The following is a 72,089-nucleotide window of genomic DNA, read 5'->3' as shown; positions in this document are numbered from 1 at the left end:
TCTGATTAGACTATGGAAATGATTAGGTCCGTCTACTAACATAAGTTATCTTTCCGTATTATGATTTGATCACGTAATACCGCTTAGTATTAGTTTAAACATTAGACAACCAGTGAGCCAATATTTTCTTCTACTTTGCTTTGTATCCAAAAATCACATGAGGATATTATACAAAGTATATTAATGTAATTCATGAATTATTTTAACCAATCTGTTCAAAAAAATTACAAGTATTCATTGACGAAATTACTACACTTAGGGCACCAGATCCAACAATATCATCTACATATGTCATAATAAGGAGCTTAGAATCTACTGAAGTTCGAACAAACAATGAGGGATCAACCTTAGATGGTTGAAACTAAAGCTTATTTATTAGAAACTCCCTAAGCATATGAAACCAAGCTCAATGAGCTTGGTGAAGGCCATATAAAGCCTTGAGCTTGAAAATTAACTTTTGATCATTGACCCCATAAACCTAAAATCTTGATGGCTGACTTATGTATATCTCCTCAGTCAGTGTGCCATTGAGAAATGTATTGTTGACATCAACTTGCCTTAAGGGCTAGCCATTCATTATAGTAAGAGATAGCATAGTTTGAATGGTGTTGGCTAGAACTACTAGACTAAATGTTTCCGTAAAATCAAAGCCAACATGTTGAGAATACCCTTTAGTGATGAGCCTAGCTTTGTATATCAATATATCGGGCTTTCCTTTTACCTTGAAGAGTCATTTACATCCAATAGGCTTTTTGGTAGGTGGTAGTGGACAAAGACTTTAAGTTTGATTTTCAAGTAAAGTATGAAGCTCATTATGAATTTTCTCTTGCCAATAAGAGGACTTCATAGCTTCATGAATGTTAGCGAGCACTGAATCAAGAGAACAAGCTATCGTTGCTAAGTAGGTCTTGGGTTTAAAGAAGCCAAATTTGGTTCATGCAACCATGGATAAGCATCTGAAGGAGGTAATGGGAAAATATGGGAAGAAGGTATAAAGCAAAAACTTAAAGATGGATTAGGCAATAAGGAATTGAGAGAAAAGTTAGAATAGGTGGGCATACACGAAGGCAAATGTGGTGACAAAGAGTGTGACGAAGGTTAGCTAGAGGACGAGACAAATGTGTCAGAGAAAGAAGATGAGCTAAGGATTGAATGGGTAGACACAGTAGGTGACAAATAAGATAAAGTAGGGGGAAAGTTAAGGATGTGAATGTATGAAAATGAGATAAGAAAGATGAATGATGAGTAGGTAATAGCTTACTAAAAGGAAACACTTACTCATAAAAAGTGACATGTCTTGAAATGTAAACTTTACCTGTGGAATCTAAGCATCTATACCTTTTATGTGTGGGGGAGTAACCAAGGAAGATATACAAGAAAGACCAAAATTGTAATTTATGATTGTTGTAGGGCTTAAGATTAGGAAAACAAAGACAACCAAAAGCCTTAAGAAATTAGGTTTAACTCCATATAGTTTTTCATAAGAAGGCACCATCTAAATTTGTTGTGGGCAACTTGTTCAACAAGTACACAGCACTTCTAAAAGTATCATTCCAATAGTGAAGAGTCATTAAAGCTTGGGTAAGTATAGATAACCCAGTCTTTACGATCTGTCTGTGCTTCCTCTTAACAAGACCATTATGCTCTTAAGTTTAGGAACAAGAGGTACAATGAACAATACTATAAGTGTTCACATATAATCTCAATTCTTGCAACTCACCACCCCTATTAATTTGGAGAACTTTGACTGAACAATCCAACAACCTATCAGCTTGTCAATGAAAATGCACAAAAACAAACAACACTTCTGATTTTTTCTTCAAGAAATATACCCAATTATATCGAGTGTATACATTTATAAAGGCGAGATAATATCGGGAGCAATTGGAGAACAGAGGAGCAAGACTTTATACATCAGCACCTACCAACTGTAAGTGTCACGGGCCACAAATCAAAGCCTTTGGCAAATGCAAAAAGAGTTTCTCATAGAGGTCAATTGATTAAATGGGGCTCATTTGACCCACTTGAACTGACTTGGTTCATGGATCATGTAGAAAAACCTATTTGCTTGAAGCCTTAGTGGCCTAGTGAAACACTTAAGGAAAATTAGGGCTACCTTAGTAAATATGGAAAATAATCTTAGAAGATATGTAATTTGATAAGATTTTATTTTGTAATCTTAAGGGATCATGTAAATCCTTTACGAATCTCAAATTGTAGATTGGCTTAATCTCTTCTGTCGATGTAACTAAATTGTATTGTTGGATCTAGGGGGGTTGCACAATAAATAAAGTCATTCCCCTTCATTTGTAATCATCCCATTGTATTTCATTCAAAGTTAGTGAATATACTTTGAGAGCATTTACTCAACAAACACCTTGTGAGCGTTGCTTTCTTACGACTTTTCCATTTTTCCGTTGCTTTTTTGTCTTTGAGTTGCTTTCACTTTATTTTCGGTGCCTTAGAGAATTTCTATCGAGAATTCTCACTTTATGAGAGTTAGGCTGACTTAGGCGGGTTAGAACCAAAGAAATCACTTAAGGCTGCACAGGTTGCAAGACTAAAGTTCTAGCCCCATGACATAAGAGTGCAGTGCAAATAGTGAAAGCCAACTTATGTCGTTTGCCAGGATGACAGGTAACACAAACAATCTCTGTTTTATTTTTTTGAAAAAAAATATTACAATTGCATAAGGCCTTCAAAAGGACTAACTGACATAGGTGACCTAATCGATTGTGTCATACATCGATTGGAACCAATTTCACAAATGTGTTACCAGCAGCTGAAGAAGCAAACTCAAAAGAAGCATCAAGAGGAGCAATGCCTTGCTTTTTAACAGCAGACAATTTATAGAGACCATTGCGAAAGGAGCCTTGCAAGAGAATCTATCTAGTCTGCAAATCTCAAACTTGGTAATGAGCAGGCAAAAGCTCAAAGAGAACTTGGTTGTCCCTTATAAAGTTAGACACAAACAACAAATTCTTAGTTATTCTAGGAACATGAAATAATGATTTCATGTAAAGAGGCCGTGAGGCTATAAGGAAGACTAGCCAACATGTACAACAGGTAAAGCAGGTCCATTACCAACAAATTTTTTACCTGAATCGCTATACATTGTACTATGTTTCACTGCAATTGCACTGTTGGTAAGATGGTGAGTAGCACCTAAATCCGGGTACCAAGCATTATGAGCAAGAACCTCAAGTGTAGAAAGAAAAGCCTATAGAGAAAAGGCTTGAACATCCAATAGAGAGGACTGAGAATCTGTAGACAAAGAGTTTGTAGGTTGCACACGCCACATTGATAGTCCTGCAACCTTAATGCACTTCGTGACTTCTAAGACTTCTATGAGAGCAACCACCCCACCTTCGATTGGACAAAGAGGATATACAATGATAGACTCTTTCTCCCTTAATGTAGTAAAAGAACAATTGTGATACTTCGTATGATAGTTTCAAGAGAAAAGGGAAATTGTTGTCGTAAACACCTAATTTTATTAGAGCTTTATATTTACAATGGTTGGACCTTGAATTCATCAAAAACGAGTTTTTCATATGGGTCTTCATGGCTAAATTGAAATTTTAATTTAATTCTAGGACTAAATTAATTTTTTAAGATTAAATTGAATTTTAAATCTTTAAATAAAGACCAACCAAATTTTATTATGTTTTGATTTAAATTATTTTTTTTGAATTTGTATCAAATTAATTCATATTTAAATTAATCATGTTACAACGCATTTAAAAAGTCATATAGTAATTGGATCTAATTGTAATTGTTTATAAATATACATTTGTGGCATGTTTGGTTAACCATTGTAATTAGTGGATCTCACTAAATTGAGTGTAATTCTTAAGGGAGGGTGGGAATAGAAGTAATTATACGGGTAATTACAAACAATTACACTTAAATTCAATTACCCTATGACTTTTCAAATATGTCTAGACATGCCATAAATTTAAAAAGTTATTTTTATACAATAATGATGGTCTTTTTAATTTTAGGATATATTTTATTGTTAAAATATAAGTATATGTTATTAATGCCTCGTTTGGTTACTAATATAATAATTTGAGGGGAAAGTTTATTTATTACAAGAGTTAGATCTAAAATAAAGAATAATTAGTACAAATATGAACTTGAAATTAGAAAGACGAATAATAACTCTTGTTAAAAATAAGACCTCTTTAAAATAAGCAAAAAATTTTCATTCTTTTTGCTAAAATTAGGTCATGAGAGTGGCCAATTTATTGCTAACCCATATACTAAAACATATGTAAAAAATAATACTCCTACCAAACGTAATATAAAAGTTTTATTGATGGGAGATAATTTTCTATACATTTTAACCTACAAAATAATTGAATAAATTTAATAATATTTATTAGAAATTATTTATACTTGTGAATGACTAATGGATGATAACAAAGAGTATATGTCTAATATTGGGGAGAGAATAACCCATCAAATATGAAATATTAGAGTAATTAAATAAAATTGTATTAGTAACCTGGAGTATTTAATTTTAAGTTTTATTAAAATTCCATATAAAATGATATATAATTATTAAAATGATAATTACATATTCATCCAATTCAATTACTGTATGATATGAAAAAATATTTTTATCCAACTACAGTATGATATCCTAAAGCTCACTTAATAGAACCCTTAAAACTCCAGCTTGAAAGAGAGACTAATAACTCATCTTCCAAATAGGAATTAATTTTTTATTTTAAATTGATAATTAGTTAATTGATTTAAGGGTCCAAAATGTACAATTCAAGTCCAACCGGTCCAAGATTCCATATCAACAGGGTCCAATGATAAAGTCCAATAACCCAAAGTCGGGTCTGATCCAAGGTCCGAGTGGGAGTCCATATGTGAGAGCCTGTGTATTTTAAGCTTAGGATTAAGGTTGCTAATGCCATAGGATTTAGTTCTTATTTATTACACATTCATTAACAGAAAAAAAAAAAGGACAAATCGGGAAAAAATGGGTTGTGGTCGGTTTAGAAGGCGGATTCCTAAAAATACTGAATCTGCAGGAAAGAATAGAAGAATCAGGATTAAATAACCAAAACTTGAAGCACAAAAACAAAAATAGATCTCAAAAGATTTTATTTTTATTATGAGATCCATCGGAAAAGAACACAGAACCAGATCCTGCAAACAAGAAAGGAAAAAGGGGAGCACACATAGCATTCAGAGAGAACACCTAGATTACAACCAAAAACCCAGGCCAAACAAAGGAACGGAAATCCGAACTCTTAACAGTGCACAAACACAAAAACCCATCACATTCAAGATCAAAATAAAGCTATTTTTTTGGTGTTATGCTTTTTCCCATGTTAATTCGAAAACCAAAACAAAGCGAAAAAAAAATCATCTTTCTTTTATCGAAATTTTTACAAAAAAAAGGTGAGGAGAAGAGACTTCGGTGACTTAAGTGTTTTATTAGGTTTTAAATCCCTCACACCGAGAAGACTGACTTCTCCAACCGATTAAAACCCTTATGAACATTTTTTGGGATTTTGTTTTCCCACAAAGGGAAAGGGAAAGGGAAAGTTTTGCTTAGTTTGAATTTGCTGTGAACGAAAGTTTTAGTCATGGTGTGAGAAGACATGGAAGAGAGCTGGGAATGTAAAGGGACCTGGAAAAATAATTATGCAGAGAAGCAAATGAGAGAGGCAAGGGAGGAAATGAAGGAGAGTGTTCCCAAAATTTTAAGGTTAGAAATGAATTTAAAGAGATTGAGAGAAAGAGTAAAAGGTTTACATCTGTCATTGGTCCTTATACTCTTAAAATTTCAATATTTAGTCCTTATGCTTTAATTTAAACAAAATTTACCCTTTGTAGGAGGGTGTTTTATACGTGACAATTATAGAAAATGGTAGAATAAGCTTTTTAACTCTCACTATTTGTAGTTATTGTCAAATTGGTCTTTACTCTTTCAAAGCGCATAAAATTTATAAAATAATCAAAAGCTTTTTACATTTTTAATAAAAATAAAAAATCTTTGAATTATAAATTTGGAACTTTTTATAAAAATTTATTTTTTATGAAAATTGAAAAACTTTTCATTTTTTAAAATTATTGTATATACTTTTAAAACATTAATGATCAATATTTTTTTGACTTGACATCATAGGTGTTTCTATTCTTAGGAAAGTTATAGTATAATTACTTTATTATCCTTATCTTTTGTATTAAAAAATAATAATAAATTAGAAAAAATAACTAAAAGAATTCTTCTACCACTTTATAATTTCCATGTCAAAAGTACTAATAGTAAAATTAGAAGAAAATATCAATATTTTAAATAAAAAAATACAAAAAACTTAATCTACAAAACTAAATTCTAAATTTTTAAAGAGAAAACAAACTCCATCGTATTTAAACCAAAATAAAAGGTATAATAATAATAATAATGAATTTTACTAAAAAATGCAATAATTTTTCATTGGACAAGTGAAAGTTGCCGCCCTGCCAATTCACGTGGGATGGCTTTGTACTTGGGGGCTGTTGTGGTCATTCTAGAAAATCTGTGGACGCGATTTGGGCGGAGTTGGAAGCCTTGGTTGAAGGCTTAAATTCGGCCTCTGCTAGGCTTGTCAATACGGTCAAAAAGAGAGAGCAGGAGGTCACTATTCTGGCCCAGTGCGTGAAGCAGGAATGCAAAGCCTTCAGAAATTTTGACTCGGTCCAGATAAATTGGATCAACCGTAATAGCAACAATGCTGCTATTAAGAACAGAACTAATTTGTATTTCAATATGGATTATCTGTTGGAAATCCATAACATTATTATTCATGAAGCAATAAATTGAGGTTGACCTCAGGGTCGTTTTCTATTAAAAAAAAAAAAGTTTGGTCTAATCCATTCTTTTAGTGTTTTTTCTTTCTTAATGCACACCTTAGCCTCTTAAGAATATCGCTTTCCCACTTTAGTCTTTAAAGTATTTTTGGCCCATTTTAGTCTCTTATGTTATTAGACGTTAATGTTATCAAACATTCCTGATTCCATCCTTTTTGGACATTAAAAAATTGGGTTAAGTTATTTATAGTCATAAATTGTCATGTGACATATACTAACATCATCATGATTTCATCAGCAAAAAAACCTAAAAAAATCATTAAAAATATAAAAAATTGTAAATATAAAATATGTATAAATATATATATAATTTTTTTAAAATTAGAAATATGTTAGATTTTTTAAAATTTTGTACAAAAATAATAATTATTAAAAATTTTATAAAATTTATTAGAAATTGTAAAAAATTATTAAAAATTAAAAATAATAAAAATTGTTGTATCTTGGAGTAAAGTATACTTCGCTAATCATAATTAGAATATAAAAAAAATTGATGTAAAAATTGTATTTCATTATACAATCAATTTTCATAAAAATTATATTTTAAAAATATTTTAATAAAAATTGAATAATTTTTATATCAATTTTTTAATGATGTAAAATACATCAATTTTTAGTACTTTATCAATGTTACTGGCAACATGTTTATTTGACTTGACTCCCTATTTAATGTCTGAAGTAAGCTTTCTCCATCCATCATGCGCACATGCTTTTTTTTTTTGTATCAAAGTTTTTTATAATGATCAAACACTCGAAAATAGTTCTTAAGATATTGGTCTAGAAATAAATAATTTGTCTTGAGTTAATAAAAAATATTTATCATAAATAAAAATATTGTTTAAATTGTTATTTAATTGAAATAACATCATATTTATTATTTAAATAATTTAAATAAAAACTTATCCAAATTTATCACCTAAAAAGATCTACCAATTATAATTTTCGATTGATTGAAATAAAATAATTATTGTACATGGTATTCTTCCAATAGACAACAATATCACATTCAAGCTCTAGAAAATGTGATTTATAAAATTTTAAAAATAATAATATTTTTAAAATTTTTTAAATTTTTTACTAAATTTTAAATATATTTTATATTTTTTGTACATTTTTTTATTTTTTAAAGGTTTTTTTTCGAATGATGGTTTCACTTTGTCATCATCGTATGACACATTGAAACATATGATTGGTTGGATACCTAATCAGTTAATTTTTAATGTCCAAAGAACTTAATTAGGAACGCTTGATAACATTAATAAAAATAAACTTCAAGCTCACTTTTCTCTAATTATTTCCTAAATACATAAGGAATAAAATATAGGTATAAATAATATAATTAAGAACATAAATAGCATAATTCAAAAGGAGAAATGTGACAAATAAATGAGAAATTACACATTTATCATTGTCTTAAAAAGCCAAGAACCATTCTCAAATGATATAAATGATTGTGTCAAATATCTTAATTGACTAAGATATCATCAAAACACTAATAAGACCTCCTTAAAAGCCCTTTCAACATTGAATTCATCAAGGCTTTAAAGTTAGAATGAGCATTTGCCAAACCAAAAGGCATACAAGAAACTCATAATTACCCCATTAGCCTTGAATGTTGTTTTATGGATATTTGGCTCCCACATCTTGGTTTGATGATAGCTAGACTTCAGGTCCAATTTAGAGAAATAGGCAGCTTGTCTCAACTCATCCAACAATTCTTCAATAAAAGGAATGAGAAATTTATCCTTTACAAACTTGATTCAATTGCCTATAGTCCACTCAAAGTCTCAAAGATCCATATTTCTTTTTGACCAATACTATTTGGGAGGCAAAAAAAAAACTATTATTGCCTATAGATCGCTTGTGCTTCATTTACCAAAATTATCTTATGATGGAGGAGGTAGTCTTGTAGGCTTCCTAAACACATTAGCAAACTCTTCCAATAATGTTTGTAAATCCTGATGAAGCTGCAAACTTGTTTCTCCTAGCAACTTAGGTTGAGCATCAATGGTCATTACATAAGCACAAGGTTGTTCCCACTCAACTTCAACTGCAGATAAGAGTTTGGAGCTCAGCTTGGCATCAATCAATTGTAAGGAACCTGGGGTCAACCCCTGCAATAGACAAGCTTGATTGCCCCCATTGGAACTTCACGGTAAGAGCATGAAAATCCCACACAATTAGCCCCAATTGTCCCAACCACTGAACGCCTAACACCATATCATAAACTTTTAAAGGCAGAACCATAAATTCAATAGAAAAACGAATACCCTAAGACTCCCACTCCAACTGCTTGCACAACCCTTTGGCATACATGAAGCCACCATAAGTTATAACCACTTTCAATTGATATTGCTTCAAACCACAACTCTCGTTGTCTTAATGATGATACTATCCACAAAATTATGGGTACAATTAATAAGGGTTGCCTAATTACTCTCGTTGTCTTAATGATGGTACTATCCACAAAATAAGGCCGCATAAGTGAATATTATTATAAAATTTTAAAGTTAAAATATATATTATAATATTAAAACTTAAATGTTAAGTATATATATTATATTATATTATAATAAAATAAAAAGAAATAGAAAGAAAGAAAGAAACAGAGAAAGCCAAACGAAACAGAATAGAAAAAGGAAAGAAAAAGAAAAAGGGAGAAAGGAGAAAGACGAAGGGCCTTAGGGGTTTCAAAGTTTAAAGCTCAATTGGTGAGTCAATTTAGTCCTTTTTTCTAATTTTTATGTTTTTAGAATTTCGATATTAAATACTACTCGACCCATGTCAAAATTTTAGAAATTATTGAGTTTTTAAGTGTTTTTTATGTTGAATAATTTTAGTATTAGGGATTAAATTGATAGATTTTTAAGTTAGAAATGAAAAAGGATTGAATTGTAGAATAAATTGTAACTTTTGAGTATTAGGGACTAAATTGTGAAAAATTAAAATTTAGGGATTTAAGTGAAATTAGAGAGTTAAATCTAGTCTAAAGTGGAATTTGTATGAAAATATAAGATTGATTGTAACGAAATCAAATTAGTCTCGATTTAGGGACTAAATTGAAAATTAGGAAAATATTGAGCAAAAACTAAAATATTCAATATGAAATTGAATTGTGTTGTATTGCTGAATTTTAATTATTTTAATTCCGTAGCTAACGTTTTACCGGAATCCTCGACTAAAAAGGGAAAAGATAAAGTCGAGAATGAATAGCTCAGAAATTCTGGTTTGTATTTTTATAATTCGAATCTAATTATTAATTGTTGTATTTTGATTAAATGTTATGGTAAGTGATTAAGGTGAGAATTATTGTGTTTTACAATTGAAATGGATTGATTTAGTATATGATGAATTTATTGAATTTATATTGATTGAATTGGTATATATATATTGAATATATTGATTATTTGAATTGAAATGAATATTGGTTGTATTTGGAAAGTGAATTGAAACCATATTAATTGTATCGGCTTCAGTCGGATATAGATGACATGCTATAGGATTGGAAGAGTTCAGAGATTTCTTCGACTTCGAGTCGATGAGACATTGGGTGTCAATTTACTATTTCGAATTAATTCGATGAGGCAGTGGGTGCCAATTTACTTCGATTTAGCCGATGAGACACTGGGTGCCAATTTATTACTTCGAATTATCCGATGAGGCACTGGGTGCCAAACTGTTGTGTTTTGGTTGGATCCGTATATCCATCCGAATCTGAGTTGTGTTAATAGGGGTAAATGAATAATAAAGTTTTATAATTGATATTGAAATGGTATGGTATGAGAAATGGAATTGAGATAGCGAACTGAAAATAGAATGTGAAATATGTTGTAAATACATGGAATACACTAGTTATATACTCATGAATTGAATGTGGAATGGATAGTGTCGTTGTGTAAATGATATGTGAACAAATTATGGAAAGCTATTATATATAGCAAGTGATGAAAATTGAGTATTGTATGGTTTTAAATGTTCAATTGTGCTAAACATTTTATTATACATATTATATTTTTTTATTTTTAAATATTTAGATTATAGAAATACCACTGAGTTTTTACTCAGTGTACGGTTTTATTTTCCATGCGCAGGTTAGGTACTTAATTTTGATCACCGATTCAGCATCCAACTACGGTCCCGAACTCAAACATTGTGATGTTTACTCTTTTGTGTCGGCATGTACCTAGGATGTCCAATTAATAGTTATTTTGTGAATTGATTTTAAATAAGATTATAAGTTAATATTGGTTGGTTATATACATATAAATATGTATTTATATTTGAGGTCATATTATGATATGTTTAAGTTAATGTTTAAATGAATATGAAATAGGCAAAATAGATTGAAATTGGCATGTTTGCATATTGGAATTATGACTGTTGATCGGTAATATTTTGTTATCTTTGCAATTGAGTCTTGATTTTTATGTTATCCAATTGAAGTCCCTAAATGATATGAAATGACTTCAAAATTTGCATGATTAAGTATTATTTGGATAATTCCATAATTTTACTCTCGATTTCACAAAAAGGTTTTAATAAAATTACGATTTAGTCCTTAAACTTTTCTTTAAAAATTAAATAAGTTTTACTTATCAGTTCTAGAATTTTTTTTAATTATTGCCCTTATTAAATTGTTTTATACTGTACATATGATTTGATTGTTGAATTACGAATGTTACTTATGTTGTGTGTTAAATAAGAAATGAATTTTAAGTTTGATGGTTTCTGTGTACCTAAGTCGTTTTATTAGAGTTTACTAAGGGTGAAATGAATTAAAATATTAATATTGAGACTTGACTATGAGTATTAATTTTATTATATATACTAAGATGGAATAAGTTAATAACTTTAATAATTATAAAACAAAGTCAAAATTCATGTTCCCACCGTCCACTAAAATTAAAAAGTGGTAAATTGTCACTTAAAACTTTAAAAAATTTATAATTAAGTATTTTAGCTAATAAATTTCAATAGCGGTTAACTTTTGTTGTTTTTTATAATTTAGTCCTTGTACCTTAATTAATCATCTAGTCACTAAAATTTTTGAACAAAAATTCAATTCACTTATATAACAATTCCGTAAATATTATTTAAATATTTATGGGCTCGGTTTACGAAAATGTCGAAACCTCATTTTTCATAACCACTGACTTTAAGGTTAAACCACTTATACTTTAACTAACTATCTAATTAGCAAATTTATTAGATCAAAATTCAATATAACTTTATGATAGACTTGTAAATATTATTAAATAATATTTACTGGCTCGATCATCAGAATACGGGGTTCCAAAATCATCGTTTTCGACACCACTAGCTTTTGGGTCATTACAAATTACGCATAACAAAGCCCACTTTTGTTTCTTCAGTCAAAATATATATCCATACACCCCAAGAAAAATCATCGAAAATGGTTAAAAAATACGAGGCACCACAAGAAGCATTAACATGATAAGGTCCCAACAAATCACAATGAATTAATTAAAAAATTCAATTTGCTTTAGTGTCACTAGAAACAAAAACTGCTCTTGTTTGCTTAGCTCTTAAACAAAAGTCGCATGGTTTATTATTCACGAAGCTATTACTAAGTTTAATATGAAGAAGAGATTCTACTATTTTTGCAGACAGATGCCCTATCCTCCTATGCCATAATTCAAAGGAATCTACATAACTAGCCTTACATGCTTAGATTAATATTGCCGACTTCAGACAATAAAGCCCCTTGCATTGTTCACCCGCTCCAATCACAATCTTCGAGGTGTGGTCCTGTATAACACAAATTTTATTAGTAAAATGGACATCACAATTAGAGCCATCAAACTATGACACATATATCAAATTGCAATTCAAATTTGGAACATAAAGAATATTGTCTAGTTTGATATGTTTTCCCAAACAAACTGATCCCTCATTTAACGCCATTACCTTTTCCCCGTTAGGCAATCCAATTTAACATGCCTCAATTTCTTTTAAATTTTTTAAACATTCTAAAGTACCTATCATATGTTGGGAGGCACCCGAATCAATGATCCAACTCAGATTACTATCCAACTTTTCACTAGTACCTGATTTGTACGTGTTCAACAAATTGAGAAAGAGTGTTCATTGTTCAGCTGTCAAGGCACCAAAAGTTATACTTTCTCTTGTTATCATCATAGATGATGATGGTTGCCCAATTACATGTTAGGATCATCGGTACGCCCCGTGGCACAGCGGAAAAATATTATGGCGATCCTTAGCCATGAGTCCATGTACGAGAAACGAAATGTGTTGTAATAAGGTTAAAGATATACCTTCTTAATTGAAAAACAATGAAAGGATGTTGATTTGATGTCGATTCAAAGCCACAATGAAAATGTCCTGGCCTCTACATAGTCCACCTGGTATTAAAAAGAACGGCAAAAACTCTCTTGTAACTTTTCTAGAGAAGAATCTCCCAAAAAAAGCTACTGGACCTTTTTCTTATTTTTCTTTTAAAACACACTTAACCTTAATTTTGGATTTTGGGTATCTATATATTAAAACAAAATCAACCTATAGATAATATATGAAAAGCATTAAAAACATTATATTATTTCCAAAAAGAATTAGAACTAACATGTTTCAGTGTTTGACCAAAATCTTAATTATAATAATTTTGGTAAACTATATCCTATTAAAATTTTATATGAATAAAGTTCATATATTAATTTTAACTATGTTCTCTATTTGTGTACAACAAGCTTGTACATTTAATTCGTTAATATTTAATTGTCAATAATTAATTTGATTCATGTGACAGCTAAGCACAATATCAACTGTGTTTGGATTTTGTTCGTTTTAACCATAGGGTGTGACCTTGTATGTTCTTGTAACGTTAGTAGTAATATTAGAACATTTCTAATAATACAAGTAATAAGTGGCATCTAGCAATGCATCATTACTACCTAAGTTACAAGAAGTCGTAATTTGACATAACATTTCTATGATAAACCTTTCATGTATTACATCCTTTTGTCCTTTATATCTAGATTGGACACAAGTCATCGAACAGTCACACTTGCATAATCCAATCTCATGTTTATTGATATCTCGAGTAGACTACAATAAATAAATAAGTATGATATCTTATATCAACTTATTCGAGCATGACCATGCATTTTTAGTCTCACTCAATCAAGTGGCCTAAGATATTGCTCTAATTATGTAGAAGGGACAAATCCTATATTGGTCAACCATATCCCACTACATAGATTGTGGCATATCTAACATCAATCTTTTTAGTACAACATGTTACAAAAGACATTTGACTGTATCAAAATATACGACTCACAATGTTGGGATAATGATGATCTCAAGTATGAGAATCATATACATAGTTACCACTATGAGTAATGTTGTGACTATTACATAATAATCCAAGAAAAACATACTCATAGCGGGTTAGTCCAATATGTTGTTCTCTAGCACATACTCATGTATTGATTTTGACGTCCCTATGTCAATGACAACACTTTGTCATCAATCAACTACACATTAGTCTTAATGCGTTATTGTTTCCTAAGCCCCCAATAATACTTTATTAAGGACCTTTTAAGAATAATCATATTTTTCTTAGGATTTTATTACAATTCAGTTTATTTATACTCAGAAAAAACTAAAATAATAATGACAATGCCTTATATTAATAAACAAGGTAAAACAAGTATGTAATTACAATCATCTCATGATTGGTCTTTGGGCATACTATAACATTACATGAGTTGTATTCCCCTTTGGTGCATTACTATGGTCTCGCCTTGCACTCTATCCCACTTGTCCACGTCCAGTCCATTTGGATCGATCACCCTGCCATTCCGGATAACCAACGAGCTGGAAATAAGTTTCAAAATCATGTCTCTTTTTTTTTTGCAGTGTGAGCAAACAATTTATTTGTCTCTTGTTTCTGTTTTATACTTCCAGCCTTCCGTATTGGCATGCACCGCAAAACTCACAACTTCTCCATGTTCCTCCTTCCCTCATGAAATTTTTTTAATGCGTTCTTCTTCGCACACCAACGAGTATGCCTTGTTTAATTTTGACAATGGATTTGTGCTTTAAATCTTGGAGTGAACAACTCCATACAATGCATCTTCCAACCTCATCAAAAATTGATGAAGCCTCTCTTCTTCTTATTTCTTGCTGAGTTCAACTGCAATGCTACAATTGCATTTTAAACAGTGGCAGATGGGAATTTGCTCATAATTCACAAGTTCTTCCCATTGTTGTTTCAATTTCCCATAATAAGCCACAATTGAAAAACCTCTCTGTTTGCAATTGGCAAGTTCTGCCTTGACCTATTGAACATAAGGTCCATTAGCAATAGAGAATTATTCTTTGATATCCTTCTATTTCCAATCTCCATATGAGTTATGGTAGATCGCATGGTTGGCTCGATTGTGTTGAGCATCCATGAAACCAATATAGAATTTACAGTCCACCAATCCTCTAATTCAGAGGAATCATCATCAGGTTGTTCAATCGTTCCATCAATAAATCTGAATTCCTTCTTGGCCCTTAACGAAGTTCCCGTTGCTCGAGCCCATTCCTCGTAGTTGTCTCTTTTCAATTGCACTTGAGTAATTATATTACCAGGATTATCACTCGAAGTCAACACGTAGGGGGAAGTAGGTTTCTTTCCCTCGCTATTCATGACTCTTTTGTTTTTCTCTTGCTCTGGTACCATGTAAAAACTTTTGAGAGGAATGTCTATTTTCTCTTGTGTTAACAGGCCAAAAAGAGTCATATATATACATGATAGGCGTGGAAGATAAACTGCCCAATAAATCTATGTAAATCCCCGATTTCTAAAATAAAACTTGACTTTTATGACAAATTTCCTAACTTCATTCCTAATAAATTTCCTAAATATATTATTTACATATTTGACAAATATTTGCATATCATAATATATTCCTTGACTTCTTTCCTAATAAAAATTAATAGCAGAATTTAGCTTAACGAATTTAATTGCCACAATTTTATCAAGATTAAAATTTTAAAATTAAAAAAACGCATAATCTAAAATTCATTAATAAAAAAATAAAAGTTGTATTTGACCAAAATGAAATACAAAGAGTAAATGTACCATTTATGTAAAATACAAAAACTAATAAAAATTTTGACATAGAGAAAAAAATCATTTCAAGTTGTTATCACTAACATGCAGTTTGCTTTTAATAATACTCAGAAACCTAAGTAATATATCTGTTTTTGCTAAAACAACAATGTTGATGATGGCTAATTTAATAATCTAATTTTGTGAAAGGTGCAATTACAAAAGAAATTATTTATTTATTTATTTATTTAAACCAATTAAGTAAAAGTTTGGTATGAAACGACATTGACTAATAATAGTCAATGTTATATTGGGACAAGACGAGAGGATGTAATGGGTACAAGACAATATCAAAAGCAAATTCACATGTTACTATTACCATTATTATTTAGAAATCATAACGAATGGACTATATGCGTTTGCCACAAACACATGGCAAGAGCTAGCCTTCCCCCACTACCTTCTCAAATGATTTTACTTTTATAACACTAATCGTCGCTTTAGAGGCCCTAAAATGGAAAATTTCTATTTAGGTTTTTGAATTTTTTTAAAAATTTTAAATTAATAAAGGTAAAATTGTACTTTGACCCCCCTAAAATTATAAAAATTTAATTTAATCCTTTAAAAATTATAAAGATATAGACTATACAAAATTAAAATTTCATTCGGCCCCCCTAAAAATTTGTTCTGGCTTCGCCCCTGCGTCGCTTCACACTAAATATGGTAACGGGACAGAACGGAACGAATTTTTACCTGTTTTGAATTTTACAACCATTTTTCAACCCTGACATGTTTCACTATTTTAACCATATTTAAGTTATACAACTCCAATTTAAGCTTATAGAAAGGAGAAGGGATTGTATGAAACTGTAATTCCATGCCATCCCTATCCCTTTTCAATAGGTGTATGATAAATCAATTTTTTTTTCTGATATTTATCATTTTTAGTTGGATTTGAATTTTGTCAGGAAAAAAAATCTGATTTGTTATGCTCCTATTATAAAGAGATAGGGATAACGTGAAATTATAATTTCATACAATCCTTTTTATATAGAAAGATCATTGAAGGTTGTAATCAAACAAAATCCTCAATCTGATAGGAAAATGTAAAAAACCACATTGAAAAATGTTGTGCAAAAGTTAAAAATGGGAGTTGAAAGGGGTACTTGAGTGTTGAAGCGATTGAGGATTTTGACTTATACCAATCTGCTTCATTTTTGCGAAGCCTGTTTAGATTATTGTTGTCATATAGATCAAACCCTAATCTTAAAAATCATCCAAGGATACTTATATATAGTTAGTTTTATAAGAATTGAAGATATTGTGTTTCTCTCAACATTTGAATCTTAATTACATCATTTACGATGAAATTAGAGTTAGTGGAATATTAATGTTTTGAGGCTATCATTCATATATATGGTTGCAAAACTTTATTTCAGTGTTTGGGGTTGTTAACTAGTTAAATTAACAAGGGTTAGATGGTGAGTAAGGCGGAAAGCCACTATCAGTAGTATTTTAATTGTGAGGTTTAAGAAAAGGAATATGAGAGATGGAAAGGAGTCCCATGAGAACTTGGTTGAAGAGAGGGAGAACCCTTCTGTCGTTATTCTTGTGAGGGTATATAAAAAGAGGTCTTTGATGGTATTCATGTATGATACCCTATTATTAGTGCAGGTCATGTGGATGCAATGGAAATAAACATGTGTAATGGAGATAGACATATGTGTAACGATTGCCTCATTTTAGTGCTTCTTTAAAGTGGCTGCAAACCTCACACCTCTTTAAGGTGGACTTAAACATAATACTCACCTTTTTAAAGGTGAGCTTTGCCATAACATGTACATATATTTAATGTGAACCTCGCCAATTACTAGTAAATATATCCGTCTATATAGAAAGAAAATTAAAGTTTATAATTATGACGAGGCATTACCAATTTTAGCGAGGCATTAATCTTGTTTCGTCTTACTGATGCCGTCGAAGCATGTCACACTATACTTGTCCCTGCAAAACTTGAAAATAGTAATATCAATATTGTTTTATTTTTATTTTATTATTTCTACACAACCAATACATAATATGCACTGGTACAAGTTTAACTTAAAAATATATATATTTAAAATGACTAATAAAATTACGTCACTTCATGCATTTAGCAAATTATTAATATATAGTTGTAGATAACGTGACTCACATTAAATTTATTTTAAGTTTGAAAATTAAATTATAAATTTTAGGGTTAAAGTATAATTTTACTTATCGTCAAAGAAATTTTTAAAGAGGTTAAATTAAAATTTTATGATTTTGGAACTTAAATTAAATTTTACTATTATATTAACTTCTATTTTTTACAATTTTTAAAAAAATAAAAAATTAAACATTTTAGAGGAACCCATGCTGAAAAAAATTATATAAAATAAGCCCTAACATCAAGCTTGTTATAAAAGTAGGGGGTAGGCGGATTGTGTTTAGCTTTGGATATGGGCTTTGCAGGCCCTTTCGTTTGTATTGGGTCCTGCCATCACTTTGCCTTTGTTGTCTTCGTTTTCGCCTTTTTAGGTATCTGCTTGCTTGGGAGAGTAAGGATCGGGAATGACTTAAAGAAACTTTGCGTTTTAACCCCTGACCTTGGCTCTGTTTCCTACTTGCTATGCCTGATTTGGTGAAGGTGATGACCCTCTTCCTTGTAGAGGTGAGAATGGAGGGGTTTGGATTTTTTTAAGCTCAAATTGAAACTAGTGGACTCTGACGAATTTAAATAATTTTAAATTTTGTAAGTTTTAAATATTTAAATTTAAATGTAATAATTTATTTTATTTTTATACATGATAATGAAATTTAAATTTATCTTATAAAAACATAAATTAGAGATATTTAATATAGTTATTTTATATGAAATTATTAAATTGCTAATTATATGTAAAATTTATTATACGATGCGTATATTAATTGACGAAAATATTTTTTTATTGTTCATTATAATATATTGATAATTAAATAGTTTTTATCGTTCTTATTAAATTTATAAACCTAATACTCGTATTCTAAAATAATTAATTATATTAAGCTCAAACTCAAAGAATATACCCATTATTACCCAAAGTCAAAATAAACTAATCATAAACTAAATCTTAACTCTAAAATAAAAAAAAATTAAACCCAATACCCAAATACAATTTGTAAAAATTAAAACTCAATTTAAAATCTAATTTAATAAAATAATATTTTATTAATATATTAAAATTTTAATAATATGTTAATGTATTACTAGTTATAAATATGTATTGTAATATACTAAATTACACATAACTATTGATGTCTTTTATTATAATCTATAATCTATAATTAATAATAGTTATATTTATATGTATTAATAGTTTTAAAACTTATCATTGCATTATGTAATATTATATCGCATGGTGTAATAGTAATACATAATACATAATATATTAATTATTATATATTATTATATTGATTGAAATATGTTCTAATTTCCCATATTCTCCACACATTCGAAAGTTAGCCCTTCTACTATATTATATAATATTATAGTATATAATATAACATACGTATAATAGTTTTAGTAATAGCTATACACTATGGGCAGAATCCACTTACATCGGTGTAAGACTAAAGTAGTTTTACACCTTTTTGTATTTCTTTGTATGATTAATATTTTAACGATTCAACTATCACATTTTATATTTCATCCATATGGATCAAGCATGTCAATTTTCATACTCTTTGTTTTATGTAAAAAGAATTTCAACCGTTTAATAAAATATATATATAGTATTTTAGATCAATATGATAGAGATATTAGATCTATTAAAAAATTTACATGCATTACAATTATATTGATAGATTAAACTGTTAGATTGTTAAAATATTAATTGTACAAAGAGATAACAATGGTATAAGCGGATCTCTCTCCATATACTATATTATTATATTACACAATAGTATATCATCTATTATAGTTAGTGATTTAAACCAAATTAACCAACCAAATTGAGTCAATTCAAGCAAATCGATTGGCAAATTCGATTTTTATTTTGGACCAATTAATAGTAATATATATTAAAATTTTTAAAATATATTATTACATAATGTAATACTATCACTACACCAAAATAGTCTTTTAGCGGCATTTTTAGCGGCGTTTGGATAAAAAAACGACACTAAAAATCAAGCATTAGCGGCGCTTTTACAAAAATGCCGCTAAAGATCGAGCATTAACGGCTCATTTTGGAAAACGCCGCTAAAATTAAGCATTAGCGGCGTTTTCCAAAAAGCGCCGCAAAAAACCTAAGCCCAACGCCATCGTTTTCAGAGTTTTTGGCGAATTTAGCGGCGTTTTTGAAAAAAGTGCCGCTAATGCTCGATCCTTTAGCGGCGTTTTTGAAAAAGCGCCGCTAATGTTCGATCCTTTAGCGGCATTTTTGGAAAAGCGCCACTAATGCTCGAGCCTTTAGCGGCGTTTTTGAAAAAGCGCCGCTAATGCTCGGGCCTTTAACGGCGTTTTGGGAAAAGCGTCGCTAATGCTCGTACCTTTAGCTAGGGGTGAGCAAAACTCGATTCGACTCGAAAAAATTGAAAAAAAAATTCGAATTTCGAGTTAAACGAATCGAGTTATTCGAGTTAATCGAGTTATTCGAATCAACTCGAATTTTTTGTCGAATTTCGAGTTCGAATCAAGTTGAGTTTTCGAATTCGAATAATTTGAATAATTCGAATATCAAACTATAATATTTTACATTTTTACCCCAAATTCCCAAACCTTTTTACTTTTCCTTCAAAACTTTTACTCTTTCCCACTTTCCCCCCAAAATTTTTACTCCCCTCCCTCCCAACCCCCCAATCTACCCAAAATCTATTTCCCACCAAAATTTTACTCTCCCATTTACTTTTTCTCAAAATTTTACTCCAAAAAACCCTCAAAACCTTTTATTTTCCCCCAAAATTTTTATTCCCTCTCACTTTTCCCCTAAAACTTTTATTCCCTTCCCATCCCACCACCCATCTATCCCAATCCCTCCCCCCTCCAATTTTTTTTTTATATTTTCCCTCCAAAATTTTACTCCCCCCTATTTACTTTCTCTCAAACTTTTATTCCCCAAAACTTTTTATTTTTCCTCTAAACTTTTACTTCTCACCCTTTACTCTCAAATAAAAAATCAAAATTATCCCCAAAAAAATCACTAAACATAAATAGTAATAATTTTATTTATATATACTATTTATATTATTAAATTAACTTTCACATTTTATATTATTTATATTATTGAATTGTTTAGTCATTGAATATTTATATTAAAATTGAATTATTAATTATGCCATAAAATATTCGTGTTAAAATTTTATATTGGTATCAATTTCACATTTTATTTTTAAAATAACTTTTATTAAAAAATCATATTTTTACATTTAATATATTTTTTAATTCCAAAATGCATAGTGACAAGAATCTGAAGATAATTGAAACAACTAAGCAAGCAAAGAAGCTAACCAGTATATAAAAAATTAATAAATAAATTATGAGGCAATGAAAGTTAATAAAAAATTTGATTAAGGTGGACAAATTTTATTACGATGGGTGACAATAGTTACAATGACCCAAAAGTATTTTTTAAAATTTAACTCGGACAAATATATTCGATTCGATTCTATTCGAATTCCATCTCATTTGACTCGATTCGAGAAAACTTCAAATAAAGTTAGGATGATAAAATGAGATTCGAAAACTCGATTAACTCGAAAATTTTTTATTCGATTCGATCGAATGCTCACCCCTACCTTTAGCGGCGTTTTTGGGAAAGCGTCGCTAATGCTCGTACCTTTAGCGGCGTTTTTGAAAAAGCACCGCTAATGCTCGGGCCTTTAGTAGCGTTTTTGGAAAAGCGCCGCTAATGCTTGTACCTTTAGCGGCGTTTTTAAAAAAGCGCCGCTAATAAAAAAATCTAAAACCATTTCAATTATCTCATTCTTTGATATATTCTCAAGTAATGTTTCAATTATATTTTTTTATTATAAGTTGAAAAATTAATATTTCGTTGTATTTATTATATATTGGTTAAATTTACATTTAAATGATAACAAATAATATTGTTTAATACAAAATGTTTTTATTAAAGAGAAGTCCTAACTCCTAACTATTTATTATTATTTTTCAATCACAGTTTATTTAAACTACTAATTTACTAGTAAAATATATTAAATTATGAGTAAAATAAAATATCATAAAGCTTAAATTGTTGTATTGTAAAGAATAAAAAATAGAATAAATTTTTATAAGAATAATAAATTTTGATAGTTCGACTAAATAAATAATCAAAGAAAGTAATATAAAACTCCAAATATCGTGATAAATAATATTATATATTGATAATTTTATTACCAAAAATAATTTTATATTTAGTTAATCAAACATGAACGCAACAATGACCTAATAGTACCTACTCAAGAGTAAGAACTGAAAATGAATGAAAAGGGACAAATGAGGTTGTTACTTGGTCTAATACCCACTAGAAATTAATACTAGGTTTTTTAGGCTAAGAAAGGGTTATAGGAAAATATTATAAATATTGAAATTCGAATAAAAATTATTAAATATTAAATTTTAGAAAATAATTAAGTGAAGTTGGGATTCAATTTAGCTAGTAGAGTCGGTGGGGTTAGTTGGACGATTTGCTCCCGAAAAGAAAAAGCTATTTGTTTTTTCTTGATAACAAAAAGTGTTAGCTAGGTCTCGAGTCTAGAGCCGAATGCTGCTTCAGGCGGTATAGTGGTAGTGGTGAACAAGTAGGTCTAATTTACCTGAATAGCCCAATTGCAAAAGAAAGCAAATATCTTATATTTGCAATCATTAATCGAATTACGTTGGGTACTTCGTTAGAGTGGGTGAGTGGCGAGTGCTGAGGTCCTGGGTTGGGAAAACAAAATGAGTAAAGCAGGGTAGGGTTTGCATTTGGATTTGGGTGGGGTTAGTGGATAATGATGAATAAATATATCATCATAATGTTTATTATTTTAGGATTACAGTTTTGAGTTCAGGGTTTAGGGTTTAGGACTTGAGGATTGGGGTTTAAGGTTTAGAGTTTACATTTTAGTGTTAATATGAGGTTATTGTTTACGGCTTATAAGATAATGATCAAATTTACTGTTTTAGGGCTTGATGTTTATGGTTTACGGTTTAGCGTTAATGATTTGACTATTACAATGCATGGTTTAGAGTTTAAGGTTTAGGTGTTACCATTTTAAGGTTTTATGGATTAGGTGTTACTAATGCCCAATTTTAAAAACTTTTCCCACTTCAAGCTCGTTTTACCCGAATCACCCATTTCATTGTTTAAAAACAATAAAAAATATAAATCTAATCCTAACTATATTTTGGACTAGGTGGGTTGTATGGGTAGTGAACATTTCTAATTATCATTTAAAGAGTAAATAACATATATTTTTCTAAATTTTGAAAGGTTTTATATTTTTCGTGATTTAAAATTTTAAAATGAATTTTAAAAGATTTTAAACTTTTATTTTTATAATATTTATATACTTTGAAAGAAAAGACCAAATTAATAAAAATTACAAACATTAAAGACTACAAAATTATTTTATCATTTTCTAATTGCTACATTGATAATTAATTACAACCATTTAATCATTTTTTCTTATTAAAATATACGATATTTATTTTGAGAGTACTTGATTTTTTAAAAAAAATTAAATTTATAAAAAATAATAATAAATGTTTTATAAAATCACTTAACTAATAAATTTTAACAGATTTAAAATAAAATAATTTTTTACGGCGTTTTTATGAAAAATGCTGCAAAAGATAAGCAATAGCGGCGTTTTTATAAAAAACGCCACTGAAAATAATTTTACTTTAAAATAATTTTTAGCAGAAAAATATAATATTTTTAACATAGTAAAACGGCGTCGTTTTGTACAAAATAAAATAATTTTTTTACAGCATTTTTATAAAAAACGCCGCAAGCAATAATGACATTTTTATAAAAACGCCGTAAAAAGATATTCAAAATCCTGCTCACTCCCAAAAACAAAATTTTTGGTTACCCGCTCATTACTCCCTCTTCTCCTCATCTCCATCGCGCGCCCTAAATACCCCAAATTTTGTACTTAATTCTATTTCCCTTTTAATTTCAAAATTCCTTGAGTTCCTTTGCCCCCAATATCTCGCAATACCGTTCAAATCCCTAAACCTTTTCTTTTTCTCTCCATGAATTTATATATATGCATATAACAAATGATTCATTGATTTGGGGTTTTGTTTCTTTCTGAATCAGGACAAATGGGTTTTTCGATCTATACCAAAAGACCACAGGGATTGATCTATAGAATTCCCATTATGAGGTTTACAATTTAGTTTTTAAGCTTTGTGGGGTTCTGTTTGTTGTTTTTCTTTATTCCATTTTTGTGTGTGTTTTTGCAGAGAATGGAAGAAAATTACAGGAGGTTGAAGGAGATAAACAAGAAGGGTTCATGCTTTTTTTTTTGTTGTTGATTAAGGGAACGGGGTTTTTTTTTATTTGCAAGCAGAGAATGGGTGGAGACTTGAATGAACTTAACATTAATGAACTGCAAGCCCTTGAAGCTAAAATGGATTCTTCTTTGCTAGCTATACGTGAGAGAAATGTTTGAAATTATTGGAACTCTTTCTTTGTACCAAAAAGGTGTGTGTATATATATATATATGTTGTGTGTATGTGTGCATTATTATATATATTGGGTTTTTGTTTCTTGGTTGTTAAATATGAAATTAGGCATAGGGTTCAAACTTTGGTGATGGTACTTTTAGTTGTTCGAAACTTCTTTGCTTTTACTCGACTTGCATTCTTTTTACAGTCATCAATATATTTTTTGCATTTCTTCCATGCAGCATGGAGTCACAAGAAGTAATTGATGCAGAACTCTCAGCTCGTGTTCTGCAGTTGATAAATGTCACTGATAGTGGATTACACAGTCAGGTACACTGAGCATGGTAGCTCAGTTTTGATGATATTTATTTTTAATATATATATGTAGTATGATTTTAATGTTGAAATCTTCATTTTCCTTGTATTATAATTTTATAACTGTTGCCTAGACTTGTCAAAATTGATCACCTTTGTCGTCAGGAGGATTTAGGATGTATTTCTGGGATAGTGAAAACCCAAGATTTGTCTTGTGGATGATAGACAAGATCTCTAGATTGTTGGTGCCATACGGGATAAGGATAGAAAAAGTTTAACTATTTCAATGAGAGAAGAAAACAAAAGAAAAGTTCAAAGAAGGGAGATATATATGCATGATATCATCTTTGCATCCCTCTGCTATCAGAAAGATGACTAACGATGAGTAGGAGCTGTTGTGTTTGAGTGTTCTAATGTGGGAGGGGAGAAGGAATAAGGTTTAATGTGATACATGGGTTATGGATTTGGTATTGAAATAATTATTTAGGGATATAGAGTTTTTTTTTTTTAATCTTAATGTTTGTGAGTTTGTGTAGGAAGACCAGATTGGTAAATTACTAAAGCAATGTCTTGAAGATCAGCAATTGTTAGAAGAATCTCAAAAGTTTGTTAGCAATAAAGTTCAAGTATTTTTCTAGAAACCCATGATTGTCTAACATGCAATTGATTTGGTTATGGGGTTGAATTAGCCTATCTACTAGCTTGTTGGATGCCAATTTCACAAGATTAGATTAAAAACTTGATCGAAGCAAAATCTATTGTGCTTGTCTAGTCTTGCTCTTATGAGCCATGATTCATGGAGGATATGTGGTTACATCAAATGTTGCTTTCCGTGTTTAAGAAATAAATTCAGTTAGTTACAGATTAGATGTTGTTCTTTGAATCTGATGAATGAAGCTAATACAAACCATGCTAAGCAGTGGAATAAATTCAGTTAGCCTTGTGCAGACCCTTTAACCTTCTTTTTTTCTTTTTTACTTTGTTTTTTAGTACAGTTTATAGGACTAATGGTTTTGGGTTTGATGCAGTTTTTGCACTTGCAAAGCTTATGAATGTCAGTGAACATGAGAGTCAACTTTCTGTTATAGCTAGGTATGGCCTTTTTAAATTATAGAGATGCAAGAATTTTAGTTGTAATTCAATTGATGATTTATTGATTTTTTAAAAATATTTTGTAGGCAACGTTCAGGCAGTGCTTGTCGGAGTTTGTTTGGTGGATTCATTAAGTGGATTATGGGAAAAGTAAGTTCTTTCTGTATGTGTTGAACGGTTCATTTCTGCATGTATTTAACAGTTCATCTTTCATCAGGAAGGGTAGTACCTTTGAGTTAGTCATCTTTACTGCCGTATATGGATAACTCCGATATAGTGCAGAATATAAGTATGGATGTCAATGGTTGTTTTAGTGGCTTTTTTTAAAGTAAAAGCTAAGAGAATGACTTGCAGGAGAGGTGTAGAGGGATAGAGCTGCAGAGCTTTTGGGTTTGCGTGCATGCAATTTTCGGCCACGACACTCAAGCAAACTTGGAAATGAGTTTCGGGTGTTCACAAACTATGACCCTGAGGAGAGATTAGGAGGATGAGAGCAAGAATAATAGGTGCCTTTTTCTTGCCATCGTTTGCTAGGAATATTTTCTCATGCATGAGCTTCATGCAACCTAATTTTTATCCATTATCAAGGCATTTCCAACACTTACCCTTGGAAAAGTTAACTAGCTTTTCTGCTAATTTTCCCAGAGAAAACATGCAGATGAGAAAACTTCCAAGCAAGTTCATCCTCATATTATGCATTTTGGTCTACTTTTTTAAACTAGTGCAATTTTCCTCACTTGTGTAGATTTCGTAATACATAAAACTATTTAAGGTTGTTTAAAGTTGTATTGACTCATGCCTACTCATTGCCATTTTGAAATGTAATTAGGAAGTTGTTCCAAAACGCACAATATAGATGGAAGAAGCCATACAAGTTTCTCATATGTATTATTTATTTTAGTTTTGATTCTAAATTTTTATTTTTACTTTAATATTTACAACAACTTGAGTTCTAACTTTTGGATTTTAATTGTGTTATTAATTTATTATTTTAAATTCTAAAACTAAATTCATTAATTTTTATATTTAGTTTTAAAGTTAAAATTTTCATAGAAAATTTAATTTAAATAATATTTTTTTATTTATCCTTAAAAGTATATTTAAAGTTCAAATTTAGAAAATAAAACATAATATAATATTTATCATAAAAATAAATTTAATTTGATTAAAATAATTTTTTTAAAGGTTATATTTATAGCGGCGTTTGTGGGAAAAGCGCTGCTAAAGGTTTTGGTTTTTAGCGGTATTTGTGGGAAAAGTGCCGCTAAAGGTCTTGGTCTTTAGCAGCGTTTGTGGGAAAAGCGTCGTTAAAGGTCGTGGTCTTTAACGGCGTTTTTCGCGGCGCTTCTCAAAGCGCCGCAAATACTTTTAGCGGCTCTTTTTAGCGCCGCTAAAAGCCTATTTTGGTGTAGTGTATATCACATACTATAATAGTAGTACATAATATATTAATTATTAATTATTATTGTTCATTATTATATTGGTTAAAATAAGTTCTTAGTCTTTATACTTCGTACATTCAAAAATTAATTCTCCTACTACATTATATAATTCTATATCATATATAATTATTAATAGTATATATATGCATTAAGGTTAGGTTAAATAATCGATTGATTTGATATTTTCAATTCGGTTTTCAAAACCGTTTAAACAAAATTAATTAACTTTGCATCTATTAAATGTAAAATATATTTAAATCCAAACCCAAATCCAGCACCAACTGAACACAAACGCAAGCACAATTTAAACTTTATTTAAAATCCAATTTACATAAAAATAAACCCATTTAATTAAATATTATTAATAAAAATATTAAAAATTAATAAAAAAAATTAAAAGTAAATCTTAAATTTTCGAACCACAAAAAAAAGCTAAAACTAAAACTTAAATTCCAAAATCATTAAAATTAAATTTATTAGTAACTTTATAAGTATTGCATAATAAAGCATATTTAATTATTTGTAGTAAATATAACACTGGTCAATATATTATGTTATTATATATTTTACATTATGATTAAATTTAAATTTTACATATATAAATAAATATTTATTTTATATATTTATTATACATAAATAATTATAGTATAAAAAAATATTTTATATTCCATTAATGTTTTTAAAAATTTGTTTCGCTTTATAATTTTACATAAAAGTTTATTATAATTACTTTTGCTATTAATAAAATTTGAAAATGAATATGTAATACTTATGAATATATTTTCATAAAATAAATAATTATCATTTATTTTTATGTTAAAATTATAGTAATTATGATTGTTCAATTATAAATTCGGGGTTGGATTGGATTTATCTCGAGTTTAGACTAAATTAGTATCGAATTTGAATTCTTATGAACTTGGGCTTTTTCAAGTTGAGATTTTGTCGTGCTCGAATTTTTTGATCTCGGATCGTTACAAGCTCGAATTGACACGAACCAACTTCCGAGCTCAAACTTATTTTGTCAACTGTAGCTCCTTGTCATGTTCTTTTCCTAAATAAAGTTTTGTTTAATTAAGAAAAAGAGTTTATGACTAAGGGTGGGTTTGGATGGGCGATTGGGTGCGGTGCGGTGCGTTTAGCTTACTTTTTGTCTCACGCTACAGTATTGCTACAGTATCTAATCTCACCGCCACCGCTATTTTTACACTAACAGCAAGTAAATGAGGATAAAAAAAAGAAATTGATTTAGAAAATTAAAAAATGTAAAACTTTTATAAAAATAGAATATTCTATACCAATTGGTATTGATATATGTGAATATGACTGGTACAAAGACTAAACTAAAAGCAAATTAACATGATACTAAATTATTTCGTTTTACATGCATTACATCCTAATCACAGGACGACACGGAATTCAAGCATGGAATCCTGATAGTGTGATCAACAATTTATTTATTGGACATACTTTTGGCTTTACCTAACCTTTTACTTGCCCCAATTCCAAAATGCGCGTCAGAGACTGCTATCTTTATTGACGATGAGGATATCGTCGGGGACTGGACTGCCTCTTTTCCCCGCGTGGGGCTGTGGCAGCCAATCTTATTCCTCCATTAACATAATAATAACTAGATTATAAAAATTAATATAATAATCACTTTGATTAATATGATAAAGTAGAGATTAAAAATTATAATTTTTTGAATTTGTATATAATTATTTTAATTATTTTTCTATTCTTTTTATAAAAAAATTGTTTTCAAAATAATATTTATTACTTTATAAAAATAAGTATTTTTTGGTAATTTTATAATTGAATTTATACCGGTTTGAAGAGTGAAATTAACTCAATCAAAATCTTAACAAAGTTTTAATAAGATTTTATATTTAAAATTATCTTAAAATTTTTCTTTTAAGCATACTGTAAATTTATGTGCTTCAAACATTTTACTTTCACTTTAAATCTTAAACCCTAAATATTAACTAATGGTGTATTTTGGATAAGGAAAGTTGGAGGAGAATTTTATTTATGTCAATGTTTTCAAAATTTTAAAAATAAATTTAATTGTTGGTGTAAAAGTTTTGGGGTGCGCCTTGCATTTATTAAATATGTTGTAAGCACTTAAGACGAGAAACCAAAAAGGAGCAGAAAGCCATGCGATGTCCTTGACAGCAAAGCAAGGCTACGACATTATGATGAGCAGGTAGGCCACGTCATGACTAGGCAAAATTTCTACTCAAATATAACCACGTTTTTTACTCTCAACAAGACTTCTTCTCCTAGTCAAACTCTATTTCCTACAAGGTTATTTTAGTCATATTGGACCCACATCCCAAGCCTATTTAAAGGGCCTTTGGAACCCTATTTAAAAACATTAGATTCAAATAATCAAATTTGTGTTAAATATCTATTGTATGGGATTTGTTAAAGAGTTTTTGAAAGAGATTTTGTATTTGGGATATTTGAGTTTCTTTCAGGATTTGCTCTTTGTATTCTGGTTTTGGATACTCTCTATTGTACTATTTGTTTGCTTCCGCAGATTGATTCGTTCAAGATGGTTGATTCGTTCAGGATGGCAACAATGAGATTCTATAACCTCCCTAACTCGACCTAGATGTTAGACCCGAGTTCAAAAGATTACATTAGCCACCAAAATAACCTAGTAAACTAATGGTGTTTCATAGAACAATTATTTTAAAATATTTGTTTATCTTTGGAAGAATCTTACTTAATTACAAATTTATTTACAACTCAAAGTTCTTGATTATAATTTAGTAGCGGAAAAGTGATATCTATTTATGTTTTTGATAAAAACTGAGTTTCATGCATAACTAATAAATAATTGTAATTAGATATCCTAAAATTAAATTAAATGTCATGCAAGCTATAAATAAATAAACAACAAACCCAATTTCCCATGCCATAGTTCAAAATAATAAAGTTTCTAAAAGATAAAATATCGAATAATATATCTAAAATATTTTAACAAAATCGAGCTGAGACTTTACGAATGTCGCATTTGCGTCCTAACCTATTGGGTTATCTGTATGGATGAAAATTAAAAGAAGAGTATGCTATGACATCCAATGTGAGTTCAATCATAAGAAAATCAGTGCAAACGATTTAAGCATACAGAAGTATGTCACACAGAAATAATTTACAGAACCAATATCTACATATCGATGTTTTAGATCATTCAAAATTCATGTATGTATATGTCATATAAAAAATTCCAATTTTGTATGCACATGTTTTTATGGATTCCATACAGTTTCGATTTTAACAAAAACGATCCTACCTCACCGCTACACACCATAATGGGAGTTCCCTTGAACTCCACCCAACAACACACTGGATTGTGGCTTAGCCACTAATGGTTTGCAGATAAACTACTAATGGTTGTGAACACACAACAATGTGAGTATGCTATGACATCCAATGTGAGTTCAATCATAAGAAAATCAGTGCAAACGATTTAAGCATACAGAAGTATGTCACACAGAAATAATTTACAGAACCAATATCTACATATCGATGTTTTAGATCATTCAAAATTCATGTATGTATATGTCATATAAAAAATTCCAATTTTGTATGCACATGTTTTTATGGATTCCATACAGTTTCGATTTTAACAAAACGATCCTACCTCACCGCTACACACCATAATGGGAGTTCCCTTGAACTCCACCCAACAACACACTGGATTGTGGCTTAGCCACTAATGGTTTGCAGATAAACTACTAATGGTTGTGAACACACAACAATGTGAGTATGCTATGACATCCAATGTGAGTTCAATCATAAGAAAATCAGTGCAAACGATTTAAGCATACAGAAGTATGTCACACAGAAATAATTTACAGAACCAATATCTACATATCGATGTTTTAGATCATTCAAAATTCATGTATGTATATGTCATATAAAAAATTCCAATTTTGTATGCACATGTTTTTATGGATTCCATACAGTTTCGATTTTAACAAAAACGATCCTACCTCACCGCTACACACCATAATGGGAGTTCCCTTGAACTCCACCCAACAACACACTGGATTGTGGCTTAGCCACTAATGGTTTGCAGATAAACTACTAATGGTTGTGAACACACAACAATGTGAGTATGCTATGACATCCAATGTGAGTTCAATCATAAGAAAATCAGTGCAAACGATTTAAGCATACAGAAGTATGTCACACAGAAATAATTTACAGAACCAATATCTACATATCGATGTTTTAGATCATTCAAAATTCATGTATGTATATGTCATATAAAAAATTTCAATTTTGTATGCACATGTTTTTATGGATTCCATACAGTTTCGATTTTAACAAAAACGATCCTACCTCACCGCTACACACCATAATGGGAGTTCCCTTGAACTCCACCCAACAACACACTGGATTGTGGCTTAGCCACTAATGGTTTGCAGATAAACTATTAATGGTTGTGAACACACAACAAAAATTCTGCAGATGGAATATACCTCTAGCTATGGGTACACAACAAAATCTTACAGATGAAATCTGCCTTTGACTGTGGATTACACAACATTTAACCAGTAAATGAAATCTGCCTTTGGCTGTGGATACACAACAAATAGCACGCAGATGGAATCTGCCTTTGGCGGTGAGTACATAACAATTTTTTGTAAATAAACTGCCAATACTTCCGTCGTACATATTGTCCCACCCCAATGCAATATGTTTTGCTCAAAATAGATCAATACAGTAGCAATCAATATGCTTATAACAGTTCGATATAATAAAAAATAGTGTGCTTATAACAAATCCATTTAGTAACAAAAACATGCTTATTATATGTTCGGTTTAACGATAACATAAGGAATGATGAATGTACAATTTCAAATGTAGATACAATAAACATATGTATTAATCAAAATTCAAGAAAATATATATAATATTAATTTAGTCAATCAGATAATGGATTCTAACATTAATCATATGACATGGACTTAATTGAATAAATTAAAACAAAAAGTAGTTTGGTAACCATTCAGGGATTAAACTGAACAAATCATAAAATTCTAGGAAAAATTATAAAATCTGAAAAATAGGGGCACATGGTTGTGTGGCCAGGCCGAGTAACAGACTGTGCCTATGTGGAAATTACAAAATTAAGTACAAGGTAGACATGGTCGTGTGGCAGGCCGTGTGGAAGGGTCTTAGTCGTGTGAGATTCAAACTAGCCTAGGGTTTCAAAGGCACATGGCCATGTGAAGGGCTGTGTGGTCTACATGTGTGGCCCACATGCCCGTGTGGCCATATTTTTAGACACGATTTGCTCTGATTCACTTTTAAAAGAACACACACCTTTCACCGGAAGCCCGAATGTCATCCTTCACGTTTCAGTTTGATTCGATGCACCTAAAATGGGTTCTTTAAATGACATTTATACACGGGTTAACATTTGTTTTCAAGATTTGTTAAGATTGCCGAGAATTTTGGAAAAATTCATAAAAGATTCGTAAAAGATTCATTAATTTAAACGAAAGATTGGCATCAGATGTAAATAATACAAGAATTCAGGTTTAATTATCGAGATTGAATTGTATTTACTGGTTTTTGGCAAAGATCAGAATTCTATTGATGATAACTCTAAAATCGATGGAAAAAACGATCGAATGGATGATATTTTAATCCAGAATAGCAAAATATTCAGCAGCAAAGTGTGTAAATTTTGATGTAAAAGAGAGGAAAGAAAAGAAAAGATAAGATAAAAAAATAGAGAAAAGAAAGAAAGTCCTATTTGGATTTGAAGAGAAAACAAAATCCTAGTTTAATTGGGGAAAGTTTGATTAAATATCTAGGGTTTGGGAACCCTAGGGCGGAAAAAGTAATTTTTCCAAAGTTTTGGGTTGAAATTTAAAAAAAAAATTTAAGAGAAAAATAAAATGGACGATTTTGAGGATATGGTTGCTCGAACTTGCGTATGAAAGGGAAAGGATAAAGTCTAGGTCAAGGTCGAAATCTAGAAATCGTGATAAAATATGCAACTACTGTAAAAAGCTGGGTCACATAAAAGCAAAATGTTATAGTTTGAAAAATAAAAACAGAATGGCTACTGAGAGAGACGAGGATGAAGAGCAGAATGCTGAGGTAGCCAATGCTACTATGGCTATAGAAATAGGTGATGATTTCTTATTGGTGTCAACGAGCGAAAGCTCTAAACTTACGTTCGAATGGATCTTAGGTTTGGGGTTTTCTTTTCACATATGTCCCAATAAGAACTGATTCTCCACATACAATCTAGTTGAAGGTGGAGTTGTGCATATGGGGAATGACTCATCTTGTAAGGTAATTGATATTGGTACCGTTCAAATTAAGATGCATGATAAGATAATCAGGACACTATCAGATGTCGAGCATGTTCCCGATTTAAAGAGAAATCTCATCTCCTTGGAGATTTGGACTCGAAGGATTATAGAATCAACATCGAGTCAAATGATATTAAGGTATCTCATGGTGCTCTCATTTTGATGAGAGGTTGAAAAAATGACAATCTTTATGTTCTATAAGGATCAATGGTAAGGATAAAATCGCAAGTTCCTTGTTGGTTAAAGAGTTAGATTCAAATTAGTTGAGGCATAAACAACTTGGTCATACAAACGAAAAAGGTATAACTATTTTGGACAAGAGAAGTTCTTTTTCGTATGTAGAAGTTAGAAAAATAGAACACTGCATTCATAAGAAGAAAAATCAAGTCAATTTTGATTTGGCAGTTCATAAGAAAAAGGCTAGAAACCTTTCGGTTTCAAAGTTCAAGTAGAGCTTAAACTCAGTTAGAATCTTGCAAAGTTCGAGATAGGTCCGTGGTGGGCTTTGGAAAATGAAGTATGATAAGTACAAGTCAATGTGGAGATTTGTGAGATGTACTTTGTATTTAACGGATACGTTGCAAGCACTTAAGATTAGAATCAATGAGAAACTAAAAAGGAGCAGAAAGTCACGCGACATCGGGATGACACGATGTTCTTGGCAGCCAATCAAGGCTACGACATCGTGACGAGCAAGTAGGCCACATCATGACGATGTGATGTTTTCTGTTCAAATATAGCCACTTTTTTTACTCTCAATAGGACTTCTTCTCCTAGTCGAACTCTATTTCCTATAGGGCTATTTTAGACATATTGGACCCACGTCCTAAGTGTATTTAAAGGGCCTTTGGAACACTGTTAAATAATTGTAACGCCCAAAAAATTTAAGTTTTTAATTTTTGCATGATATGGCACAAATTACTTGTTTGCCTTAATGGCTAAGTGATTAGGGTGTGTATAGGAGTGTTTGAGACGACTGGGTTCAAGTCTTGGCTTTTGCAAAATTTTTTAGTTTTGCTCTTAAATGAATTCAGACACTGGCATATAGGCTTTATTAATAATAGTGCTTATTTTATGACACACGAAGAGCTTATTGGTCCAGTGGTAAGTGGCTTGTGAAGTATCCTTGAGGTCAGAGGTTCGAGTCCGGTGTTGCACTATGGAGTGTTTATTTTTATCACATGTGCTGTGAGGTGGTGAAGTATGACTGAAATGCTATGGAATTTGAATGGGGGAGTAAACAATGGAGAGAATAGTGGGATTGTGATGTGGTGGAGTGATTTTTGGAGAAAATCGTGGAAGTTGAGGTGATGAGTAGTGTTTGTGCCGAATTTGGTCACTAGGCACTAAGATAATCAGTTTTTGGGGTTTTTAGGTTATTTTCTCTCTCTTTGCTTTAGTTTCGGTCATCATTCTTTTCACCTTTTTTAATTTTGGTGCCAAATTTTTGCTAAGACTTCGAGTCCCTCTCGGGTTTGTTCATTTTCTTTTTCTGCTCTTCCCTTTAATTCCCTTTTTATTTTGGCCAAATAGCTCTTTGGTTCTCTCTCCTGTCGATTCCTCTTTTCTCTTCCCCTATTTTCTTTGTTGTTTTTTTATCTCCTCTACTTTTCCAAACCTTGACCGAATAGTGTTGAGTAGTTTCGTGTTGTATCTTTCTTCTGATTTGCTCTTCTTCTTCTACCCCTTTTTGGTGAACTGTTTGTCGAATATTATTTTTCTCTCCCTCTTCATCTCTTCAATTTTGTTTTTATCTTGACAACTATTCTCTGATGATTCAAATTCCTCGAGGAGTGAATGAGAATCAAGTGATATTGAAGTCGTCGAAACCTTTCTCTCATCACTCGATCAAAGGTAAGTATGTAGGCTAACATTCTAAAGTGTAGGTCGAGTGTTTTCTGTGGTTCCGTAAGTTATCATGTGTGGATTTAAACCACATGAATAAATAATCTTGTTTAATAAAATTCGTTTATAATGCAGATATTTGTCAAAGAGTTTGTAGTCAACCTTCGTTAGTGGTATAAATGGGCTGAGCCACATTAGACAATCGAGGCAAGTGTTAATTTTAGTTTTGGTTAAGGGTGTAAAAGGGGGAGATTAACCTTATTGTTCAGCGACTAATGGAAATACTTGTATGAATGTAGGCTTTGGTGCTCGTGGATCTTAGTGCGTTTTCACAATCAGGTGTGTAAACACCCCACTGTAACTGTAATACGGTAAAAGCTGAAAAGTTAAAAATAAAGCGTTTGAGACCATACAGGTGTGCAATCGCTCGTGTGGTAAGCCAAACCCGCTAATCATGGGCGATAGACTATAGAGGCCTATATGGGCATTTTCATAGTTTTAAGCCGTAATGGGCCACGTTGGGCCTTAATGGACCGTATAGACTCAATAGGCTCGTGGGCCCTAAACGGATGAAATATACGATTTGTGGTAAATACTGGATTGGATTATATAGATCCCATAGCCGTGGCAAAATCTGGGCTGAACGGGCCGCACAAGCGTGTGGGCCCACTTAGGCCGAATCATGCGCCTTGGGCCCAATTACACTGTTATGACTATTTAGGTTACCTGAGTCGCTCGAGGTGACTGCGGACCTTTCAAGAGGTTGATATCTGCACCAAGACCTCAAAATAGGTAAAATAACCGAAATACCCCTAAAGAGTAAAATGACTGTTTTACCCCTAATAGATAGAAATAACCATTATACCCTTAGAGGTAGGTTGACTGATGTGTTCACGATTTGTATATGACTGTTACTGAGTATGAGATTCTGTATACACGTATTATTTATGACATGACATACTGCATGGGGTTGGGAAACTGTTATGGAGGAAGTATACTGTTACTAGCAGCTTTGTTGCGATACTATTATTGGCAGTTTTACTGCAATATTGGTGTGTTGGCAGGGTGGTTCGATTTTATCCTCACGTTGTGTATTGGTGGTACAGAGAGGTGTGTTGGCTGGATTGGGATGGGTTGCATTATTACACTGTACTGTTACTGAATAGGGCTCACGCTCAGACTGTTACTGCATGTTGTATACTGATTGATTGATAAAGGATTACACACTGAGTTTTCGTAAACTCACTCTTTTTAACTATACAGGTAATCCTCAGCCATAAACGATTTGGCGCTGCGATGGACTCGGAGGTGGCCACACAACTACAGCTGTTTTACACTTACTTTTATTTAAATTTAAAGTTTTTGTTAGGTTTTGTTTATGTAATAAGGCCATTTATGTTTGTTTAAATTTTTAAATGGGCTTTTGCTTACTTATTTTAAACTGATAGTTTAGGAGGAGACGAATTTTCAAAATAATTATTATTTTCAGAGACACAAAATTTAAACATTAAAGTTTTCAAAAGCTTCCGCGATTTTAGATCAACCTATTATAACAATAGCAGATAACAATGTAACGTTTTGATTAGTTGATTCGTTAAATAATAACAAAAGGGCTTTTAAACTTAGAAACGAAATTATTACCAATAAGTTTAATTTTCGAAAGATACTTCAATGTGACACGTCAGATTCAACCATAATGTCTAGGCCGGGTTTGTAGTGTTACATTTAGTGGTATCAGAGCTAAGTTGCAAAACTCGGCTATGGAATGAGTTTTGAAAATATTCAGAATTTCTAAAAAATTATTCTTGAAGTGTTTTGGAAGGTTTGCAAGTGTGGCACACTGAGTCTCCATCGCCGAATCCGTAAGTTTTCTTTATAATATAGACTGTTTGAACTGAAATAAATTGAGAGACTACTATAGATAGTAGGACTGTACTGAAACTCTTAAGTGAGAGTAAACTGAAACTGTAGGGAGACCTGGATTTGCGAAAACAAAACTCTGATTATTGCTTTTCATAAGACATCTGTTAATAATTACTGGAATTATAAACTAATTCATAAAAATTTGTAAACAGATAACACATTACTTGATATGAGCACTAGAGGTACTCGCGGAAGGGGTACACGAGGCCGCGGTAGAGGTCGAGGAAGGACTAAGGCTGGGTCTTCGGAATCAGGCCACATGCTTAATGTTGATGCTAATGAGGCACCAGCTTCACCGGTGACTGAGACGGGATCATAAGATCGAGCGGTTAGGGATGATGTACTATTACAAGCTATGCTCCGTATTTTGGAAAGGGTCACGATGACTAGTACCGGTGCTGTGGGCTGTGGGTCGATTTCAGAATAACTTCAGTCGAATGGAGTGAAAATCTTCAAGGGTATTTCTAGAGTTGCCCCAAATGTGGCTGAATACTGGTTGGAAGCCACAGAGAGAATAATGGACAATCTCGACTGCACTTCTGAGTAAAAACTAAAAGGTGCAGTGTCTTTACTGCGAAATGAGGCCTATCAGTGATGGTTTACCGTGAGAGAAGGTATTCAAGTAGACCGGTTAACATGGGATTTCTTTAAGGCGGTATTCTAAGTAAAGGATATGGGCGCAAGTTATGTGGATGCCCGAATAAGGGAATTTCTAAGCTTGACCCAAGGGAATAAAACTGTGGCAGAATATGAGGCAGAGTTCCTGTGACTTAGTCACTATGCTCATGGGATAGTGGCGATTGAATATGAACACTGTGTGTGATTCGAGGACAGCCTCCAAGATGAGTTACAGGTCTTGATAGCTTCGCAGAGGGAGCGAGATTTTGCTGCCCTAGTAGAAAAGGCGAAAATCGCTGAGGACGTGAAACACTTTGAGTGCCAGAACCGTGAGAAGGATAGGGGCAGATATAAGAGGGATTCAGAGCCCTCGAGTTCTTTTGGAAGGCCTAAAAAGAAGGCTATGTTTGATGGGCCAGTCCGAGCTGGGGTTCCTATTGCAAGACCACAGCCTTGTGTTGATTGTGGGAGGCATCCACTATGTGAGTGCTGGAAGAAGATTGGGGCATGTTTCAGATGTGGATCTATGAAACATCAAGTCAAAAATTATCCTTAGAGGCCTGTTCAGATGTAAGTTACAAGTCAGGGTTATGTTCAGCCAGCGAGAGGTGGTCAGCAGCTATCGAGAGGTCGTGGGCAGGCCAAAGGTGGAAATGGTGTGGGACGAGGTCATGGAGTGCCAGGTAAAGGTGCTGGTAACATTTAGGCAAGACAACCAGTACTGGTCTATGCTACTTGTCCCTGAGAGGATGGTGTCGCTCTAGATGTTATAACTGGTACGTTCCTAATTCATAATGTACCTTACACTACTCTAATTGATATAGGGTTTACGCATTCATACATTGCATGCACTATGTCTGGCATCTTGGGTATCATGTGTGAGAGTACTGGTAATGAGATGACTGTGTTAAGTCCATTGGGACAGTCAGGAAGGGTAGACAAGTTGTTCAGAGATGCGTCCCTAAAGGTTCAATGAGTTATATTTTTAGCGGATTTGATGGAGCTACCGTTTGGTGAATTTGACCTAATCTTGAAGATGGATTGGCAGGTAAAACACCGTGCAAGTTGGTATTGTGCTACTAAGCGTATAGTTTTGAAGACTACTGAGGATGAGGAGGTGGCTATGATTGGGGAGCTAAGGGACTTTCTGTCTTATGTGATCTTTACATTATGGGCTAAAAAACTAGTTCGCAAGGGTTGTGAGGCGATTCTAGCCTATATTGGTGTATCTAATTCTGAGGGTCATTCTGTTGGAGATATTAGAACAGTTAAGAATTTTTCTAATGTATTTCCTGATGAGCTCCCTGGGTTGCCTCCGAGCCGTGAAGTTGAATTTGGTATTGAGCTCTTGCCTGGAGCAGCTCCAGTGTCCATCGCTCCTTATAGGATGGCACTGAATGAGTTAGTTGAGTTAAAAGCTCAAATATAAGAACTGTTAAATCGAAGATTCATTCGACCTAGCGTGTCTCTATGGGGAGCAACAGTTAAAGCTGAGCATCAGCCGCCTTCAGTGTTACTGCAGCAAGTTAAGATTCCACTTTAGAAGTGGGAGAGGGTAACCATGGATTTTGTGAGTGGGCTACCCTTAATGCCTACTAAGAAGGATTCAATATGGGTTATTGTAGACCGATTGGCTAAATCTGCCCATTTTATACCAATCCGTACTGATTACTCGTTGCAAAAGTTGACAGTGTTGTATGTGGCAGAGATTGGGAGACTGCATAGGGTACCGATTTCCATCATATTTGACAGAAACCCCTGATTCACATCTCGGTTCTAGAAGAAATTACACAAGGCTTTAGGTACTAGGTTAGACTTCAGTACTGTGTTCCATCCTTAGACAGATGGTCAGTCAGAGAAGGTGATTCAGATGCTGGAAGACATGTTAAGAAGTTGTGTAATAGATTTTCGAGGCAGCTGGGAAGACTATTTACCGTTAGCAGAGTTCGCGTATAATAATAGCTACTAGTCCAATATTCAAATGGCACTGTACGAGGCGTTATATGGTCGTAGGTGTCGTACTCCTACTTGTTAGACTGAGCTGGCGAGCGGCGAGTTATGGGGCTATAGTTAGTTTCTGATACTGAAGAGAAGGTAAAACTGATTCGAGACTGGTTGAAGGAAGCATCTGATAGGCAGAAGTCTTACGTGGATCTTAAACGCTGAGAGATAGAGTATTCTGTGGGGGACTTCATATTTCTCAAGGTCTCCCCATGAAAAGAGTTATTGAGGTTTGAGCAAAAGGGTAAGCTTAGCCCTAGGTTTATTGGGCCTTACCGTATACTAAAACGTGTGGGACCAGTCGTATATCAACTTGAGTTACCTTCAGAATTAGACCGGATTCACGGTGTGTTCCACATCTCCATACTGAGGAATTATCACTCTGATCCCACACATATAGTACCAATTGAGAAGATCGAGGTTAGGCCAGATCTGACCTTCTAGGAGGAGCCAGTACAGATATTGGACCGTAGGTTAAGGTACTGAGGAAGAAATCTATTCATCTAGTCAAAGTACTTTGGAGTAATCACAGTTCAGAAGAAGCCACGTGGGAGTTTGAGGAGATGATGCGTCAACAATACCCTCAACTATTCTGACCAGGTAAATTTCGAGGCTGAAATTTCGTTAATGGAGGTAGAGTTGTAACGCCCCAAAAATTTAAGTCTTTAATTTTTGCATGATATGGCACAAATTGCTTGTTGGTCTTAATGGCTAAGTGATTACGGTGTGTATGAGAGTGTTTGAGAAGCTTGGGTTCAAGTTTTGGCTTTTGCAGAATTTTTTAGTTTTGCTCTTAAATGTATCCGGACACTAGCATACAGGCTTTATTAATAATAGTGCTTGTTTTATGACACACAAAGAGCCTATTGGTCCAGTGGTAGGTGGCGTGTGAAGTATTTTTGAGGTCTGAGGTTCAAATCTGGTGCTGCACTATGGAGTGTTTATTTTTATCACCTGTGCTGTGAGGTGGAGTTTGACTGAAATGTTGTGGAATTTGAACGAGGGAGTGAATCATAGAGAGAATACATTGTGATGTGGTGGAGTGATTTTAGGAGAAAATCGTGGAAGTTGAGGTGATGAGTAGTGTTTGTGCCGAATTTGGTCACTAGGCACTAAGGTAACCGATTTTGGGGGTTTTTGGGTTGTTTTCTCTCTGAATGTTTCGGTTTTAGTCAGCATTCTTTTCACTTTTTTTTACTTTTGGTGCCGAATTTTTGCTAAGACTCCGAGTACCTCTTGGGTTTGTTCTTTTTCTTTTTCTGCTCTTCCATTTAATTCCCATTTATTTTGGCTGAATAGCTCTTTGGTTCTCTTCTCCACCGAATCCTCTTTTCTCTTCCCCTATTTTCTTTGTTGTTTCTTTTCTCTCCTCTACTTTCCCAAAACTTGACCGAATTGTGTTGAGTAGTTTTGTGTTACATCTTTCTTCTAATTTGCTCTTCTTCTTCTACCCCTTTTTGGTCAACTGTTTGTCGAATATCGCTTTTCTCTCCCTCTTTATCTCTTCAATTTTGTTTTTGGCTTGACAACTATTCTCTGACGATTCAAATTCCTCGAGGAGTGAAGGAGTATCAAGTGATATTAAAGTCGTTGAAACCTTTCTCTCATCACTCGATCAAAAAAAAGTATGTAGGCTAACATTCTAAAGAGTAGGTCGAGTGCTTTCTGTGGTTTCGTAAGTTATCATATGTGGATTTAAACCATATGAATAAACAATCTTGTTTAATAAAATTTGTTTGTAATGCAAATATCTGTCAAAGAGATTGTAGTCAACCTTTGTCAGTGGTATAAGTGGGTTGAGCCACATTTGACAATCGAGGCAAGTGTTAATTTTAGTTTTGGTTAAGGGTGTAAAAGGGGGAGATTAACCCTATTGTTCAGCGACTAATAGAAAGCCTTGTATGAATGTAGGCTTTGGTGCTCGTGGATCTTAGTGCGTTTTCACAATCAAGTGTGTAAACACCTCACTGTAACTGTAATACGGTAAAAGTCGAAAAGCTGAAAATACGGCGTTTGAAACCACACGGGCGTGCGATCGTTTATGTGGTAAGCCAAACTTGCAAATCATGGGTGATAGACTATAGAGGACTTTATGGGCATTTTCATGGGCTTAGGCTGTAATGGGCCACGTTGGGCCGAAATGGGCCATGTAGACTCAATGAGCTCGTGGGCCCCACACGAATGAAATCCATGATTTGTGAAAAATACTGGATTGAGCTATGTAGATCCCATAGCTGTGGCAAAATCTGGGTTGAACGGGCCTCACGAGTGTGTGGGCCAACTTGGGCCAAATTATGGGCTTTGGACCCATTTACACTGTTATGACCATTTAGGTTACCTGAGTCACTCGAGGCGACTACGGACCTTTCGAAAGGTCGATATCTGCACTGAGATCCCAAAATAGGTAAAATAACCAAAATACCCCTAAAGAGTAAAATGACTATTTTACCCCTAATAAATAGAAATGACCATTATACCCCTAGAGGTAGGTTAACTGATGTGTTCATGATTTCATGATTTGTATATGACTGTTACTGAGTATGACATTCTGCATACACGTATGATTTATGACATGACATACTGCATGGGTTTGGGATACTGTTATGGAGGAAGTATACTGTTATTGGCAGCTTTGCTGCGATACTATTACTGGCAGTTTTGCTGCGATATTGGTGTGTTGGCTGGGTGGGTTGATTTTATCCCCATGTGGTGTGTTGGTGGTACGGAGAGGTGTGTTGGTTGGATTGGGATGAGTTGCATTATTGTACTGTACTGCACTGTTATTGAATAGGGCTCAAGCACAGACTGTTACTGACTGTTACTGCATGTTGTATACTGATTGACTGATAGGGGATTACGCACTGAGTTTTCGTAAACTCACCTTTCTTTTTAACTGTACAGATAATCTTCAGCCATAGACGATTTGGCACTGCGAGGGACTCGGAGGTGGCCACACAGCTGCAGCTGTTCTACACTTGCTTTTATTTAAATTTAAAGTTTGTGTTAGGTTTTGTTTATGTAATAAGGCCATTTATGTTTGTTTAAATTTTTAATTGAGCTTTTGCTTACTTATTTTAAACTGCTAGTTTAGGAGGAGATGAATTTTCAAAATAATTATTGTTTTCAAAGACACGAAATTTAAATATTAGAGTTTTCAAAAACTTTCGCGATTTTAGATCAACTTATTATAACAATAGTAAATAACAAGGCAAACGTTTTGATTAGTTGATTCGTTAAATAATAACAAAGAGGTTTTTAAACTTAGAAACGAAATTATTACCAATAAGTCTAGTTTTCGAAAGACACTTCAATGTGACACGGCAGATTCGACCATAACGTTTAGGCCGGGTTTGGGGTGTTACAATAGTTTTTGGGGAGAGTTTTTTAGAGAGCTTTTGTATTTTGGATATCTGCGTTTCTTTCAGGATTTATTCTTTGTACTTGGGTTTTGGATACTCTCCATCATTGTACACTTCATTTATTGTTTAGTGAAAAGTCGAAGTCTCCTTTACCTGTAGTTTGTTATCCCTCAATGAGGGTTTTCCATATAAGTACTTGTATTCTTTCTTCTTTACTTTTACTATCTTGTTGTTTATATGTGTCAATCAAAAACAAAAATAATAAATAAATTGAAAATTTAAAAGGAATTTAAAGAAAGATTTAAGTTGCTCAATTGCATATTTCAAATCCACCCAGAATAAATTTTCAAAAGTACTCATTATTTTATTTTTAATACACATGATCTCACAACAAAATAAATTTTAAACTTCAAAAAAAGAACATTTTTACTTAATTTTAATATAGATTTTAAAAAGTATTTTATTAAAAAATATTTATAAAATTTTACAAGTCTAACAATATCCATATAGAATATTTTCACTAAATTATTTATTTTAATATCATTATTTTTCTTTTTATAATTATTTTTAATTCATAAAATTCCAATAATCCAAGTTCTCTTAACACAATTATTTATTCAAATCAAACAATTATAATTACTAATTTTATTTTGAGAGTTCCAAAATACTAACATTTTAAAAATATTAAAAATTTGAAAATAAAATTATAAAATATAGATTTAAGTTAAGTAAAAATGTTTATAAAAACTCTTAACTCCAAAGATTCTAAAATTTTAAAACTTATGGTATTGATATCAATATTTAAAAATCTTTTAAAAAATATAAAATATTTTTTATTTAACAGAGACGTAAAAACTAAAAACTAAAATAATTTATAATCCACTCCTTATATAATTAGGAAAACGAGTTTAATTTATAATCTACTCCTTATATAATTAGGAAAAGGTCTCAGAAGCCCATCATTCCCTATAAATACCCTCTTCGTTCTAAGCCCCATCACCCTGAAAAAGAATAGCGTAAACCTCAGTCTAATTACCTTCCTTCTCTTTCCCACTATACTTTTTCTACCGTGTTTCGTCGTCTCTCTGATAGCTTTTTCTTTCGATTCACCTTCTCAAATGGCTGCTTCAGACGTCGTTGTGGTTATGGATTTCGATAAAACGATTATCGATTGTGATAGCGATAACTGGGTGGTGGATGAGTTGGGTGCTACCGAGTTGTTCAACCAGCTCTTACCTACTATGCCTTGGAACTCTCTTATGGTAATCTCTTTTTTTTCTTTTGTTTATTTTTTTTCTGAATTTGGGTTTAGTATTTCTTTTTACAAAATATATATTTCAGGATCGAATGATGAAAGAACTTCATTCACAAGGAACCAAAATCGAAGACATTGTAGCTGTTTTGAAAAGAACTCCAATTCATTCCCGAATCATCCAAGCCATTAAATCTGCTTATGCTTTAGGGTATGTAATATTTCTCACTTGGTTTTATTTAATTCTTTTTATTGGTTTTTTCGTTAGAAAAATACTTAAAAGTTTTGGTGTGCAATGGCATTATTTTGCAGATGTGATATGAAGATTGTTAGCGACGCGAATGTGTTTTTCATCGACACAATCTTAAAGCATCATGGTTTGAAAGAATGCTTTTCAGAAATTAATACAAACCCAAGCTTTGTTGATGAAGAAGGCAGGTTAAGGATTTTCCCTTACCATGATTTCACTGAACATCCCCATGGATGTCCTCATCCCTGCCCTCCAAACATGTGCAAGGTACCCATACCCTCTAATCGTTTTCTTTAATAATTTTAAAAGCTCCCAACATGTTTTTGGACATAAGCAAATGCATTATTTAAATAGATTGTCACCCACCCACATTTTTATAGTATTTTAATAAGAATTATGACAAATCACATAACTTGTGGGAAAATGTACGTGTAATCAGATACAAAGCATGATTAGCTCTTAGGTACGTGGAGCTTTGTCATCTTTCATGTTATCTAATTGACTATGTTATGATTCCTTTTGAATAGGCTATCGTGATTGAAAGGATCCAAGCATCTTTATCCGCCATGGAGGAGAAGAAAACAATCATCTACATGGGGGATGGACTGGGTGATTTCTGCCCCAGTTTGAAGCTTGGAGATGGAGACTATATGTTGCCAAGGAAAGATTTCCCAGTTTGGGACTTGGTTTGCAAAAACAGGAGCCTAATAAAAGCTGAAGTTTGCGAATGGAGCAATGGGGAGGAGTTTGAGCATGCTTTACTCCACTTCATCACCAAGATTACCATTGACAAAAGCAACACTAATGGCAACAATGCTGCTCAGCTATATTCAGATTGCAAAGTACAGACAATGCCAGGCTCTTCCCATCAAGCCTTTTCCCAAACCCTTTATGTTCCTCATTAGAATGCAAAACTTGCTGAGGTTAAAAATAAAACATAGCTGATGCCCTTGGTCTTGCTATTCTTTTATTGAAATAACATTTGTATAATTGTATTAGTTTCAAAATGTACGAGAATCATATTTAACTTGAATTAATTTCTAAAGTATAATAATAGTATATTATCTTTCTTTACACTATGAAACTCTCAACATGATGTGGAAATATGGTTTGTAACTCAAAAGCCGAAATGGGTGGAAAATGGTCATTAATTCATTATAATGTTTTCATATCAAACAAGGAAAGTATGAGGAAACTCTAGTCCAACATCTCACATGATATTATCGAAGGGAAATTATTATTATTTTCTCAATATATTAGAATAAGATATAAATTATACGTTTTTGAAGTTAAATTTTTTATCTTGCAAGATGATGTAAAATAACATGCTTTTGGAAAATAAAATTTGGATCTTAAAAAGCAGCAATATTATATGTTTAGATCTTATTGTCGCTTTCAACATTTGTGAACTTCATTATTAAAAGCTGGTGTCTTGGTTGCATGATCTGCAAGCTTTTTCTGTAAGGTCAATTTCACTACAGTATCCGTGAGAAATTGTCTGTTTTGATTCAATTTTCTATAAAAAAGCATTTCATGCGAGTATCACAGGTTAAATGAAATATTTGCCTCTAAGATACTAATACATAAAAAAAAACTGAAATAATTATAATAATCCACCATTTATTGAATTGATGTTCCAAAAGCATGCTGTAGTTTATTGAAATCTCACTATAACATCATTGATAGCTACTAAAAGCTTGGGAAGAACCCTTTCTGCAACTTGACCAGTACTCAGCTACAAGCTTGGAAAAACCGGACTCTATTCCCATTAGTCTTGCAGGCTTATCATACTCTATCAACTTCCCTGCAAATCAAAGCAATAACATGATTTCCACCAATAAACTGTAATATTTGCCTGGAGAAAGCTAAAAGCATACCATAGGAAAGGACCATGACCATGTCACTGTCTATTACAGTTGGAACTCTATGAGCCACTGTTATCACTGTGCATTCTGAGAACTCTTGTCTGATAATTCGCTGCAAAATAGCATCCGTCGCAGAGTCAATCGAAGCCGTTGCTTCGTCTAAGATGTTAAACTTTGGCCTGCAATGCAACATGGGACCAGCAGCCAACTCACAGCAAGACCAGCAACAGCAAAACAGTTTGAAGGGCAGCATTGGAGCTGAACTGGATGCAACAAGTTATTTTGTTTACTTTGTTCACATGTAATTTTGTTAGTTTACTTGTAACATGTTCAACAAAGTTAGTAGGATTAGTTTATGATGTAATGGCTGATATGTCAGCTTATTTTGTGTGTAATTTAAGTAAGCATTAGTCTTGTATTAGTGGGGGCAGTTAAGCCATTAGGTAACTGTCAAATTAACATTGTAACTCTCATATATTTCAAATTTTGAATTAAAATTAGTGTGGTTCTTCAGTTACATTCTTGGCTGCTGTTCCTCCTTTCTGTTTTGCTTTTGATTTCATTGCTTTTGTTTAATGCCAATGTTCCAACAGAAGCTAGATAGTACCCCTTTTTGTTTAAGCAAAAAAAGAGAATATTTTGTGATCAGAAAAAGTTGAAAAATCAATAAAAGGAACAGATGAGAAGCAAAGGACACACCTGAATGTATGTTACTGCTATCATTACAAGAATGGCTACAATGAGAACTTCCCAAGTGACAAAGGCGATGACTCCAATAGCCGCTACAAGTTCAATTCTACCAGCTGCTACAAATCCAATGGACAGAGGCAGATTAAAATCCAGAATACTTAAATCTGATGAAGCCTGAAAGAGCAATGTACAGAGGATAATAAGAAACCTGTTATGTAACATAAAGCTGATAGGTAAAACAAATTGTTTCAAATGTGCTTAGTAGAAGGAACATTGGATCGTCTTACTCGGGTCAAGATCCTCCCAACAGGTGTAGAGTCAAAGAAAAGCATGGGAGCTTTAAAAATGGAATTGATGAAACCATAGAAGAAGGCCTTAGAAGCCTTTAATCCCAAATGAGCAGAATAAATAGACCTAAGATGCACAAAAACAGCACTAAGTGTTGAAATTCCTGTATAAACTCCTATTAGCAAGCCACTACTTATTTTAGGAATTTGAATGGCAATTGCTAGCCAATAAGTAGCTGCAGCCTGGAAAATCACGAAACCAAACTGAGATAGTATGGCTAAAGATAGAAAAAGATATCCTTTGGACACTACAATATAATCAAGGAAAGGTCTCCATCCGAAATCACCAGTCCCTTTTTCTTCTTCTTCAGTGAGCTGCACTCCTGGTAGTCCCAAAGCAGAAATCTCCCCCTCACTTTTCTGTTGAGTAGAGTAACACTTATTGTACTCCTCAGCCTGAAGGGTGTCTGTGTCTTCTTGTTGTCCTTTGTTTTCATTACTCAAAGGATCCACTACTGTCATTGCATCTCTGTGAGCATTGACAAGCTCCTGACATGCCGTCCCCGACATCAATAGTTCTGTATAGCTTCCTATTTGAGTAATACTGCCACCATCCATGACCTGAGTAATAACCAAATCATTCTCCTGAAATAAAAGTGAAAAAATGGTTTTAACTTAACAGACTTTTACTAGAATGGTATCAATTTCAGAGAGAAACTCCACTTGATGAGGTACAAGGATGACAGTTTTGTTTCTTAGTGCAGCCATTACACAGTCCTGCAATTATAGAACATAATTTCAACTTAATAAACAGCTAACTTTTTGTTTTCAATGTTTGAGTTCTTAACTGAGGTGTTTGTCTTACATTGAATAGAACCGCAGCTGTTTGAGCATCTACAGTACTGAAAGAATCATCAAGAAGATAGATATCGGCGTCATTGTAGACAGCTCGTGTTGATCCCTCTCTGACCTATTTCCGTGAGATCACCATGAGCAAAGTTATCATGTCCTTATCTAGTGCACATGACTTTATAGCCTTTTTGTATCTTTCCTCATCCATTGGCTTTCCATAGAGTATGTTGTCTCGAATAGTCCCACTCTGGATCCAAGATGTTTGAGAAACATACGCTATGGATCCATATACATACACCTGTTTGCAAGAATTAAGAGAGAAACATCAGTGATATAGCAGCAAAACCAGTGTTTGATACTAAATAAAAATTACTAGCTTTGAATAACTCACAGTTCCTGAAATTTTCGGTATTTCTCCAAGCATCACATGCAAGATTGATGATTTCCCAGCTCCCACTGGTCCACAAACTGCGATTTTCTGTCCCTTTTTCATTTCCAGGTTGATATCTCTAAGAGTTGCAACTGTTAATTCAGTGTCCCAACTAAAGTTGCCTGCCTGTATTACAACACTTTTATCAGAACTCTGCTTTGAAATTAATGGTTCTTCACTATTCAGTTCATCACCAAGCAGGAATGCATTGATCCTTTCAGTAGAGACTTTGACTTGCATCATAACTGAAAGAGCTCCCGGTATCATTGTGATCGGTTCCCCCATGCTTCTCAGTGTTGCAAGAACTGTGAAAATGGTGCTAGCATTCAACGCTGCACTCCCCAAATAGGCACACCCCAGGAAGATAACTGAAGAAATGATGGTGGGGCTGATCCAATATAGAACAGTACCATAAGCTTTGCTTATCTGTTCTTTTGCCAGCCACTTGAATTCATTTTCAAGTCGAGTTTCAATCATGTTCTTGAATTTCTCTTCCCAAGACTTCAACTTTATGATTTTCATATTGTTTAGGACCTCTGATGTGAGTCTTAGTCTCTCATCTTGAGCAACCATGAATTGAGATTGGCACTTTTGCAGTACATTTGCAAATGGCACATTGAGGACTCCACAAATGAGCAAAGGGACTAAACCGGGAAGAGCACCGAGTCCGACAACATAGAAAAGTATTCCAATGGACATAAAAAGTTGCAGTACAAGACTCCATGCTGAATGAAGCCACCAAGGAAACTCCCCTAGTCTGTAGGCATCTACTGCAATATAATTCAAAATCTCTCCAGTTGAATGCCTTCTCCTTCCAATGCACGAAAGTTAAACTGTTTCCGATAAACTGCGGCCATCAAAGCCGATCGCATCCTCATTCCGGACCTCCTAGAACTAAAGAACCGACGCCTCTGAGACAACGATTCAACTACTTTGCAAATGACTAGACATCCCAATATGGTGAGACCTTCATACCTATTCTCCTCACTATGGTTTGAATAGTCTACAAAAGCATAGCAAAGATACTACAGAAACTATCCTTAGGAAAGCAAAGATACCTATCAATAAGTTTTCTTTGAAATACACTTTTGCTAAGGCCCGAAGAACCAAGTTTTTTGAGTTGCTCAAGCTGTTTGCTCTCACGAGGGATTCCCATGCTTGAGCAAATCTTTCATAGGCCAAGCTAGCTTCATCTTCATCAACTAAAGAAGGGATATCTTCAAGAGTTAATAGCTTTGAATGGCCTAAAGAAAACAAGGGATTAATCCAAGAAAAAGTTGGTTTGCTCAAGAAGCTAGCTCTCCCTATGCCTACTTGAGCTTTCTTTGCCTTAGAAGAAAATAGAGGTTCATATAGAACCTGATGATCTTCACTACATTTAGTATCTGAAGAACTAATCGAGTTTCTAAATCCAAAAACGAGGAGCATGATGTTTACTGGCCATTGAATTAAGTCAAAAAATGGAAGATTATGTTTGAAACAGAAGCTTAATGTGAATAGCTGAAACCAGTAAAGAGAAGGACTTCCACCAGACAGAGATGACAATTTTGATCGATTTCGATGTTTGAACAAGTAAGGAAACTGACACAGACATCCAAATTACTCCTCTAACAAGGTAAACCAATCACTCCAAATCATTCAATCCCTCATATCTGGTTATAATATCCCATAAAGCAGTGCCGAAATAGACTAAGCTGATAAAAGCAGAACATATTGAAACAAGTATAGAGATCAAGTCCTCCCTATTACTCTCGCCCATGTGAGATTTATTGACTAAAAGCAGCAAAAGAAAGTAAAAAGACAAAGGAATAACACGTTTGTGACATCTAAGATGATTCTTTGAATGCAAGAAGAACCAAGATCAAGTTCTCCCCCACAAATCCAGGAGACTTTGTCTACATATACATCAGATGGTAGAACATCAGAAGCAGCAAGATATATAATATATATAAGAATGACAAATATGCAAACTCAACGCGACAATATTGATCCATTAAGGTTTGGATATGAAGCTTCTAATATATCATCTTGTATTGAGAGTATTCCCAGCAAGACATGTATGCATAAACAAGAACAACATGCACCAGTGTTTTATCACCATTGATGGTTCAGTGTTCATGGTGCAAACCGTGCAATATCCAAACATCTGGTAGTGTCAATGAAGCTAAAAAAGAAATGAAAATTTGTTGGTGTTAGAACAGAAACAAACAAGCTCAGCTTGTGTCTTGTGCAGCAAGCCTCCATACTTGCTAAGCAAACAAACTGAATCGAAGCAATAGAAAGAAGAAAAGCTAAGGAAAAATGGAGAAAATTTTGATGAACAAAATCAGATTCATTCATAAGTGAAACAATGGCATAATGCCAATACATAAATCAAGCACTAAGCTTGTCAAAATCAACAAATGTTTACCTAATGGTTACCTAACACCACTAAGCATTGAAACTTGAAGTAATTAACTTGTACATACAAGCAAAGATGAATAAACAGCTCATCCATCAAAAAATTACATCAATCATCAACCTAACATAGTTCAAAATGAACTAAGATATATTTCATTAACTAAAAATTACAATGTAATGGCCCAAATTCAAGGCTATCGGAATAGTGGTTTTGTAACCACAAATCCGATTTAAAAAGAAATTTATTTTAATATTTTTTCATGAATATTGGTATGATAGGAAAATCGTATGAAAATATTGATAGAAAAATTTTACCGATTTAGTGGTTAGTTAGAAAAAGAAATTGTTGAAGAAATTAGGTAAAAATAAGGTATCGAGACCTCAATCTCGTAAAACCGAGTCAAAAATATTTTTATAAATATTTGTGAAGTGTTATTAATATGGTATTAAAATTTCGTTAGAAAATTTTAATGTTTGGGTAGTCAATTAAGCAAAAAGGACTAAATTGAAAAATGTGTAAAAGTTACTAGAAGGATTAAATAGCTCAATTGTTAAATGAGAAGAGACATAAATTGAAAATAACCCCAAAATGAGATATTTTGGGCGGCAATAGCTGAGAAAAATCAGGAGAATTGAAGAATTAAGGGTAAAATTGGAATATTGCAAAAATTTGCTTTAAAAGTTAGGACTAAAGTGGAATATCTAGAATTCTCTTCATATTTTCTGCACTCTCATCAGCCAAAAACGTCCTAAGGGTTTCTTCAAGCTGGTTTTTCATAATTTTTGCACCAAGTGAGTTAATACTTGCCTTTTTCTTGTAATTTTTGTGTTTCTAAGACTTTTACAACTAGGTCCTATTACTAAATTCATTAGTTTTTGATTTTATGAATGAATTTGAAAGTTGCTATGAATATGTGCTGGAATTTTATGATGAAATAGGATGAAATTGAAGCTTTAATTTGTTTGTGAGATGATTTTATTAGGTAATTTCAATAGAAATTGATTTGTAGGACTTAATTGTGAAAAAGTTTGAATTAAAGTCTAGTACTAAAATTCTGATTTCCAAAGCTTATAAAGTAGTTTAAAGTGATGAGATAAAGTGTTAATTGAGAAAAATCAGATCAATTGAGAGGTTAATTGAGCAGGGATGAAATTATCATTTATTGAAAGTTTAGGGAAAAATGGTAATTAACATCATACACTAAAACAGTTTTGGACAGCAGCAGTACTCTAACTTTAAAAATTCACCAAAAATTATAGAGATCGAATTAGAGGATGAATAAAATATGAAATTAAATCTTATTGAGTTTAGTTTCTCATAGAAGAAATGGTTTAATCAATGGAATTGTAAATCATGAGATATAATGGATTTTGTGAGACAAGGTCAGAATGAATTCGGGTTCCCCTGTTCTGAATTTGGAAAATCATTAAAAATTTTACAAAAATTATTATGATTTATAATTTATATGGTTAGAATCCTTAATGAGTCTACTTTCAGAAGAAACAAACAGAAACATCATCTGAATTCTTTACAATGAGATAATTAATTTTTAGTGAAGAGGGGTCGGAACTGTCAAACAATGAAATAGGGGAAACTTTAAAGGATAAAATGTACTTTTTGGCTAAACCAAAAATTTTGAAAATTTTATGATAAGAAGATATGTGAGTCTAATTTCAGGGAAAATTAACAGATCTTAATTTGGAGTTCAGTAGCTCAAGATATAAATAATTTAGTGACTATGACTCAATGAGACAGCTTTTAATGCACTATAAATAATAATGGAATTTTAGAGAATGTTACGTATGACCATGAAATGTATTAGATTAATGATCAAATTTATTTATTTAGATCCAGAAAGTTAAAATACGAAGCTAGATTCGAGGAAAATAAAAAGTTCGGGATTAGTAGATTTTTTTGTTTACGAACAAGTACCGAGGTAAGTTCGTGTAACTTGAATTATATTCATAAATGCTTGAAATGTTTGTTATTGATGTGAATATGATTTGGATGTTTATTCTATGATAACTGATGAAGTAATGATATTCTTGATGAAAAGAGGAAATAAATCCCGGTTGAATGAAAGGAAAATTCGATGGATCTCTGAAAAGGAATTGACGGTAAAAAGGATCTAGCCCGGACGGGTGATCTTATCCTGATATAGCCCTCCCGAAGAATATGTGGAAAATGGATTTAGCCCGGACGGGTAATCCGAATTAGGGTCTGAATTTAGCCTGGACTGGTAATTCAGATCCAAGCTCATTAGAGTAATTGTCGTTACAGGGGATTTAGCCTGGACTAGTAATCCCGACAATACTCTGTGAGTTTATATTACAGGGGATTTAGCCTGGACTGGTAATCCCGCTGTAAGGATGAGGTTCGCTGGAGTGTGCTCTCTGAAATAGAAATGTGCGCACATGAATATGAATTGACGGACCTGAAATTGTACACTAAAGTGTACCTCTGAAAATCCATCGAAATTCCAAGTAGTTCAACGGGATAAATATGGAAAAATAACAAGGAAATGGAAATCATGGAATTGATGAGCTCATCAATCATGGTATATATATTATTGATACATGAAAATTATTGGACTAATTTGAATGTTGAGTTTGTGCATGATAGGGGAATAATGTATGGAATGGGTGTATGAATGTTTATTACATTGTATGGAAAATATTAGGTAAGTATAATTCTTATTACATGAGCTTACTAAGCACAAAGTGCTTATCCTGTTTCTTTTTCCCCTGTTTTGTAGTGTTAAGAGCTCGGAGGTCGGATTTGGTTGGAGAAGCATCACACTATCAACATCAAGATCTCGGTACATAAAGAAACTTATTTTGGAAATCAATGGCATGTATAAGCTAGTAAAGTAGATGTTAATGTGGAATGAATGTATGGTTAGCCATTGGTATGGCTAACAAATTTTGGTTTTGGCATGTGATGAGATTATCTTATGAATACAATAAATCTATCTTGAAAATATGTTGAAATGGATTGGTTGTGTTGGCTTGGTCTCGGTTTAAAATTTTCAGGGAGGATTAGATATTTATAAAGGGGTTATATTGAGTTTAAAAAAAAATTAGTAAAATCTGGTAATACCTCGTATCCTATTCCGGCGACGGATACGGGTAAGGGGTGTTACATACAAAATGAACAAAAAACTTGAATAGTTGAGCTTGCTGCAGTAACTTCTACTATGCCTGATCTTCATGGCCTGCTGATTTGCTTCAGTGCAGCATGCTAACCAACCTTCATCACTCCTCCTTGGTTTGCATGGTGCAAACACCTAATTTCTTCCTTAAACACAAAAACCTTGTTGCATTAAGGCCCTTGGTCAGAATATCAGCAAGTTGATCCTCTGAATTGCAATGAATCAGCTTCACCTCCTGTGCTTGCTCCATTTCTCAAACTACATGTACCTTAATGCTGAAATGCTTTGTTCTTCCATGGAACACTGGATTCTTTGCAATTGCAACAGCAGATTGATTGTCACAAAAGATCTCTGTTGCTTCCTTTTAATGCACATTTAAGTCAGCCATGATTTTCCTTAGCCAAATGGCTTGGTTGACAGCACTTGCTGCTGCCACATACTCTGCTTCTGCAGTAGATTGAGCCACCAAGGTTTGCTTCTTCGAGCTCTAACAGAACATGGCTGAACCAAGATTGAAGGCATACCCTGAGGTGCTTTTCATGTCATCTGTTGATCCAGCCAAGTCACTATCACTGTATCCAACTAACCTCAAATGTTCAGCTTTGCTAAATAGCAGTCCATGGCTCAAAGTTCCTCTAACATATCTTAAGACTCTCTTAGCATCTTTAATGTGACTTTCATTGCAACAATGTAATAATCTCGAGAGTAAACAAACAACATACATTATGTCTAGCCTAGTGGCAGTTAAGTATAACAAGCAACCAACTAAACTTCTATAGGTTGTTTCACAAACCTTCTCAAAGTTACCATTGCTCGATAGCTTTTCTGCAACAGCAACAGGAGTTCTTGTTGCTTTGCTGTTTTGCATGGAGAACTTGGTTAAAATATTCGAGGCAAAGCTTTTCTGACTCAGAAATATCCCATTTTGTGTTTGTGACACCTCCATTCCAAGAAAATATGACATCTTCCCTAAATCAGACATTTCAAACATCTCCTGTATCTTGGTTTTGAAATCAACCAGTATGGTTTGATCTCTTCCTGTTACCAACAGGTCATCAACATACAGGGACACAATAAGCTGCGTTTGTGTCCCTTCCTTCTTAACATACAATGTTGGTTCACTTTTGCTTCTGTCAAATCCCAAACCAATCAAGTAGCCATCGATTCTGCTGTAACAGGCTCTTGGAACCTGTTTTAAGCTATACAAGGCTTTCTTCAGCTTGTACACCATGTGCTCTTTGCCAGCTACCTCAAACCCCTATGGTTGTTCAATATAGATGTCTTCATTAAGGAATCCATTCAGAAAGGCTGACTTCACATTGAGTTGATGGATTTTCCATTCGAGCTGTGCTGCTAAGGCAATCAGTAGTTTGATGGTGTCGAGCCTGGCCACTGGTCCAAAGGTCTCCAGGTAGTCCAGGCCATACTTCTGACTGAACCCCTTGACAACCAGCCTTGTTTTCAGATTGTTCAAACTTCCATCAGCATTTTGCTTGGCTTTATACACCCATTTCACTCAAATAACCTTTCTTTTGACTGGTCTTTCAACCAATTCCCAAGTCTAGTTCTTCTCAATCATGCTTATCTCCTCAGCCATTGCTTGCTTCCACCCTTGCTGAGCTTCAGCCTCTTCTTTAAAACTGCTTGGTTCAGCTATAGTTACATGAGTCCTTTCATAAATCTTAGCCAATGGTCTAGTTCCCCTGACTGGTTCATCATTTATGTCCATTTCAGGACCATCTTGATCTGTTTCTATTTGATCTGTTGCAAGATCTTCAGAAACTGCCTTAGGTTCACTCATTTCCCAGTTCCACCATGATTTTTCATCAAAGACCACATCCTTGCTAACTGACACATTGTTTGTTGAAGGATCCAAGATTCTATAGCCCTTCTTGACAATGCTATAGCCCACCAGAACACCAAGTCGAGCTCTTTTAGACAGCTTGTCTCTTTTAACAGCAGGCACATGTGCATAGCAGATGCATCCAAAGACCTTCAGATGAGCCAGTGATGGCTTGAATCCAAACTAGGCTTCAAAAGGAGTCTTCTGAGCCAAAGCCTTGGTTGGAAGCCTGTTTTGAATATAGGCTGCAGTGTTAACTGCCTCTGCCCACAGAGTCTTAGGAAAATTCTTCTGAATCATCAAGCATCTGGCCGTATCCATCAAGCTTCTATTCTTTCTTTCACTTACACCATTTTGCTGAGGTGTATAAGTGTTGGTAAGCTGATGTTTGATGCCTGCCTTATCACAAAAGGCTTGGAACTGAGCTGAGGTGTACTCAGTCCCATTATCAAACCTTATGATCTTTAGCTTGTAGCATGTTTCAGTCTCAGCAGCAGTCTTGAACTTCCAAAACATAGAGGCCACCTCTGATTTCTGTTTCAAGAAGTAAAGCCAACAAAATATTGAGTAATCATCAATAAACAAGATGAAATACCTGCTTCCATTTAGTGACTCAGTCTTCATGGGGCCACACACATCAGTGTGCACCAGCTGTAGTCTTTTAGAAGCTCTCCAGGCTTGATTCGAGGGAAATGAAAGTCTGGCCTGCTTGCCTAGCTGACACACTTCACAAACTTCCTGGCCAAACCACTTCTGCACAACTGATCCATCGATTTTTAGTTGGCATGTCCAAGTCTTTGATGCCAAAGCTTGGATTCATCTATTGTATATGTATAGGCAGTGTCTGAGTTCTCTGTCCAATCAACCACAAAACTCTTATCAGCCATGGTGACTGCCATGAGCTTGGATCCATTCGGATCACTGATTTGGCACTGCTTGCCTTTGAACATAACAGAATAGCCTTTCTCCAGCAATTGAGCTATGCTGAGCAAGTTTCTGTCAATCTCAGGCACCAAAAGCACATTTGAGATAACCTTGGCACCTGTAGGAGTGCATATCAGCACATCCCCCTTGCCTTCTACTTTTATAAAGTGGCCATTACCAATCTTGACTTTGGTTCTGCAGCTTCTGTCCAATGACTTGAAGATAGCAACATTAGGTGTCATATGGTTGGTGCAACCACTGTCTAGAAGCCAACCAGATGAAAACCTCTCTTGAGCAGTTGGGCATGACACAGCAAAGACTTGCTCCTCTTGGTCACTGTCTTCCTTGGCTACTCGAGCCTCAGCCTTCATTTGTTGAGAATGGTTCTGCCTTGGTTTGCTCTTGCTTTTGCAGACCCTTACAATATGTCCTTTCTTCTTGCAATGTTGACACAAAGCATCTGGTCTAAACCAGCATTTTTCTTCTGGATGACCAGGCCTTTTGCAGTACCTGCATAGTTGATCACTGCTTCCTGCAGCATCAGGCTTAGGCCTGTTTTTCCAGGTCTTCTTACCTTTGAAGGCAGTGTTGGTCTTTGCCTGAAAGGCACCTTCTTGGTGCTCCTCTAATCTGCTAGCTCTTCTCTGCTCTTGTGCATATAGAGCATTGATCAGCTCTGTAAGAAGAATGCTGGTCAGGTTCCTTGAGTCTTCGAGGGATGAGATTTTTGCCTCATACCTCTCGGGCAAAGTTGAAATAACCTTCTCCACTATCCTAGCTTCATTAAACTGCTCACCAAGGAGCCTTATGCTGTTTACCACAACCATAATTCTGTTAGAGTATTGCTTGACAGTTTCTTCTTCCTTCATCTTCAAATTCTCGAAGTCTCTCCTCAAATTCAACAACTGTTGCTGCCTTGTCCTCTCTGTCCCTTGAAACTCTTCTCTTAAATTGTCCCAGGCCTGCTTTGGTGATTCACAGGCCATAATCCTTGTGAGAATCACATATGACACTGAGTTTTGGATGTAAGACATGGCTTTGTGCCTCTTGGTCCTTTCATCAGCATGTTGCCTGATTTGAGCCACTGTTGGATTGGCTCTAAGTGGCTCTAGTTCAACATCAGAGTTGACCATCTCCCACAGATCGAAAGCCTGCAGGTAGGTCTTCATCTTGACCACCCATATGTGATAGCCTTATCCATTGAAAACTTGTGGTGCAGTTGGTGAAAAGTTTGATGAAGCCATCCTTTAAACAATAGGTCTCTTAATATTAAAGCTCTAGATACCAATTGTTGGTGTTAGAATAGAAACAAACAAGCTCAACTTGTGTCTTGTGCAGCAAGCCTCCATACTTGCTGTGCAAACAAACTGAATCGAAGCAATAGAAAGAAGAAAAACTAAGGAAAAACGGAGAAAAATTTGATGAACAAAATCAGATTCATTCATAAGTGAAACATGGCATAATACCAACATAAATCAAGCACTAAGCTTGTCAAAATCAGCAAATGTTTACCTAATGGTTACCTAACACCACTAAGCATTGAAACTTGAAGTAATTAACTTGTACATACAAGCAAATCTGAATAAATAGCTCATCCATCAACAAATTACATCAATCATCAACCTAACATAGTTCAAAATGAACTAAGATACATTTCATTAACTAAAAATTACAAAATAAACAAAAAACTTGAATAGTTGAGCTTGCTGCAGTGACTTCTGCTATGCCTGATCTTCATGGCCTGCTGATTTGCTTTAGTGCAGCATGCTAACCAACCTTCATCAAAATTCAATAGACTTACAAAGACAATTAACTAGCATGCATGCAGTTTGAAATAAAATGAGACATTACCAAGTGAGTACCCCAAGGAGGTCATTATTGAAAAGATTTCTTCGATCATTGTTTGAACTCTTTCTAGCTACACCAGACCAGTATTTCGTTGAATGAGCAGTGAAACCCAAAGTGACTTGCAGAACCCTTTCAGCTCACCTATTTATCACCCTTGTCCTGTTGTTAGATCTTGAAATCTTGGATATGATATGAAAATATAACACCAACATGACACTCAACACAATACATTTATTGAAGCAATGGTTAGCATATAGCAATCACATGTTTTATTATTATTATTATTATTATTTGGATGTAATGATGTAACTTAGTTGTATTTCAACTAAGTTTGTTAGTGGTAGTAGGTGGTGATTTATTTTAAGTGGATGTAATGATGAAACTTAGTTGTATTCCAACTAAGTTTGTTAGTGGTAGTAGGTGGTGATTTATTTTAAGTGGATGTAATGATGAAACTTAGTTGTATTCCAACTAAGTTGTCAAGTTGTAAGCTTGTATAAATAGGCTTTATGCCATTTTAAAAAAATGAATGAATTCAATCAAGATTTCATCCATATACTCTCTATTTTAGCTTTGCTTAAAATTTATTTCATTTTTCTTCTTTGTTTCTGCCGCAAGTCTCGATTCTTGCTCGGCAAGCTTTTTGTTGAACCTTGCTATTTGTTGCACTTAGCTCCAACAATTGGTATCAGAGCCAGGTTCTTAAGGGATCTGTTATACAAATTTATGGCTTCATCAAGCTTTTCACCAGCTGCACCTCAAGTCTTCAATGGAGAAGGCTACCACATATGGGTGGTTAAAATGAAGACCTACCTACAAGCTTTCGATCTGTGGGAGGTAGTCAACTCAGATGTTGAACCAGAGCCACTTAGAGGCAATCCAACAGTGGCTCAAATCAGGCAGCATGCTGATGAGAGGACCAAGAGGCACAAAGCCATGTCTTGCATCCAGAACTCAGTGTCAGATGTGATTTTCACAAGGATTATAGCCTGTGAATCACCAAAACAAGCCTGGGACAAGTTGCAAGAGGAGTTTCAAGGGACAGAGAGGACAAGGCAGCAACAGTTGCTGAACTTAAGGAGAGATTTCGAGAATTTGAAGATGAAGAAAGAAGAAACTATCAAGCAGTACTCTGACAGGATTATGGCTGTGGTTAACAGCATAAGGCTCCTTGGAGAGCAGCTCAAGGAAGCTAGGATAGTGGAGAAGGTTATTGCAACTCTGCCCGAGAGGTATGAGGCAAAAATCTCATCTCTCGAGGACTCAAGGGACCTGTACACCATCTCCCTGACAGAGTTGATCAATGCTTTATATGCTCAAGAGCAAAGAAGAGCAAGCAGATTGGAGGAGCATCAAGAAGGTGCCTTTCAGGCAAGAACAAACACTGCCTACAAAGGCAAGAAGGCCTGGAGAGACAAGCCAAGGACTGATGTTGCAAGAAAAGAGGGTCAGACTTGCAAGCATTGCAGAAGGGCTGGTCATCCAAAAGAAAAATGCTGGTTCAATCCAGATGCTGTATGTCAGCATTGTAAAAAGAAGGGTCATGTTGAGAGAGTCTGCAAGAGCAAGGCCAAATCAAGGCAGAGTCAGTTTCAACAGAAGAAAGTTGAGGCTCGAGTAGCTAAGGAGGACAGTGACCAAGAGGAGCAAGTCTTTGCTGTGTTATGCTCAGCTGCTCAAGAAAGGTTCTCATCTGGTTGGCTTCTAGACAGTGGATGCACCAACCACATGACACCTGATGCTGCAATCTTCAAGTCTTTAGACAGAAGCTGCAGAACTAAAGTCAAGATAGGAAATGGACATTTTATTCAAGCTGAAGGCAAGGGTGATGTGCTGATATGCACCCCCACAGGTGCCAAAGTGATTTCAAATGTACTTTTGGTGCCTGAAATTGACAGAAACCTGCTCAGCATAGCTCAGTTGCTGGAGAAAGGTTATTCTGTTGTGTTCAAAGACAACCAATGCCAAATCAATGATCCAAGTGGATCCAAGCTGATGGCAGTTCCTATGGCTAATAAGAGCTTTGTAGTTGACTGGACCAGGGAGTCAGACATTGTCTACACAGTCACATCAGATGAATCCAAGCTTTGGCATCAAAGACTGGGACATGCCAACTTCAGATCGATGGCTCGAATGGTCAGAGAGGACTTGGCTGAAAACTTCATCAACTCAGTGGATCATGATGATGTGTGTGAAGTGTGTCAGCTAGGAAAGCAGGCCAGACTCCCATTTCCCTCGAATCAAGCCTGGAGAGCCTCTGAAAAACTCCAACTGGTGCACACTGATGTGTGTGGCCCTATGAGGACTGAGTCATTAAGTGGAAACAGGTACTTCATACTGTTCATTGATGATTTTTCAAGATATTGCTGGCTTTACTTCCTAAAACAGAAATCAGAGGCGGCCTCAGTGTTTTGGAAGTTCAAGACTGCTGTTGAGACTGAAACAGGTTGCAAGCTGAAGTCCATTAGGTCTGATAATGGGACTGAGTACACCTCAGCTCAGTTCCAAGCCTTCTGTGATAAGGCAGGCATCAAACATCAACTTACCAACACATATACACCTCAGCAAAATGGTGTAAGTGAAAGGAAGAATAGAAGTTTGATGGATATGGCCAGGTGCTTGATGATTCAGAAGAATCTGCCTAAAGCACTATGGGCAGAGGCAGTTAACACTGCAAACTACATTCAAAATAGGCTTCCAACCAAGGCCTTGGATCAGAAGACTCCATTCGAAGCCTGGTTTGGATTCAAGCCATCACTGGCTCATCTGAAGGTCAATGGATGCATCTGTTATGCTCATGTACCTGCTGTCAAAAGGGACAAATTGTCTGAAAGGGCTCGACCTGGTATTTTGGTGGGCTACAGCACTGTTAAGAAGGCCTATAGGATCTTGGATCCTTCAACAAAGAAAGTGTCAGTCAGTAGGGATGTGGTATTTGATGAAAAGTCATGTTGGAACTGGGAAAAACATGAACCTGAGGAAGTTTCAGAAGGACTTGCAGCAGATCAAGCTGAGCCAGATCAAAATGTTCCTGAAATGGACATTGATGATGAACCAGTTAGAGGAACAAGACCATTGACTGAGATTTATGAAAGAGCTCATGTAGCCATAGCTGAACCAAGCAATTTTGAAGAGGCTGAAGCTCAGCAAGAGTGTAAGCAGGCAATGGCTGAGGAGATTAGCATGATTGAGAAGAACCAGACCTGAGAATTAGTTGAAAGGCCAGTCAAAAGGAAGATAATTGGGGTGAAATGGGTGTACAAAGCCAAGCAAAATGCTAATGGTACCTTGAACAAACTGAAAGCAAGGCTAGTTGTCAAGGGGTTTAGTCAGAGGTATGGCCTGGACTACTTGGAGACCTTTGCACCAGTGGCCAGGCTAGACACCATCAGATTACTGATTGCCTTAGCAGCACAGCTCGAGTGGAAGATCCATCAACTCGATGTGAAATCAGCCTTTCTGAATGGTTTCTTAGATGAAGAGATCTATGTTGAACAACCACAAAGGTTTGAGATAGCTGGCAGAGAGCATATGGTCTACAAACTGAAGAAGGCCCTATATGGCTTAAAACAGGCTCCAAGGGCCTGGTACAGTAGAATCGATGGCTACTTGACTAATTTGGGATTCGATCGAAGCAAGAGTGAGCCAACACTGTATGTCAAGAAGCAAGGGACATAAACACAGCTCATTGTATCCTTATATGTTGATGACCTGCTGGTGACAGGAGGAGATCGAACAGTGCTGGTCGATTTCAAGACCAAGATGCAAGAAGTATTTGAAATGTCTGATCTAGGGGAAATGTCTTATTTCCTTGGAATGGAGGTGACTCAAGCACAAAATGGGATATTTCTAAGTCAGAGAAACTTTGCCACAAAGATTCTGACCAAGTTCTCCATGCAAAACAGTAAAGCAACTAAAACACCTGTTGCTGTTGGAGAAAAACTATCGAGCCAAGGTGATTTTGAGAAGGTTTGTGAAACAACCTACAGAAGTCTAGTTGGTTGTCTGTTATATTTAACTGCCACTAGACCAGACATAATGTATGCTGTAGGATTGCTCTCAAGGTTCTTGCATTGTTGCAATAAAAAGCATTTACAAGCTGCTAAGAGAGTGCTTAGATATGTCAAAGGCACTTTGAGCTATGGTTTAAGGTACAGCAAGGAAGGAAATCTGAAGCTGGTTGGCTACACTGATAGTGACTGGGCTGGCTCGATAGATGACATGAAAAGCACCTCAGGGTATGCTTTCAACCTTGGTTCAGCCATGTTTTGCTGGAGCTCGAAGAAGCAAAGTCTGGTGGCTCAATCTACTGCTGAAGCAGAATATGTGGCAGCTGCAAGTGCTGTCAACCAAGCCATTTGGCTAAGGAAAATCTTAGCTGATTTGAAAGTGCATCAAAAGGAAGCTACTGAGATCTTCTGTGACAACCAATCTTCAGTTGCAATTGCTAAAAATCCAGTGTTCCATGGAAGAACAAAGCATTTCAGCATCAAGTTGCATGTTGTTCGAGAAATGGAGCAAGCTCAGGAAGTGAAGCTGATCTATTGTAATTCTGAGGATCAACTTGCAGACATTTTGACTAAAGCCCTTAATGTCACAAGGTTCGAATGTCTAAGAAGGAAGCTAGGTGTTTGCTCCATGCAAACCAAGGAGGAGTATTGAAGCAATGGTTAGCATGTAGCAATCACATGTTTTATTATTATTATTATTATTATTATTATTATTATTATTTGGATGTAATGATGTAACTTAGTTGTATTCCAACTAAGTTTGTTAGTGGTAGTAGGTGGTGATTTATTTTAAGTGGATGTAATGATGAAACTTAGTTGTATTCCAACTAAGTTGTCAAGTTGTAAGCTTGTATAAATAGGCTTTATGCCATTTTAAAAAAATGAATGAATTCAATCAAGATTTCATCCATATACTCTCTATTTTAGCTTTGCTTAAAATTTATTTCATTTTTCTTCTTTGTTTCTGCCGCAAGTCTCGATTCTTGCTCGGCAAGCTTTTTGTTGAACCTTGCTATTTGTTGCACTTAGCTCCAACAACATTTAACTTCGTTTAATATTTTGGCATGTTTAATAATTTTTATTGTGTTTATCTTTACACAAATGATATATGCATATTCATATGGTTTCCGGCCACTCATAATACTTTAGATCTCTGTATTTACTTATAGTAATTAATTGTCATTTTGCAAATCATGACAGCAATTTGCTTTTTGAAAATAGAAGTAAGATATCAATATTGCAGTTAATGTAGGCCATGTAGTCCTTTGTCATGTAATGACAAAATTAAAATAATTAAAGGTTATTATAATTTCTGGAAACAGTTTTGATAGAAAATTAGTTTCTTAATTTTTATGTATACAATTTCAATCAATCATAGAAGAATCTTCAGAGATGGCTTATTTTATAAGGATTTATTTTTAATTTTATTGACGTATAGATATAAATATTTTGCTTTCTTTGCCAGCTTCTTGTCAGTTAATTGATTCATTTTTTGTCTATATCCTTGTAATTTTTGGCAGCAAATTTATGTTTTTGCTACAATTTAGTTAATTCATCCCTTTGTCTCATGATAAGTTCATTGGTGCAGGCGAATGGGACTAACTAGTCCCTATCACGACTCTTAATTTCTTTCTTTTTTCCATTTACTTCGACTAGTTTCGCAAATGTTGCATTATAATTACTTATTCCAACTTGTTAAGTCCCTTGTGTATATTATAATTACTTATTTGAGTAGTTACGTGAGCAGTACCTCACGGAGTGCTGATTGCTTTTGGCAATCTTTTGAAACAAAAATATTGAGCTATAATTGTTGCCCATATTTTGAACATGTGATATTAGGAAGCATGGACACGGCTCATTCTTTTTCGTATCGGTGTTATACGTCTGTCTGACAAAGACATTCATCGAACACATCGAAATACGTACGGGATACGTCAAAATACGTAAAAGAAAAGGTTGGACACAACTGTCTAAAAACGGACATGTGACAAACGTGAGAAAAGCTGACGGATGACAGCTGAAATTTTGGCTTTCAAATGTAGCAGATGAAGAATTAGCGGAGGGAAGAAAATGATGTAAAGAAGAAATGTGAAGTTTAAGGTTTCCAATTAATCGAATGCTAAGTTTTATTATGAGCCTATGTAAAGGTTAGAAAGATTCAAAAGTTAAAACATTAAATAGTCGATAAAAATAGTAAAATAAAAACTAAAAAAAATTAGCTTATTTGAGAAGCTTTCGAGCTATGTACTTGCTTTGTTGTCTTTGACGTTTCCATTTTTCACATTCCAATCAATATTTTCATTTACATTAAGTATTTTAACATAAGGATATACATAAAAATATTAAATCTTTTTTTTTATTGCTGTGTCCGTATCGTGTTGTACACGTATTGCGTGTTTGTGTCCATGCTTCATAGGTGATATCTTATTTTTTGAACATCGATCTATTTGAAGCAATATGTCTTGAAAATTGGATCAAATCATTAAATAATAAGATCCTTTATTAGATTGGATCGTATCTATTTTGAAGATTAATCTTTATTATCTCCATAGTATATTGGACTTTATTAGTATATTATATAAGCTACTTTAACTTCTACTTTAATAGGAGAATTGACTATATTTAATCTGGTATCTTAGCGAGTTGAAAGTAGTTTATATGCTTGAGACTTTTATAAGTTATAAATAGAGTGTTTTAGCACTTATTTGTTATTATAAATTTATGTTTAAGATTGCATTTTTATGAATAAATAGGTGAGTCACTTGGTATACCGTGTTTTCAGGCAAAAACTTAGGGAAGAGTGATATAGATTTCTAGGTTAAACTATTTTAAGGGTGGGGGGAACTCTTTAGGTAAGGGCAAAGGTAAGGTTGTTAAACCGGTAACTTTTAGGGGAGGAAAACTTGAAGGAGAGTGATAAAACTTAGAGAAGAATGATTTAGAACTTTAGAAGTAAAAGTGAGATTGTTAAATATGTAAAACTTAGAGAAGAGCAATCTAAATTTTTAGATGAAAAAATGAGATTACTAAACCGATGAGTATAGTTAACAAAACCGAACTGTATAAACATGCTTGTGTTAATATTTGTTATATCACAGTTCTACACCCAGTAACATTGCTTGTGGCACTACTCCAAGCACCGTTTGCAATTATATATTCTCTTCACAACTAAATTCATTGATTTGGGAAATAATGTTTGTTAAAAAGGATATGGAAATTGAGCTAGTAGTTTGTTGGAAGTGCATTAAGATAATTACTCAGAAATGAGTTTTTTAGATTTTATAAATGGGATCGGTAAAATCATAGAGCTTTGACCTATTTACGAGTTTAAAAACATTTCTCTATTACTGTATAAAATGATTAGTATATTCGAGTATATATGAGAAACTTATTATAGTTTTCCTCCTTTATTCATATGGAAATAATGGGTACAAAGAGCTTGAATCCCTACAAATTATCGTTCATTGTCTACCTTCCCATAGATCAATAAGAACAACTCTTGGAATTTGGAAGTCTTCGAAAACTTTCTATTCAAGATAATAACACTAAATGTTTGATCACATTTTCATGCCAATGTTCGTTCTAGTCATTGATAACTGCTAAAATTTTGATATGGATTTCTCCTGCAACTTGACCAATATTCAGCTACTAGCTTAGAAAAGGAAGAGTTTGTTGCCATAAGGTTTGAAGGCTCATCATATTCCAGCAATTTACCTGCTCATATAATAATCAATCAACATTGGATATATTTAATTGGCTGCAGTCTCGTAATATGAGAAAGAGTTGCAGGGATCTGAAATACATGTTGCAGTAATGTGATTATAACTTGGATAAATTGATTGATATTAGTATTAGGAAAGAAGAGCTTTACCATAGGAGAGGACCATGACCATGTCACTGTCTATAACAGTTGGAACTCTATGAGCCACTGTTATGACGGTGCAATTTGAGAACTCTTCTCTTATAATTCTTTGCAAAATGGCATCGGTTGCAGAGTCTATGGAAGCAGTGGCTTCATCCAGCACTAGGATTCGGTTCCGTTTCAAGAGAACTCTTCCAAGGCAAAAGAGTTGTCGCTGCCCCACACTCCAATTCTCACCTTCATCACTCACTGTCAATCCAACAACAGTGGCAGAACAACCATGTTTGATCCAGTTAACCGAGAAAAGATAGTCTATCACAAGGAATTTAGTACATAGTCACTAAAATTCAACTCACCAGATGAATCTAGCTTGTTTGGCAGCGCACTGATTGTTGTTTTAAGTTGACACTTCTCCAAAGCCTGCCACGGGAATACAAAGGTAAGTTCCAAAAGCTCATTTTTGGAAATTTTTTTATGTTAATATTCATGATTAGTTGGTTCACCTTCCATATTTCATCATCTGAATAGAGGCCTAGGGGGTCTAAGTTAGTTCGAATGCTGCCTCTAAATAGAGTTGGCTCTTGAGGAATGATGCTAAGCTTCATTCTCAAATCTTTCAGTCCCATAGAGCATATATCAAGTCCATCTATAAGAATTTTCCCACTTGCAGGTTCTACTAGGCGAAACAAGGTGCTTATGAGCGTAGTTTTTCCACTTCCAGTCCTTCCAACAATTCCTACTCTGGTCCCTTCTTGGAAAGTGCAAGTGATTCCTTTGAGAACTAAAGGAGCATTCGAGCGATATCTTATCTAAACAAAGCATTGAATCAAATAACATGAATTAAGACATAGATTTGGTTCAAAGAAAACAAGTTCATCACACTTTCAGAACCCTTCAAACCATTTTCCAGTTTAGATTCCTTAATTTACCTTCAGTTCTTGCAATTCAATCCTACCCTTAGAGGGCCATGAAGATGGGGGCCTGTTGTCTTCTATAATCGCTGGAGGTTCTTCAGGTATGTGCATGAATTGTTTTATCCTTTCAACCGAAATCATGTAGTTCCATAAGCTGCAGTACCAACGGGATGCAAGAATTTGCGTACCGGTCAGTGATAAAGCGTAAGAAAGAGAGAGCCCAACAAGCCCTGCAGTTAGAAATTTTCGAGATTAATGGACTTGAACATTCTCCACATGTCAAGAAGATTATTCAGTACAAATTATAATATACCGGGTGTGACTTGGTTTTTGGGAAGCAGAAGCAGGAAAAATGCAGCAGTGAATAGAGTAAGGTTTTGAAGTGTTTCAATCCGTAGAACTAGCCATTCCATGGCTGCATTAGAAAGAAAGAAAAGTGTGGCATCTGTGTCAACAAGCTTCAGGTTATTTCTAAAGAACATATCCACCATGTTAAAAGCTCTTATGGTGACCACTCCAAGCGATGTCTCGGCTGCATAATTCATAACGGGAGCTTTAGTCGTTCCATTAATTCTTATGAGCTCCCTTGCAGAGGACATATAATACCCCTGCAGTATGATGACCAAAGATTTTAGCCCTTTCAACTTGGTTGCAAATGAGATTTGAGCAAAGCAAGTGAAAAGAAAATGCATCCACCTGAATGTACTTTACTCCTACCATAGCAAGAATCGCGACAATGAGAACTTGCCATGTAATAAAGGCCATGATTCCGATTGTTGCTAAGACTTCAGTTACACCGGCTGCCACAAAGACAAAGGCAAATGGAATGTCGAAATCAAGAATACTCATATCTGATGAAACCTGCAAGAGTTTAAATAAAACATGTTTTAGTACCTTGGGAAAAGACTCAAACGGTACGTGAAACATTACATTAACTCCTAGCTCATTGCCAAGCAAAAAAAAAAAGAAGAAGAAAAAAAAAACTCCTTGCTTATTGGTAAATTTGATCTTACTCGGGTTAGAATCCTGCCAACAGGAGTAGAATCGAAAAAAAGCATTGGAGCTTTGAAAATGGCTTTGGTGAGACCAGAGTGGAAGGCTTTAGAAGCTTTTAATCCTAGATAAGCAGCATAAAGGGATCTAAAAAACACAAAAACTGCACTAAGGGTGGCAACTCCGGTGTAAACTCCTATCAACATGCTGTTGGTCATGTTAGGAATTTGAATGGCAAATGCCAGCCAATAGGTCGAAGTGGCCTGAAGAACAACAAAGGTAAGCTGAGTTAAAATGCTTAAAGATAGATAAACGGATCCTTTTGAGATAGAAACATAATCCATGAATGGCTTCCATCCAACATCGCCGATCTCCACTTCTTCATCTTGTGTTAATTGTATTCCAGGCGGACCCTTCACCGAGATCTCCCCTTCACTGTTCTGTTTAGTTGGAGAACATCCATTAAACATCACGGGAGCTATCCCTCTTGATTCTCTTTCACCTTGACCATTCAAAGAACCTAATGCTGTTATGGAATCTCTATGAGCATTCACAAGCTGCTCAAATGCTGTCCCAGCCATCAATAGCTCTTCATAGCTTCCTGATTGAGTAATTTGTCCACCATCCATAACCTAAGGAAAAAAACGGGAGAAATTATCCTTCTGACGAACCAGAAAAACACATGGATGGATAAATAAATTATGAACATAAATTCGAACTTCGTGTTTACCAAAATTCTATCAACTTCTGAGAGAAACTCTACTTGATGAGTTACCAGGACAACAGTTTTCTTCGCTAGAGCAGTCATAACACAATCCTGCAATCATAAAAAGCTAACTTTTATCATACTGCAAAGAAAATAAATAATAGTATTATACACCAGAGTTCTATACTGAAATGAAGCTTTCTCACATTGAACAAAACAGAAGCTGTATGTGCATCAACAGCACTGAAAGGGTCATCAAGAAGATAGATGTCGGCATCATTATAGATCGCTCGAGCGAGTTGAATCCTTTGCTTCTGCCCTCCACTCATGTTAATCCCTCTTTGACCTATTTCCGTGAGGTCACCATGATCAAAAGTATTGATATCTTTATCCAGAGCACAAGCGTTAATGGCCTTGTCATATTTGTCTGCATCCATCGGCTTTCCATAGAGTATGTTGTCACGAATTGTCCCACTCTGGATCCATGAAACTTGAGAAACATAGGCAATGGATCCAAACACGCTAACCTAAAACAAGCATTAAGGGAAAAAGAACTATAACCAGTGACAAGAAGACATAATGCTTAATGCATGTGCATGTAGGAATACTTGTTTTGCAACTCACCGTTCCTGAAAGTTTCGGTATCTCTCCCAGCATTGCATACAAGATTGAGGATTTTCCAGCCCCGACCGGTCCACAAACAGCTATCTTCTGCCCTCTTTTTATTTCCAACTCCACATTTCTAAGTGTTGGAATTGCAATTTCAGGAACCCAACTGAAATTTCCTGCTTCTACTGTCACACTTTTATCAGAATTCTGCAGGGGAAATCTCCTTACTTCATCATTCCTAAGTTCATCATCAAGAAGAAAAGTGTTGATTCTGTCAAAAGAAACTTTGACTTGTATAAGAATCGAAAGTGCCTCGGGTAACATTCTAACAGGTTCTGCCATGCTTCTTAGAGTTGCAAGAACTGTAAAAATGGTTCCAGCATTCAATGGGGCACTCCCAAATAGAGCACATCCCAAGAAGACAACTGAAGAAACAATAGTTGGAGAGATCCAATACAAGACAGTACCGTAAGGCCTCAAAAACTGCTGTTTAGAAAGCCATTTGAACTCCTTGCCACGTAAGGACTCGATCAAGCTCTTGAATTTATCCTCCCAGGACTGCAACTTGATGATCTTCATGCTGTTTAAGATCTCAGAAATGGCTCTCAATCTCTCATCTTGTGAGATCATGACTTCAGATTGGCATTTTTGTATGATCTTCGCAAATGGCATATTAAGGAATCCACATATGACAAGAGGGACTATACCGGGTATAGCACCGAGACCAACAACTGAGAAAAGCACTCCCATAGACATGAAAAGCTGCAACACAAGACTCCAAGTCGAATGAAACCACCATGGAAACTCCCCATTCTATAGGCATCTACTGCTATGTAATTCACAATTTCCCCAGTCGAATGTCTCTGCCTTCCTAAACTCGAAAGCTTCAGCTGCTTCTGATAGACTGCCACCATTAATGCCGATCGCATCCTCATTCCACACCTCCTCGAAGCATAATACCAATACCTCTGCGACAATGACTCGACAACCTTCGAAACAATAAGGAATCCTAGTAAAACAAGACCCTTTTGCAGGTTTTCCTCTTCCTGGTTCGAATAATTTACAAAGGCATAGAGCAATAATGGAAGTGCTACGACAGAAATCGTCCTAAGAATTGCACAAACTGCTATAACTATATTTTCCTTAAAGTACACTTTTGTTAAGGCCCGAAGAACCAAGTTTCGCCTATCAATTGAGCTTTTCTCTCTTATTAGTGTCTCCCATGCATTAGCAAACTTTTGGTATGCCAAACTGGATTCATCTTCTGCACTAATAGAAGGGATGTCTTCAAGAGCTAAGGGTCTCAAATAACCCCTGGAAAGCAAAGGATTAATCCAAGAAAATGACAATTTGCTAAAGAAATTGGCCTCACAAACTTCTATCTGGTATGTTTCTTCCTTTTCCTCTAATAGAGGTTCTGAAAGACTCTCATGTTCCTTAGTCAAATCAATGAAGTTTCTAAAAGCACAAAACAGCATCAAGATGTTCACAGGCCATGGAAGAACGTCGAATATTTCAATCCGGTGTGTTCTAAATAAAATTTCAATATGAAGAACCGAAACCAATAATGCGAACGACACCCACCACGCGGAGATGAAAATTTTCACTGGTTGTGATGCATGAACAAGCAATGAAACTGATAACG

At 34.2% G+C, this 72,089-nt stretch overlaps 2 protein-coding genes, 1 long non-coding RNA gene and 2 pseudogenes across 3 annotated transcripts; 3 read left to right on the top strand and 2 right to left on the bottom strand.

Annotated features, from left to right (window-relative positions):
* The first annotated feature begins 23,978 nt into the window (after nt 1-23,978).
* On the top strand, nt 23,979-26,904 carry LOC107916356 (uncharacterized). The gene is made up of 6 exons (XR_001689472.2): nt 23,979-24,331; nt 24,411-24,651; nt 24,858-24,945; nt 25,959-26,022; nt 26,109-26,172; nt 26,377-26,904. It is a non-coding gene; the product is annotated as an uncharacterized lncRNA (long non-coding RNA).
* An 11,348-nt stretch (nt 26,905-38,252) lies between these two features.
* LOC107915675 (uncharacterized) lies at nt 38,253-39,626 on the top strand. Its single transcript, XM_016844806.1, has 5 exons — nt 38,253-38,344; nt 38,414-38,702; nt 38,796-38,892; nt 39,022-39,164; nt 39,246-39,626. Exons 1-5 carry the CDS (start codon nt 38,253-38,255, stop codon nt 39,624-39,626), a joined length of 1,002 nt encoding a protein of 333 aa, XP_016700295.1.
* A 4,918-nt stretch (nt 39,627-44,544) lies between these two features.
* LOC121222352 (inorganic pyrophosphatase 2) lies at nt 44,545-46,133 on the top strand. The gene is made up of 4 exons (XM_041102951.1): nt 44,545-44,819; nt 44,899-45,020; nt 45,122-45,326; nt 45,587-46,133. Exons 1-4 carry the CDS (start codon nt 44,676-44,678, stop codon nt 45,962-45,964), a joined length of 849 nt encoding a protein of 282 aa, XP_040958885.1. The 5' UTR covers nt 44,545-44,675; the 3' UTR covers nt 45,965-46,133.
* A 526-nt stretch (nt 46,134-46,659) lies between these two features.
* On the bottom strand, nt 46,660-51,536 carry LOC107915676 (ABC transporter C family member 8-like; annotated as a pseudogene).
* A 15,202-nt stretch (nt 51,537-66,738) lies between these two features.
* The window catches only part of LOC107916358 (ABC transporter C family member 8-like), a 6,147-nt pseudogene continuing 796 nt past the window's right edge, over nt 66,739-72,089 (bottom strand).

This window comes from Gossypium hirsutum, chromosome D10 (genome assembly GCF_007990345.1).
Source record: "Gossypium hirsutum isolate 1008001.06 chromosome D10, Gossypium_hirsutum_v2.1, whole genome shotgun sequence".
Lineage (NCBI taxonomy): Eukaryota > Viridiplantae > Streptophyta > Magnoliopsida > Malvales > Malvaceae > Gossypium > Gossypium hirsutum.
Note: the sequence above shows the minus strand (reverse complement) of the source record. Positions and strands in the feature narration are given on the sequence as shown.

Bases quoted from the DNA above. Each gene is read 5' to 3' on its own strand.
- LOC107915675 (XM_016844806.1), top strand. From the start codon at position 38,253: ATGGGCGCAAGTTATGTGGATGCCCGAATAAGGGAATTTCTAAGCTTG. The intron at 38,345-38,413 runs GTGACTTAGTCA...ATTCGAGGACAG, and splicing joins GAATATGAGGCAGAGTTCCT to CCTCCAAGATGAGTTACAGG. The intron at 38,703-38,795 runs GCATGTTTCAGA...GGTTATGTTCAG, and splicing joins AGTGCTGGAAGAAGATTGGG to CCAGCGAGAGGTGGTCAGCA.
- LOC121222352 (XM_041102951.1), top strand. From the start codon at position 44,676: ATGGCTGCTTCAGACGTCGTTGTGGTTATGGATTTCGATAAAACGATT. The intron at 45,021-45,121 runs GTATGTAATATT...ATTATTTTGCAG, and splicing joins AAATCTGCTTATGCTTTAGG to ATGTGATATGAAGATTGTTA. The intron at 45,327-45,586 runs GTACCCATACCC...CCTTTTGAATAG, and splicing joins GCCCTCCAAACATGTGCAAG to GCTATCGTGATTGAAAGGAT.